Here is a 70,388-nt window from a genome sequence, read left to right as displayed (position 1 = left end):
GTCTCCTTGGGCAACCTGTTCTAGAGGGCCGTTCCCTTCTGATTTTCTGGAAATGTAGAGAGACATCAGAAGAAAAAAAGAGAAGGGAGGAGGTTCAGCAGTGCATGCAGGTGTTCTAAATCTCATGTCCGAATCTGCTATCAGACTGCGAAATGTTTAGCTTTGTGATATGATGTGATAAGATGTGATATGATATGATATGCCTATCATTTCCCAAGGCAAAATAGAGGGGAAAGTGTTTTCCTGTCTTAATGAGGCATCACGATGCTCCCTGTGAAGGGCAAGTATAGTGAAAACGGGGAACTGGAGTAAGGTCTGCAGCAGACTACAGCAAAACGGTGTGACTGTTGTGATGTCCCTGCAGAGAAAGAAGACGTGTTTACAAACAAGGACAAGGTACAAAAGGAGGTGAAGGCTGCACTGACTCAAAATGCCACGCTGAGCTGCGAGGTGGCCCAGGAGAAGACGGAGGTGAAGTGGTACAAGGAGGGGAAACTGATCACCTCGAGCAAGAAGTTCAAGGTGGAGTCAGAGGGCAAACAGCGTCGGCTGGTGGTGAGCCAGGTGGAGAAGAAAGATGCAGGGGAGTACAGCTGCGAGGCTGCTGGCCAGAAACTCACCTTCAAGATTCATGTCACAGGTGATAGAAATTGTTTTGACTGTATTGAACCCCCCAACAAAGAAGGAGGGGAAAGTTAAGTGGTTTGACACATTCAACCCCAGCATTCAGTGATGTAGACGGTGCTTAAATTCTGTTTAATTCGTGTGCTTTTCTGTTTGCCTTCTGAAGCTATGAACACTTAGGACTTGGGTAGCCTCAGCTTAAGACAGGCTGGAAATAATTTGAGAATTTCCCTGGGGATCTCAAGTAGATGCAATGATAGCAAAATGAGAAGTCAATAATTACAGGGGAAATTAAAGGTTATTAAAGATATCTTCAGGGCACAAGCACACCCCTGCAAATGCTTCTTCCTAAATAGTCTCAGAGACAGCATTTGGTCACAATGCTAGAAGGCGGCATTGGTGGTTTCTATTAAATTAAAGAAACCTGCAACTAAAAAGGTTTTCCCATATTGTCTTTTGTTTTCTTCTCTATAGCAGGTACAAAATAAATGCTTAAAAATAGAAAGCCTTCAAGCTGGTGCTTTTCTTTCCAGAAATGGAGGAAGACAGGCGTTCTATTTATTAGGAGAGTCTGATAAGAAAGTGTAAAAAGGCTTTTTACCAGTGTCTATAGCAACATAACAAGGGGCAATGGTTTCAAAAGTGAAGAGGGTAGACTCAGTTTGAACATGAGAAAAGTTCTTTATGATGAGGGTGGTGATACACTGGAACAGATTGTCCAGTGCAGGTTGTGGGTGACTCATCATTGTAGTGTCCAAGGCCAGGCTGGATGGGGACCCTGGGCAGCCTCATTTAGTGAATGATGTCCCTGACCACGGCAAGAGGTTGGACTGGATGATCTTTAAAGCTTCCTTCTATACCCAAACCATTCTATGATTCCATTGGGGTAACCATTTTATTACTGCAGCAAACAGCATGGGCTGGTGGTGAGCCAGGTGGAGAAGAAAGATGCAGGGGAGTACAGCTGCGAGGCTGCTGGCCAGAAACTCACCTTCAAGATTCATGTCACAGGTAAGACAGGTGTTGTATGAAATACAGCAGAGAACAGTAAAGTAAAATCTAGTTTCTATTATGCAGTGCAGTAGTCTGTGCTGAGGTTTTTTCCCTAGACTTGATTGCCTGGGTTTGTAGAAAGTATTTGGTTTCAGTATGACACAAAGACCTGTTTCAGTCTGTCTTTAGAACAATAATTAGTAATATATGTACAGTGGAAGCAATATTTAAGATATTATTCAAATCTCTCCTGTGCCTGAGATCCCAAACTGTAATTCTTGTTCACCTAAACATTTGACTAAGATAAGTATGTGCAGTGAGGCTGGAGTGCGTGTTGTACGTGCAGCCTTTCATGGCAGGAGAAGCAGGAACTTCTCCTAGTAGTACACTGCCTTTTTACTATGCCTTTATGTTGGAGGCTGCATCTGGATAGGTGAGTCTGCTACTCACAGTAAGAGACCTGGTAGAGCTGACTATTGCCAGAGCTCAAAGTAAGATAGATATCTGCAAATCACACACAAAGAACAAAGGACTGCATTGGTGAGCGTATTTCCTTTGTGCCTTTGACAGTCACAGTTGTGGCAATGGTAGAGGCCATGAGGAGTCTGTTCAGGAAGCCAGGAGTACTGTTCTGGGTCATGAAAAGGCAGCCAGTGGTTTGACTATCACACGTTTATGTGTTTTGGTATTTCACAGTGGGTCTTAAGTAAAAGAAACTCAGGTTTTGGTTGCCTGCAGGACAGATGTTCTTTTAGGTTAAATATGTTTGCATAGTGACTTGCAACCATGGGACTGGTGTTCAAGGACCCTCTTGGTTCCTTCAGTTCCTAGGTTCTTTCTTGCCTAGATTTGACAATTTGTTTCAACAGAAGAGCTGATATTCTCTAGTGAAGGCTATTAGTTTGGGCACAAGTGGTAACCTAAACCTGTTCCAATTTGTACATACAAACCAGCAAGATGGTTTCATTTCAGTCCCTCAGTCAATACTTTTTCTTTTCTTCCCTCAGAGCCAAAACCTGTGTTTATAAACCAGGAGAAGGTGCAGAAAGAGGTGAGTGATTTTGTTCATCTTCGCACGCCTAATCACCTGATCTGTTTCAGTGACCAGTAGCTGAAAGCAGGCATGGGACGTTCTAAAGAGCAGAGAAAGAGATAGGGAGGAAGGTGATTAAGACAATCCCCTCTGCTGCTGTGTGTCCCAGAACTGCCCAGTTCTGTGGCAAAGCGTTGTACAAGATGAGGAGGCCAAGAGAACGATGTAGAATGAATAGAAAGTATGCCTTAGTTAGGCCATGCTCAGCATATTAATACATCTTATCTCTTCCTAAAGCATTTGGTAGGATGTGTTCAGAGCCTCAGCTCTTCCTGGCTCTGCTAAGACATTGGAAGGTAGTCTTTCAGCCTCTTTAAGGCACTGTTCTTACATTGCAGAAATATGATAATATAATTCCATGCTGATAATATCTCCAGATTTCTGTCTTTTGGGTTTCTTTCAGCCTGCCCTGATCCCTGAGTCTGTCTGTTCATGGGGTTTTTTATTTGGTTTTGTAGAACATGTTTCTTAGCTTCTGCATTCTCATAGTTCCTTTCTTTTTTCTGCGTCTTTAGAAATCGCAGTAAAGTTCACTAAGAAGCTCGAAGCTGTTAATGCTGAGATTGGAGGCACAGTCACTTTAACCTGTTAAGTGAGCCATGCCAAAGGGAAGGTGGTGTGGAGCAAGAATGCAGTTGAGGGGGGTTGGACTCGATCTCTAGATGTCCCTTCCAACCCCTACAATTCTGTGATTCTGTGAGATCAAACCAAGCAAAGGTTTCCAGGTTGATGAGGAAGGGGTCAGAAGAACCCTGACAATAACAGGGATCCGGGCTGAGGATGAGGGAGAGTACTTGTGTGAGTCCAGAGATGACAAGAGCAGCATTACCATCACCCCCAAAGGTATGTCTCTGGAAATGAAGGCTGACAGTGTGGAAGGATCCTTGGCTTCCCTCATCAGCCATTACAACACTGCAAAGCTGAGTTCATTTGTGTGTTTATGCTGTTCTTTGTGTTAACAACCAAGTACAAAACCCGTCTTTCTCTCTAAATAACTGTGGAACAACTGCTTCTGAAGAGCACAGCTGTTAAGTGGGCAAATCAGCCTTCAAGGCTGGAATTAAGCATCCCAAATGTAAGATGGGATTTATTTTACCCCTTCTTTGCCTCTTTTCTTCTTGCATCTTTGTAGATGCAAGGAGGATCTCCTCTACACGCAGGAGATGTGAGTGTGAGTTATGGTGATCACTTCCTGCGAGTCATAAAATCTGATGCTTCCAATGAAATCATTGACTCTGTTGGCTCTTTGAAGGTGCTCATATATAATATGATAGCTGGCTTTGAGTATATAAAAGGCTCTTAGAAAGTGGAAGCAAACAATCTGTTCTCTGTGCAGAAATAAGGGACTTCAATTGCAATGACAGAGATGCAAGTTCTACAACAGAAAAGCTTTTTAATGGTTGGATGACTGGATATGTCATTTGGAGGGGCTTTGAAGCCTTCACTGTGGGATTCAGAAAAGGTTAGTGAAATATCTGGGGCACAAAGAGCTGAGCATGTCCTGGAGCAATGGAGAAGGGCTGGATGATTTTTGCGGGTATTTTCAGCCATAGAATTTTGTGTTCTGGTGGTGTCAGTACATTCTTCTGTACAACATGGACGGGTTGGTTTGTTGCATTGGTTCAGACTTTTGTACTAGGAGCTCAGCAGTGGTTAAAGCTCACACTTGTGCAAAGTAAACAAGCTCCTGCAATTCGTCTCTACTCTGTTTTAGCTGTGGATTAGCTTGACAGTTCCCTTCCATAAGCTTTATGGTTCCCTTCTGTAAGTCTACTTACATAGAGTGAGTTGCTTAACTTTAAGTCTTGCTCCAGGACTTTAAGCATATTATTAGCAAAAAATATCACAAATAATTTCACCAACAATTCTCCCCACCTATATGTAGCTTTCTTTTTTTTCACTGGAAGGTTTTACACTGGCAGATAGGGTGGGCATGTAGAAACAACCCCATTAATTCTGACGAAGCTCTGATTTCTCTGACTGGCCTTTGTTTTGTGATTCTGCATGCATGCCCTGTAGCTAAAGCCTGGATGTCTTCCCCAACACCTTCAGTCTCCCATCCTTACTTAAGTTACTCCATTGTAAATCTCTCTGCTAGTCCAAGAGAGTTTTTATTTTACCCCTTCTGTGAGGCAGCAGCTGGATGGGAAGGATGAGATGAGGACTAGGTTGTTTGGGTGGCCTTTTTTTTTTTTTTGCCTAAGAGCCAACTGGGAATCAAAGATACCAAAAATTGAAGACAAACTGTGTCATACCGAGCAGGGTTTGTCAAATCACTGGCATGCACTGTTAGGACAACTTCATCATCAACATATTCTGGGCTGACAGTTGTCACAAAATTCTGCTTCTGTGTCCCAGAATGTGCACTTATCACTTCTATTGGCAGTTGCTCATCTTTTCTCCAAACTGAATGGTTGTAGGAAATAAAACAGACAAGCAAACAAACCAAACAACCCGCAGATATTAACTTGCAGCTGATTGTCAGTGCAGATCGTTGGGCCATGTGCATCACTTCACATACTTCTGCGGCCAACAGACATTGGAAAATACAAAGACCTTCAGAGACTACTTGAATTTCTAGATGCACTGAATTACCCTCTAGAGTGTATTTCTGAATATATATAGAACCACGGGTGACTATGATCCTGATTTATATCTAGGTTCAGGCTTACTGTTTCAGTTAGGTTAGATGAATAATAGTTCCAGAGAAGATAGGGAAATACAGCACTTCATTGATACCACATGTCGGAAGAATGCAGCTCAGTGCTGGGCAGTTTGCTGCTTCATTCCCTCTTACAAGTTGGACCCAAGGCTGGAAAAGACCACTGAGATAGCTGAGCCCAACCCAGCCCACCCTCACTGGACTTACTAACCACGTCCCCAGTGCCACATACCCGTGGCTCTTGAGCACCTCCAGTGACTGCGGTATATCAGCGTGGTTGCTTCAGCTGTGTGAGTTTTCACCACTGGATGTTGTTCTAGTGAGGCAAAAAACCCAAACTGATGGAAAAGTGTCTATACAGGAAGCAACTGGCTGTCCTGATGGCTGCCAACAGTTTTGCACAAGGTGTGTCATGCAAGCTTGCATGAGTCTGGTTTAAAAACTTGCTGTTCTGATGGAAGGAGAGGATGTTGGTGCAGGATAACTGCGGGATTTGTGCTCTCCCGACATCCAGTTGCAATCACAGCTTATTGTTGCTATAGAAAACAGCTTCTCTGTAGACAAACTGAGTTAGTACCATTAAGTGGCTGAATCCCTAAGTGATCCAAGGTGAAGCATGATCCAAACTGGAATTTAGCTAATTGTAGTAGGGAATCCAAGCCTTAATGAGCTGAGTTATTTAAAGTATGAGTCTTCCATCTAAAACAGCATTGAACTGTTACCCTGGTTGATGATAGAAGTGAGAGTTGAACAGCAGAAGTCTGAAGTTATGCTCCATATTTCTCATCACTCAAGAGAATATTTGAATATGTGAATTCCTTTGGCTATGTTAGAGCTCATAATGAGGTAAGCTGATGTTCTTTAAATGCTCGGAGTCTAGCAATGTGGGGAAGTGGACTGCTATTTGCTGTTGAGCTTTAGGCTAAGAAGCCTGATTTTAGAGGACAGTGGACTTCCCCTTTCCCTTCCCCTCTCCTCCCCTTCTCCCTGGACTGATCCCGCATGGTTTGTGAATGATTTCAGAGCAAGGTAAATGAGGAATAGCCATGTGAAAACCTGTTGTTTTACTGCACTGTAAAAGACACTTAGTCAAAAGACAAGTGTGTGTTCCAAGCTTGAGATTGCAGGAGATCCTAGAAACAACCCAGCTGCTCAAACCTGTAGTCTGGCTGAATCTTTTATTGTCAGTTTTGGTCAGGAGGAGATGCTTGAGTAAGACAAATATAAGGTCATGAGTAACTTGGTCCTTCTTGTGATATACTTCTAGGCTTTCATCAGGGAAAAGCTTAATTAGTCCAAATAATTATAGCAGAAACATCACACCAAGAACATGTGAGTGATATTTCAAATTTCTTGACGTGACGGTAAATTTTACCCCATTCTGCCATTCCCCAAATGTTTGTTTCCTTATGACAAGAAGAACTTTGCAAAAGTAATTTCTTTTCAGTCTTGTGTGCAACACAAAAAGGGGTAAAATCTAGGAGGCCACCTGAAATGTTTTTTCCATCTGGAAGAATCCATTTAAGAGCACCCATGGACCTGGTTATGAACAAGTTTTCTTCTTTGCAAAGGCTGTTGCTTAATTAGCAGATACTGTACCTGGGAGAGGAAGAGGGAAGTAACTTGTTTTGGAAGTCCTGATGCTATTCAAGCATTCAAGGCTGGGCTGGATGGGGCTTTGTGCAATCTGGTGTAGAGGGAAGCATCCCTGCCTACAGCAGGGGGGGGTTGGATCTGGATGATCTCAAAGGTCCCTTCCAACCTACACCTTTCTCTGATTCCTTTGATGATTCTATTTCTCAGCTGCTGGTGTGAGATCTCCAACCTGTCCCCATTGTCTTTCAGTGTGGCAGATGAAGCTGGTGAAAGGTCTGCAGCCCCTGGAATTCCCTGAGAAGGGAACTGTCACCTTTTCGGTGGAGGTGTCCCATGAGGATGTGGAAGGGACTTGGCAGAAGGACGGCGTGCGGCTGAAGCCTGCACCAAATATCACGATGGGTGTCCAGGGGAAGAAACATTCCTTGACACTTTCTTCTGTGACCCTTGAAGATGCAGGACTCATTTCCTTTAAAGCAGAAGGCATTAATTCATTGGGGAGGCTCACTGTGACTGGTATTGGTTGGTGCAAGGTGTCATTATCTGCTCCTGTCCCAGATTACTTGAACAGCAGAACCAGCTTTCCTTCCAGCTGCAAAGAATGTTATGCACTGGGCCATTGCCACCAGAATATCCCTCCAATATGAAGAGGATTGTTGTAACATGATTGTCCCTAGCACAAGTAATGATAATGGGCTCAAAACTGCAGGTTTTATTGTTGTTAATTTCAAGCTCTAATAAGCATGGAGAGTAGGCACTGCCTTTCATTATTCTTTATGCCAGATGCTCCTAGAGACCTCATTCCCAACTAAATACACATCCTTCTTTCTACTTCTCAGAATTGCCTTTGTAAATCAGCAAACCATTGGCAGACATTAGCATCACTCAGAAGGACAAGGTCACATTTGAGTGTGAGCTGTCCAGGCCCAAGGTGGACATCAAGTGGTTCAAGGCATGGCATGTAATGGAATTTTCCTTTCTGACTTCTCTGGAAATGAATGAGAGCCTTTAATTTCACTTCCAAGGGATGCGAGTCTGAGCTTTTGCCTGATAGCTTTTGCACTGCTCTCTTTTCTCTATGGTCTTTTACTTGCCCAGATCAGCACTCTTTGTTATTATGTCCTGAGTTCATTTATCAAGTTTAAATTGAAGTTTGTTTTGGGTTTCTTGTGAACTCCTGAGGTCTTGCTGTACAAAATATTGTTGGTTGGAGTAGAGTCTTGAGCTTCAACTCTAACACAGAAATTGTCAGCCAGGATTTTGTAGCCTTGTTGTGAACTGGGTTTTAGGGTGAAATCTCAGTTTTCTTTGCACCTGACAGTGTGAGAATTTGCTCTGGCACTTTGTGTACCTCCCTGGTGCTCAGTTGTTCCTTCCCTTACTTGGGGATAACGTCATTTATTCAAGATGATGTCCAAACGAGTTTGTTAACAGTCCTCCACAGTGCTTTAAGCTGTCATAGGTCAGCCAGAATTTCTGAATTTTCTATAGCCATTCCTACATGTTGAAAACACTTCACTGTGCTTAAGCTTCAGCATATGTGCCAGTAAGCACAGTTCCATTAATTCTAGGGGAGTGGGTGAATTAAGCATAGATCTGAAGGCTGCCTTTGCTCAGTGCAGAGATGGAAGGACTCATGGAGATCTGACTTGATATTTTCCCTTCTAGGATAGGAAAGAGCTCCATCAAAGTAAAAAAAGGGGGCATTACTTCCCAGGGAAATAAGAGAAGTCTCATTATTCACAGGCGGTGAACTTTCATTTTCTCTCTCAGTCTGCAACCAGGTTGGGTTGCTGTTTCAGTACTGGCTGTTTAATGCAGGAACTCTGCTCCTGAGGTTAATCCAAGTTGTATCCGAGCCCTTCAGAATGAAAGGGAAATAGCAGTACAGAAATATGGTCTGATTCTGACATAAATAAGTGCAGACCTGGAGATTTAAAATGGATTGTGTGATGTTCAAGGGATTTTGAAGCAAAGACGTCCCCTGGGTAAGATTTGTGGCTGACATTCCTCATACATAGTGGGCACACAAGCTAAGGAGAGACTAGTGATGAGCATGCAGAGAAGCCAATGGTTCAGACAGGTTTGTTGTTTGGAAAATAAAGATGAGGTGATTGGTGGTAACCAATATGGCTTCATCGAGGTCAAGCCATGCCTGACAAACTTGGTGGCCTTTCATGATGGAGTAACAGCATCAGTGGATAATGGGAGAGCAACTGACATCATCTACTTGGACTTGTGCAGAGCATTTGATCCCGTCCTGCATGACATCCTGGTCACCAAAGTGGAGAAAAATGGTTTTGATGGATGGACCAGTTGCAGGATAGGGAACTGTCTGGATGGTCACACTCAGAGAGCAGCAGTCAATAGCTCAGTGTCCAGGTGGAGGGTGGTGTTGGGACCAGTGTTATTTAACATTTTTGTAGGCAACATGGAGAGTGGAATCAAATGCAGCCTCAGCAAGTTTGCAGATGACACCAAGCTGAGCGGTGCTGTTGATGTGCTAGAGGGAAGGGATGCTACCCAGAGGGAACTGGACAGGCTGGAGAGGTGGGCCCTTGGCAGCCTCATGAACTTGAGTGTGGCCAAGTACAAGGCCCTGCACCTGGGTCAGGGCAATCCCAAGCACAGGCACAGGCTTAGAGGAGAATGATTTGAGAGAAGCCTTGACCCTGTTAAGAAGAGTTGGTGTGGAGGGAGGTGTCCCTGCCTACAGCAGGGGCATTGGAACTAAATGACCTTAAAGATTCATTCCATCCTATTGTTTTTCTAACCTTAATTTTGCTTGAAAGGTTTTAGAATAAATGAGATTCTGGTTTCCGTGAAAAGTGTTTGCAGGGAGCTCCATTGTAGCTAGTAAGTCTATCTTTAAGTTCAAAGGCAATAATGCATTTACCGTGTTGAAGAGAGAAATGAATCAGGAATGGATGATGGTTTAGAATAAAACATAATCCTACTTATTTTCCAAGCAAATATGTGTAAGGAAAAGATGCTGCACTCAGTTCTGGAAATACCCTGACAAATATATCTCTAGTGTTTCACAGCTGGAGATATCAAGATTGTTAAACCACTGGAAGATGTGGAAGTGAATGAATATGGGAGTGCATCTTTTGTCTGTGAGATTTCACACGATGAGGTTCAGAGCCAGTGGTACAAAGATGACGACAAGCTGAAGGCTGATGACAACATCAGAATGCGGCAAGATGGTAGGGTGTAAGAGGGAGATCTTTCTCCTGAGTGGGTTGTGGGTTGGAGATCAAGCAGAAAGGACATCTGAAATGAAGCGAAGAGGGTTCAGAAGGGAGTTCCCCTTTTGTTTTGGGACTGAGGTTATGGTGGAACAAGTGACATGGTGGGAAGCTTAGTGTGGGAAGTGTGATGCTATCCCACCATCCCACACTGCCAGGAGCAGGTAGGAAATGAGTGCAGTTATTTCCAAAGTGGGGGTGACCAGGGCAGTCAGTTCACCTCTCCAAAGAGGTTTTGTCTGACAGTGAGTGTGATCCTTCTGTCTCAGGTACTTTAATGGTGACGGTGGCCGCATTCGGTCAGTCCTTGTAGAAGCCATGTTTAGATTCCACTTTGGTGGGGATGTGGATGTGGGGGAATGGGTGGTTTCATTGACATGAGAGAACAGGCAGTGATGCTGTGAAACCAGATGGGTGATGCTCAGCCTGGCCATGTGCCTCAGAACTCTTTGCTCAAGGAAGCCAAGTATAGTTGTGGGTTTGCTCTCAAGAGCACAGTTTGGTAGGGATGAGTTGGAGGTTGGACTAGATGACCTTAGTGGTCTTTTCCAGCCTTAGTGACTCTGTGGTTCTCTGCTTCAGTAAAGACCTACTTGCTGACTTACACACGTGTCCAAGTCAATGATGCAGCAGAAATCGAATTTGTAGCATAAAGGGCAGAATCTCGTGCCCATCTTACAGTTAAAGGTAACTATGCTTCTGATGATGATTTCGCTTAAATTATGTTATAAACCAGCTAACATCCTTTGCTTTAATGTCAAGGAAGTTAAACACCACCAGGACCTTTGACAAAAATAAAAACTCCTACCTACCTACCTTTGTGCCCACAAAATCTCCAGCTTGTCTTTTGGGATTTACTTTTGCTAAGTAAAACAGATTATTTTCTTAGGAGGTTGATTTTCTACCTTTAGTCTTCAGATTTGTGTTTGAATGTTGAGGGATAAAAAACATAGCTTGACTTTTTCTTCATTTTCTCTGTCTGTTTCAGAAGAGCACAGGTTTTGGGTTTTTTTTAATATATACAATGTTAGGGTATATATATGATGTTAAGTGTGATAAAGAAAATGGAGACATTTGAGTTAGCACACTACTCAAGAGTTCAGTCCCCAGCTTTGCCACTGTTAGAATGGTAAGGGCAAGAACATCCTGGAAAAGGAATTTCTCCTAAGTTGAGTCATTACATTTGAGCTACAGAGACCTTTACTAGGAGAAAACTTGTTGTTCAGAGCTAAGTTGCTGTATTTAACCAAAGTATTTATCAGTGTTCGTGTTTCATTGAACCTCTTTTCCATTTTGTAATGCGAGGAGTTTGATATTGGGATGGGAAGGTCATGGTTTGATTTGGATGTTGAACTGGGAATCAGAAGATCTGGGCTCTCTTCAGGTTGTCAGTCTTATTGTCTGACTTCTTAACAACATTCCTTTCTTTCTATTATTTTTTAATGATTTTTTAAGGCATTTTGAGGTGATAGGTGTAGTGTTCATGTGCAGTAATGCTGACGTGAGTAAGTAGGGTGATAATGTAAGAGTTTTTTACATTCTTTCTAAATATCTGCTTTCTCTTGTTCCATCCTTCTTAAAGAGCAATCCATTAATCTAGTAAAGGAGCTGTGTGATGAGGATGTGACTGAGCCTGAAGAAGCCAAATTTGAATGCGAGATATCCATTCCTTCTGTGAAACCTCCCAAGTGGTTTCTGCGTGGGGAAGTCTAACAGGCTGGCAGAAACTTGATTATGCAGCAAGAAGGACAGCCCTCCCGCCCACGTGACCGCTACTATCCAATCACCGTCTCCGCCACCCCCGCCCCTCGTGGTGCTGTGCTGTCCTGTGGTGCATTGTGCGGTGTCGGTAAGATGGCGGCCGTGAGTCTGAGGCTCGGAGACCTGGTGTGGTGAGTTCAGTGCGCTGCGCTGCGGGCGGAGTGCGGTCCAATCCCATCCGATGGAGTAGAAGGACGCTAAAGCCAAACATGGGGCAAAGCAATGGCAATGGCACCTGCAGCACGGACACCCCGCAGCTCTGCCCGGCCCCGCACCTTCATAGATGATCCCGCATCCTCCCCGCTGGGTGGGCGGGGAGGAACGAAAAGGGACGGGATGGGGATGGGATGGATGGGGTGGGATGGGGATGGGATGGGATGGGATAGAGATGGGATGGGGATGGGATGGGGTGGGATGGGATGGGATGGGGAACGGGAGGGAATGGAAAGGAACGTAAGGGCTGTGCCAGCAATGCCGCCGCCAGAGGCCGCCCAGGCCCCGACCACCGGGGTACCACGAAGCCACGGCGGCTGCTGGGGCCGCTCCCTGCACAGCGGCTTTGCCCCCAGCTCCTGAATCCCCCGTCGTTGTGTTCCCCCATGAGCCCCTGCCCTGAGTGCTGTGCTTCAGCCTCAGTTATTGAGCCCACTGTTACTGCCTTCTCAAAGGGTTGCCCAAGGAATCAGAACAGCAGAGCTCCCATTGGGCCCAAGGCAGAGTTTTGCTGAGGGTGAAGGAAGGAGGAAGTTTCAGCCCTGGATGGACGCCGTTCTGTGCCCACAGAGGAGCTTTGTGCCCTCGATGCTGAAGCAGCACCCAGAGCTGGCGGCGGGTGCAGGACCTGAACTCAGAGCCACAAGGAAATCAGAACAGGATGCAGTCAGTGCTGATTGTCACTGCTTTGACTCGGCTTTAAGACTGTGCAGAGTCTCAGAAATACCCACAGAGTAACAATAAAAAGGAGCAGGGCTGGAAAGGAACAGGGCTGGTTTTAATTGTTGTTGTTTTAAACTGTCCAATCAGGCGATGGTGTTAAGCCGTCATGTCGGACAGGTCCAGAAGGAGCTCATCCACATCCTCAACGTCACATCAGTTTCTCCTTCCAGTTCTTCTGTGAGCTCCATCAGAAGCTCCTCAAGGTTGTTGTCTTCAGTGATGGCTGCTTCCCCCGCCCCTGTGCAGCTCAGCTGCTAATTTTCTGCCCCTTGTGAGGAACATGATGTAGTGTTGGATTCCTCTGGCTGTGCCATGGGGTCTGCATGGCTTCCTGGGAGCAGCTCCAGACTTGTGGGAAGGAAAAGAACAATCTACGTGACATTTCTGAGATGTGCTTTCAGCTCTGAGGTCTGTAGTTGACCCTCCCGCCCCTCACACCCACATAGGGATGGTGATTCGATTAACCTGCGGCTGCCTTTGGAGTTAAGGAAACCAGCAGGTGCCTTTTTCATCTGTTCAAGTAGAGCAGTTTGAGTCTGGCAATCAGGGGCTGGGCTTTGTAGCAGAAACACATTGCCACCCTCAATGCTTTGTCTGTAAACATGTCAAGAAATCTTCCTCTGCAAAATCCTGCTTGCTGGCTGAGGTACTTTTCCCCATGAACTCAGCAGAGGTTTTGACAAAGCAGTTTCAATGATCTCAGATGACCTCTTCCTTTGTTGCATTATGCCATGACACATCTCAAACACCCCATTTTCCCCCAGTGTGAAAGAACTTCTGTCTGATGGGAAAAGGGCATTAAGGAAGAACAAGTTGTGGTCATCACCTGCTTGGAAGCTTTATGACTTCGGTGCTGAGCACGGTGTATTCGGGCGGGACTGAAGCAAGAGTCTCCTAGGAAGAAACAAGACAGAGTATGAAGCACAGGTCAGAGTTTCCACAAGTACCTTGTGAGACATCTGCTGCCTTCAAGGGAAACAGAAGAGCTGTAGAACACTTGGAATTTCTTCCTTTTCTTCAAGGGCAATGTAAACCTTTCATATCCACTACTGCTTTTTCCACTGCTCTTACCATTGGTAGTTTTTTAGCTGGGGGCTCATCCGCATCCTCAGCAGCAGATGGATGAATTTCTGCTGCTTTTCGTTTCTGTCTCCGCGTTGGGGGGAAGGTGTTTTTCCAATCAATGGGCCTCACAGAGACCCTGCGCCCACCTAAAGTAAAAGGAAGAGAGAGCTGGTACTGTCTTGCTGCGCCTCAAGAGAGATCAAGTTCTCTTATCAGTCCCACCACCCTTCCACAAAGTTAAATACATTTGGCCAGTGGAATTGCAATGCCCTGTCCGGGATTCTCAGCCATGTTTTGCACACGGTCATCTCTGTGTACCAACAACGCGTACAAAGGAACAAAGAAACCCAATAGCTGCACTCAGTAATAATCCAGGGCAAGGAAAAGTCTGACAGAGAGCAATGCAAAATGACAGCACTGCTTTTCTGAGGCACCGTAACGAGTTCCTCGTGCTCACCTTTAACTCTTTTCTTGCAGGGCGATTCCCCCGCTTTTCCCTTCTCCTCCTCCGACCGTTTGCGTTTAAGTCCAGCCGGGCCATGGGAGGAAACTGGGATGTCAACTGCAAAGAGTCCCGGGAAAGAACAGTCAGATCTCAGTAGAAAAACAGAGCATCAAACCCAGGAGCCTGTTGAGTATCTGTACCTCTCTCTGGTGCCTTGTCAACCTCTGTCTGGTTCCCCAGACTTGCTGCAAGGCCGCTCTTTGGAGGAAGGCCACTGGTGTCAACTTCTGGCAGAAAAGAAACAAGGAATGATTGATGAGCGTCTCTTTGGGGGCAGGTTTGAGCACAGTCAACCACAAGCTTCACATTTTCAAGCACTGTTTGTTACATTTGCCTTCCGCTGCCCAAATGCTGTGCAGTCAGCACAGACCTGCAGTGCATCTTCCTCACTCCAGAAAAAGCCCAGCGCTGCTCTGACAGCCAAAGCACAGACGGATATTTCACTATCACGACTCTCCCCTGCCACCCCAATGAATGGTGACATGCATCCCGCACCCGCTCAGAACTGACATTCAGAATTGAGCCTTTAATGCTTCACGCCATCGGACACTCACTGTGGCTCAGCAGTGCAGTTGGTCTGTTCCCACCGCGTTCCTTCAGGTGACGAAAGGCGCAGTGTGGTTTCTGGCAGCCTCCGGGCTGGTTCTCCCAGAAGCAGGGAATCAAACTGCGCTGCTTCTGCAGAGAGAAGGAAAGAAAGGGCCATGGAAACGGGCACATCAGGTCTGCAGGGAGATGCCGCGCTCCAACAGCCATCAGAAACCATTGTGTGGAGCCTTAGCTCTGTACCCTCATTTCCTGCCCCTCCTTTCACTACTCCAAGCAGCCAGAATGAACTGCTCTGGAGAAATCCAGGATGGAGAAGGCCCGATAGGGCACAACCGAGCCCTGCTGGCAGGAGGGCAGTGCCACTCTCTCCTACCACCCAGCTCCAGCAGCTTTAGGAGGCTGAGCAATGCGAGCTTTTTGCATCTGGGGAGAAAATGCTTTTGGCTCCTAATGCAAACATCTCCCGCTGTGATATACCTAAGGCACTGAATTCTCTGCCTTCTTTACCTCCTCCCAGTCCCCTCTAGAAACAGAAACCAGTAAGATTTTCACAGCAAACATATCCAGCCTGCAGAAGTGCATTCAGCCCAACCACAGCCATGAAAAGTGGTGTTGTAGACTAAGCTGGAAAGCACATCTTTAGGCAAACACTCACATCAATCCTCATGTGACGGAACTTGCAGTTACTCCTCGAGCAGCCGCCCTCCATCCACAGTCTGCAGACTCGTTCGCTCCCCAGAGCCGCTTCACAGTGGCGGAAGGGGCAGCTGTCTCCCTGCAAGCACAAGGAAACCACAGGAAAATAAGAGCACAGCCTGAAACATGTCCATGCCATTAGCCCAGGCTGTTAGCAGCGCTATGAGGGTAACATCACCAGCAGGTCTCCCCTGCTCCACCACTTTCTCTTCAACATGAGGAAATGGAAGAAAACCCAGGCAGAAGAAAGTCAACCGTACCTTAGTGCAGGTGGAGTAGAAGTAGAAGTAGCAGTCGCCTCTTTGCTGAGACATGGTGAAATTCTTAGAGCCCGTCTGGGTTATCTCCAGAGGAATTCCCTGCTCTTGCAAAGAGACGGTTGTGCTCGAACTGCTTGGATCCCCAAAGAGTCCTCTCGGACCGGAACCCTACAGGAAGTGCCTACAAGGGAAGAATCATGAGGAATAAGCATTTTCCCAGCTTTCTTTTGATGCAGTTTGGGCTCTCGAGGAGGGCAATGCCTTGGAAGCAGCTGATTGCAAGAACTGTGCCAGCTCTGGAACCAATGTGTGTCTAAGTGCCATGACTTCCCCAGCAAGTGCTGTTCTCCATCCCACCAGCAGTTATATACCTTGCAGCATACATTTTGTGTTCCTGCCATGAGAAGGACTCCATCATCTACCCTTGCTGCAGCTGCAGTGGATGCAGCGCTACCACTCACACGTTTGAGAAACCTCCAGTTCTGGCTTACCCGGGCACAGCTGCAGTTCTCCTCCCTTCCAGCTAACACACCAGTGCAATGGCTGGGCAACACTGTCAGTGAGAGCAGGTAGCACCAGCAGCCACCACCACCGTCACTGCCAGCCGGGACAAGGGCTGACACAGCGTGTCCACACTCTGCGCAGCACTCACGGCTCTGGCACTCACTGGTGGCAGCCGTGGCCCCAGGCAGCGCTTGTGAGCTCACTGTGCTTGTGATGTCACTGCACAGCCCACGGCCCAGCTCAGCACCTGGATCTCACCAGGACTTCAGGGGGTTCTGTTAAAAATGTGCTGGATCCGGGGGTCAATAAAGCACAAGTTGCACTCCATGAAGTCTGTGCTCTCCTTCCCTTCTAATGTCTAAAACAAAGGCTGGGGACCAGCAGCAGTTCTGCAGGGCTGTAGCAGCGATGCTCAGTCACGGCTTGAAGCAGAGATTGAGCACCTGGTGGGATGGCAGGGCCAACCCAGGGCAGCTCAGGCACATGCAAACCCCTCCCAGACATCACTGAAAGGTTGGCAGTGCAGGTGAGGGTGTCTGACTGGAGATCACTGCCTGCCTGAGCCCTTCCAATGGTCAGCAGTTTTTTCCTTCCTTTCTGTGCCCCACAGCTGCTGCACTCGGGCTTATCCTCACCTGCTGCAGCCCAGGACTTTGATACCCCATTATCACTGCTGTGCTTTCCATTGCACTGCAGCATCACACAGGGCAGTAATGGCAGTTCATCATCCTCACCAAAACGTGTGACAGAATCTCACAAGGAATCAATTTCCCCTGCAAACAGCCACTCGGAAGGGCCTCCATTGAGCTGGGAGCTCCTCCCCAGCCCAGCTGTTCTGCTCAGACTCCTTCCAGCAGCCGCCCAGCACCAAACCCAGCTCACCTTATTGGCCTGGTCAGTCCGGGCTGTGCCCAGCTCACACACACGCCGCAGCGGTGCCTGCAGTGGGCTCCCAAAGGATGATCTCCAACAAGGAATGCTCACAGCTCAGTGTCTGTGTGCAGTACGCTCACCAGAGCACCAGCTCTGCTCGACAGCTGGGGGCCAAACCCTCCCAACCCAGCAATGACTGTGACCTCACACAGACCCACATCACTGCTGCTCTTTCATCATAAACACAGGCAGCCAGCACCTCCTAGATCCAATTGTAAGAGACCAACACAAGGGTCACCCAGTGGGGTTATCTGAAGTAAAGTAACAGAGAACTGAGGTGACTCTTGTCACAACACTGGGAATGGGGACCAAACCTTCAGGCCAGGTTTCTTGCAGTTAAGATTCCTCAGAGGGAGGTTTGCAGTCCCAGAGAAGCCCATGAGCTCCTCTGCACGATGCTCGGAGCAGAGCTGCCTCGTGATTCATCAGTGCTCCATTCCATAACTAAGTACATCTCAGATGAAATAATAATATTTCATGGTCACTTCTTCCTTTCTGTGAGACAAGCCTTAAATGTGTCTTTTTAAAGTCGTCGTGCACCGAATCTACAGCATGCTAGCAATATAGGTATAATGACATCACATAGAATGGAGTGTTTGCAGGGCTTAAGGCCGTGAATCACGGGTGAGATGTGATATTCCCACTGCAATGATGCTTTTAGGGCAGGTTTAAGTGCCTTCCGCTTTGTGTAACGTGGAGTCTGTAGGATGACAATAATGATTGTGGAATCACACTCATCTTTGAGCTCTAACTCACATCCACGTCAGGAGCCTTCCCAAAGATCAGGCCCTGGTTTGCCTGCCCTGCTGGGCCCAGCTCAGTGCAGGACAGGAGATGGATTTCTGCTGTCCCTGTGCTCAGACTCCAAAGCCCAAGATAAGCTGCAGCTGAGATCTCACAGAGCACTCTGAGGTTTCTCTGCAGCTGTTTTCTGCTGCTGTTACACAGCACGGAATAGCTGGGATCCCCCAGGCACTGCCCTCGCACCAATAACTCCATTGTGCTCAGGATGTGCCAATGTGCTGAAGTCAAACTGTGCCATGTGGGTTTCACACAGATCGAACGCAGGCTGCAGATCTGCTGGCAGCCCTCAGGAGCTCCCCTGCCCTAATCCCACTCTTGCACTCCTTCCCTTCGTGCTCTTGTGGCCTTTAATAACACCGTGACACCTGACAGCCTCCTCCTGTCTGTAAGCTGTCATTTTATGCAGCCGTTTCTCTTCCGTTTACCCCCCAAACTGAAGATGTTTCCCTGCAGTGAATAAGCGATGAGGTTCTTTTCACCTCTCCTTGGACAACTTCCTTTATTGTTTTTTCGGAGCATTAGGGACTCTGAGACCCTGGAGTGTGTCCAGAGAGGAGCAATGGAGCTGAGAAGGGCCTGGAGCTCAGTGGGGTCCTATGGGGGTGACCAAGGGGACGGCAGGCAGCCAGTTTTCCCTGTTTTTCTCTCTGGATCCATCCCCGCCTCAATGGGGCCATCAAACCCTTTTGCTGCAGAACCCGCAGGCACTTCACCTTGAAGGATCATTACCTACATTGAAACTACTGTTACATGCAGGCGCACAGGAGTGCCCTGGTTTTCACAGGCTCTGGGCAGGGACGTTCAGGTCTGGAGGCGTTTGGGGCATCACTAATTGAGCTGCAAAATGAGCTTATAGCTCCTGACTCCTCCCATCCAGAAATATCGCTCCTATATCGGCCCGCGCTGCCGGAGCTCACGGGACTCGGCTCCCCGCCGCCGGGATTGGGTGGTGCGTGCAGGGCTGGGGGTCGGGCTGTATTGTGCTGTTGTGTTGTGTTGTTGTGTTGTGTTATGTTGTGTGTTCCCGGTGTTCCCCTGCCGCTCTCCAGCTCGGCTCGTTCCGGCCCCGCATCGTTCTGTGACTCCCCCCCCCCCCGCCCCTTGGCGGCTCCATACATGCACACGGCGGCAGCGCGGCCCGCACGGCGCACACGGGGATGCCGCAGCTCCGCCCCACCCCACCCGGCTGCAGCTCCGTCCGCTCAGCGCCGCGTCTCGGTGTCGGGGCGGCGCCGCGCGGCTCATTGGGTCCCGTTGGCGGGCAGAGCGCGGTGGGTCTCGGCAGCGGCGGATTGGAACGGAGCGGATCGGAACAGAACGGAGCGGATCGACGCGGGGCGCAGCGCATCGCTGTGGGGCTGGCACGATGCTGGAGATCCAGCTGGATGATGGCGGCGTGGGGGGGTACCCGGGCAACGACTATTGCTCGGGGTCGGTGATGTCGGAGCGGGTGTCAGGCCTGGCCAACAGCATCTACCGCGAGTTCGAGCGGCTCATCCACTGCTACAACGAGGAGGTGGTGAAGGAGCTGATGCCGCTGGTGGTGATGGTGCTGGAGAACCTGGACTCGGTGCTGACCGATAACCAGGAGCACGAGGTGGAGCTGGAGCTGCTGCAGGAGGACAATGAGCAGCTGCTCACACAGTACGAGTGGGAGAAGGTGCTGCGCAAACAGGCCGAGGAGGTGAGTGAGAGCGGCCCAGCGCCAACGGGGCCCGGCATCCATCTTGTGCGCGGCGCCAAAGGCCGGGGATGTGATGCAATGTGATGCGATGATATGATGCGATGCGATGTGATGATGTGATACGATGTGATGTGATGTGCTGCGGCGGTACCCGCATCGCAGGCCGCGCTCCCGGCCCCGCTCCATCTGCTCCGCACAGCCCGTGCGGAGGGGAAGGGGAATGGCTGGGAATGGCTGGGAATAGCTGGGAATGGCTGGGAATGGCTGGGAATAGCTGGGAATGGCTCCGCGTTGCTGCGCTGCCCCGAGCTCGAACACCGGCTGCACGGGGATGACTGGAGGATTCCTGCCGGTTTCGGGTTTAAACGCGGCCCTCAGATGGTTGATGTCTTCCCTGTACTTCCCCTGCCCTGGAGATGGTTCCCTGTCTGATCTCAGCGGCCTTTCCCCGGGTGCTGCGGGTCCCGGATCCCCGGGGCTGCGGCAGGTGCTGGGAGCGGGCGGCATCGGGGCACAGCGCCTCATGCGGGGACAAAGGAGCCGAGCTGAGCGCGCTGCTCCGCACTGAGCGCTCGAGTCCGCCGACACCACCGGCATCTTTCTGGCCATAGGCGCGGCCGGGCGGCTCCGGCCTCCAGCAGGGCCGGTCTGCGACGTGCCGGACACATTGGTACCGCTAGAAGTGTAATGCTGTCGTGTCATCAGCATGTCTTTGCAAAGCTGCTGGGAAAGGAATGTATGCGTCTGTATTGGCTGTGTTTTAACACTGGGAGAGTAGAGGGTTTTTTCCGTCCCAGGAGTCTTGCTCAGAGTCGGGTTTTGATTTGCTTAGATGTGGTAAATGAAATCCCTTCATGACTCCAGAGTAAAGCGCCGTGCAGTATTTCAATGGAGGTGCTCTGGGTGCTGGATGGTGAGGACGTGAGCCCAGGACATTTATCGCCCTGTACTAATGCTGGTCAATTTGGGTTGTAGCCTTAAGTTTTAAGTATGTGTTAATAAAACTTACAGCTGATCTTTTCAAATTCATATGAAGGCAGGGAGGGATTGAAAAGCAATTCCAAGTGTGGGACTTCATTCCACAAGCCGGTATTTTGTAGCTTCTGAGAATTAAATACTTGGAAATGTGCTGCTGCTGGGGAGGAGTGGGGCTCGGGGCGTGGGGTGGAACAGCCCCATGGATGGATCCTGCATCTTTGGACTCGTATCTTTCTGCTCTCAGTTTACCAGGTACAGGGGGTGCTGCTTCCTGCTGTGCCTGCTCCTGGAAGCAGATGTGGTGACAACATTTACGTCCTGCAGGGACGCTCAGACCCACAGCATGGTGCTGTTGGCAGATGTAAAAGCACTCTGTCATCCTCAGGTGCATCTGAGCTGAATGGGCAAAAAAGTATCTGCATAGGGCCTTGTTAGCAGAAAGGAATAGATAATGTGCTTCTATGAGAACAAATGGGTTTTGCCCCCTGTGTAGCCTCTGCTATCAGCTCACGTGTGTGAGATACAGCTGTCATTCCCTTTGTGTGTGACCAAAGCACACCATTACCTGCAGCAGTTTCCTGTGTGCCTCTTCCTGTGCAGTGGATTACGTGTTATGGAAGTGAAAATCTCTTATGCTACAGAGAATTCTGCTGTTCATCAGCTCATTGTAAGCAGAGAAATGCACCCCCCACCAGAGCACGCCTTGTACTTCTGTAGCAGGGGAAGCCCATCTCCGTCCCTGAGCAGCACTCGGCGCTGTGTGCTTTGCCTGTCCTGGGTCTGCAGCTTCCAGCCCCACCTTCAGTGGGGGTTCCACCTCCAGGAGCGATGTTCAATCCCTTGCTGTTGAGTTCTTTGCGTGTATCAATGATCATTTCAACAGCTGCAGCAATGCTGGGGAGCTGGGAGTCGGTGATCACAAAGTAATTTGTTCCTGTATTGCAATATCATGTCATGGGCGTCTGATTACATCGTTAGTTTATTGATGTTAAGTGAACTGAAACCAGCAGTGGATGTTATTCTCTGGCATAAAAGTTGTGTCGTATCCTCCTGTTCCCGCTACTGCAGAACCACCAGATCTTGTTTTACATAAGCGTGCACCCAGCCATGTCCTGCTCCATTGGGGCAGCTTGCACAGCCTTCATTTCCCTTCCTCTGAAGCAGAGGTTTCTGTCTCCATGTTCTGCCACTCATTTCCCCAGGATGGTTGCATTCAGTATCTTTCAAAATACTCTCAGCCAAAAGCGAAGCTTTTCTGGACACTTTGACTGCAGAGTGACTCAATATTTTCCACTTGCTCTAAAATAGGGCAGCAGAAGCACCCGGACAAGAGCACTGAAGTCAGAAGTCCCTTGAAATGAAGCAGTGCAGTCAGTCTGTGATTGCAGGGCTCAGAATGTCACATTTCTTTTCCTTGACCTCCAAAACACTGAAGCTGTGGAACAGCGTCAGCTTTTCAGTATTGCCGTGTTCTTCCACCTGCTTTGCATTGTGTGAGCGCAGGGTAATGGCTGCACCTCTCCTAGAGCCCATTTAGGGGCTGACTGCTGCTGGCAAGGGTCTCTTTCTGGAGATCCCCCCTTGGTGCAGCTTTCCCATGTGAATCCGAGATCTTCTGCTCCAGGTGAGCGATCTTCTTCCCTTCCTTTATAGCACCTCTGTTGTGCCGCTCCTGTCATTGCACAGAGCTGGGGCTGCCCTGTCCCAGTGCAGAGTACAGCACTTCCCTTGTTAATCCTCATGTGGAGCCTAATGCACATCCCACTAACTCGTCAAGCTCTCACTGCAAGGCCTCCCTACACTCCAGGGAGCCAGCAGCTCCCACTATTTAGTGACATCTGCAGCTTATGCATAGGACCTTGCATAGGAATTTTCTTCCTGCTCTGTAGCGGGTGTTAGGATGGCACCCACTTGTAGGAGCACAGAACTGGGAGGGACCTGCTGACTCAGCAGCCCATTCCTCAGCACTGCAGGCAGTTGCATTACAGAAGCTGCTTCATAAATGTATCAGGCTTTGTCTTAAAGCCATTACTTAAACCTCTTGCGTCTGCTCTTCTAAAAGTGACCTCCTCCTGAATTCCACTTTCTTTTTTTTTTTTAACTTGCAGCCTGTTTTTACTGGTTTGTTCTTGTGCCAGCATTGACTTTTACTCCAAGTAACTTCTGCCTCCATGAGATATCTGTGCCTTTGAAGTATTAATAGAAACCAGTCCTGCCTTTGGTCTCCATTGTGTTGGTGGCACGAGCCGAGCTCTGCTCGCTGCCTGCTGGAGGAGGGTCAGGTTGGAGTACCCCATGGAGGGATCTGTGTGCAGCTGGTTTGGGTGACACTTGGCTGTGCCTGGTTTGATCCCTGGGCGTGTGGGGCTGCAATAGCAGGTGGCTTTCCTGGAAGGCTTCAGCATGAATTGGAGTGTTGCACTGTTCAAAATGACAATGGTAGGATTTATCTGGTGTGATCACCCTGCGTGTTCACCTGTGTGACATCCTGTTGGCTGGAGATGGCAGCACGTCTGTCTGTCTCCTCACACTGTGTTGCAGCTGACCTGGGGCTCATCTTTGCTTTGTGCTCAGCTCCCTTCTCTCAAGTCTTCTCATTGCAGTCACGATGTTTGCATGCCCTTGCCCAGTCCCAGCTCCTCTCTGACCATCAGCATCGCTTCGTTCCTCCTGTGTGATGTTTTGATTCTCTTCATGAGTGGCATCTCCCAGTCCGGTCTCATCTGCTGCACTCGAGTAGCACCTCCTGCCCTGTCAGCCCCACTTACCACAAGGCTGCCTTGAAGAGCTCTGTTAGCTGCCCGTGCTCCCTTTGTGCTCCTCTACAGTGATCCATGGTGTGCGGGGGCAGAGCTGTGTCAGGGCTGAGAAGAGCCCATCTGCCTGCCCTGGCTCTGCCATAGCACCAGGCCTGCTTCATGGAGAGCATTTAAAGTGCAGAGCATCTCATTCTTCAAAAAAAGGCTCAGATCCCTTGGAATAGGAATCCAGGAGATGCTTTTATTGATATATGCCAAAATAACAGCATTTGATTTCACAGAAGCATTTGAAGACCAATCTACAACTATAAAGTAGCTAACACATAAAAGATGTGCTTGTGAATCCTTGAAATTAGCAAGAGAAGCAAAAGCCCTTAAGGGCTGCAGTTGTCAAGGGGATGTTATTTCACTGAGGCTGTGTGCTCCTGTGCAGGTGGAGGTGTTCCTTCAGAGGAGTGTTTCTCTTTGGGGAGGATAGCAAAGATTTGAGCGTGGGGTGTAGCTCAAAGCATCTGCCCACCAGGCAGTACTGCGTCCTGCCACCAGTGGGTTCTGCCCTATTTCTTTGTCTTGGCCTCCTAAGACAGAATACTGTCAACGTAACTTCCCGAATTGCCAGTTAATTACTGCCCCAAATTGTGAGTTGGAGGCTGCACAGCCTGCATTGGCTCCCTGGCTGACAGCCTTCCTGCAGGTGGGGAGTGGAATGCGGTGTGAGTCCTTCCTGCCCTGCAGACAGCCCCCTCCTCACAGGCACCTGTGCGTCCAGCTGTGCATCCAGCTGTGCGTCCAGCTGTGCATCCAGCTGTGCGTCTAGCTGTGCATCCAGCTGTGCATCCTCCCTGTTCTCCCGGGCAGTGCATCCCAGCGCTGCTCTCTGCCCAGCCGCAGGGTAAGGTGACGACTGAGCTGCTGCTGTTCCCGTCAGCATGTAATACGTGCTGCCAGCCAGCCCAGATTAAGACCTTATAATAAGATTTCTGCATATATGCACACCTAGCTCACTCTGCCTGATTTATTGTTAATATGATATGATGGTTTCTGACCGCATGCTACTATTTTTAGTCATTTTCTTCCTCTGAAAGCCAGTAATGCAGGAAGCTCAGCCATCTCCAGTGTACCGCTGCTTTGCAGAGGAATACTCGTTCTTTCACTTAAGATGATTTTGTGCTCGTTGTTTTCCATTTAACGATGAGCGTGTGAACCATGGTGCTGGTTGTAACCTTATCCTGAGATGTTAGAGACCAGCGATCCTGCTTGAAATCCAGGGAGAGGCTCCAGCAAGACTAATTTGTATGTGTACAGCAGCATCATGTTCCATCATTACTAACTGTTTAAAATATATCTGGCTCCTATAACTGCTGGAAAATTATCCTTTGAAAGCAAGTATGAAGGGATTGGAAAAAATAGTAATGCTGTGCTCGGCTTTGCTCTCCCAGGACAAGTGGGAGTGGGCTCTTTGTTCTTCCAGTTCACCCATTGATTTCATTGTAGTGGGGTAGAAAAGAAAGGAAGATTTTCCCTTCAACATCATTTGAATTACCTGTTCCTGAGGCCTCACTTCTTGAGCCTGTCCAGGCTCCATGGCATCCCTTCCTTCTGTTCTGGTGCAGTTTGTAAACATATGTGTGGAAAATAGATAGCTGTGTGTTACTGTCAGTTAACATCTGCAATGTTGAAGTCACCCATAAGGACCAGGGCAGCTGGGTTTCAGGTCTCTCTCAGTTCCTTAGAGAACAGTGCCTCCATGTCCCCATGCTTGCTGGGTGGCCACTCCCACGGCACCCACTTTATTTGCTTGTCTTGACTTTCTGATGCAGGGGGAGACACTGGCTGGGAGATTCTGATGGAGGAACAGCCAAGAAGCGTTTTGGAGCCAGACAGAGTGAGGAGCCGTTGGGTCCCTGTGCCCAGAGCTGGTGTTCGATCTCCGTAGGAGATGGAGCAGGATATTGCTGCAGTGCACTCACCTGAGATGCTCTTCTTCCCTGAGAACACTTAGAGTGGCATTAATTTTTAATGCTGCTGTCTCTGTTTCTTCTCCACGTGGTCGGCTCATTGCTAGTTTGCAGTTTGTTTGAGTACTTTGAGGCTGCAAGACAGACAGGACTAAGAAGAGCCTTAGTGTGGAATGTTTAATCTTCCAATCGGTTTCACTAAACTAAACCAAAGCAACGGTAGCAAATCCAGGAATCCTATTAAAGTTGACCTACATAGTGGGAATAAAATTGGTCTCCTGCTTTCTTTTGCTTCCTGTTTTACTGTTGAGAGTTCTGTGAATGTTTTCCTTAGAGTCAGTTAAAGTTTATTGCTACTCCAAGCACAATTCCTGCCTGGCTGGGTGGCACACGCCTGGGTGGGGAGCTGGGAAGAGATGGGCACCTTGTGCCAGGAGAGCTGCACAAGAGTGAAAGCCAAGCAAGTGAGAACGGAGAGGGATTTAGTGCTGGGCTGTAATTGGAAGTTTGTCAACAGAGCATTAGCATGGAGTGCTTCCAGCAAACCCTGAGAGGGGGCAGAGGGAAATACTGCTTTTCTTAGCATAGCTTCAACCAGTCCAAACCAAGTGAAATGGCTTCTTTAGGCCTGTTGCTCAGTGTGGCTGTCTTGGTTAGAACTTTTTCTTTTTTACTGATGCCCAGAGAAGACTGGCCGGGATTTTCTTGCTGTGAGGTCTCATCACTCACTGCTTCCATTCTGCACCAATTGAGGCATAACTCAACTTACAGAACTGAAAAAGTAAGACTCAAGTTTTTCTTAGCAGCTCTGGAGCTGAATGTGCCATCCTTATAGAATCACCTGTCAAAGTTGCTCTGGTTTTTACCATGTAACTCTCTACCCCTTCTCTGATGTGTGCCTGAAAAAACCTCTGGTCTGAGATCTGGGAAGTGGATTGCAAAGGAGACTGTGAGGTGTGACGGTTGTGGGTTGGTTTTCCACAAGGCTTTTATGTTTCCTGCAAAATTTAGATGCAACATCATTAATAGTGGGAACTTTCTGATGTCTGAAGGAGATTTCTGACGTAGGCACTTCTAAATGCGTGACCGTAGACACAGAATTTGGCTTTTCTGACATAAAACTAACAGGAATCCAAATTCAGCCTAGCATGATAAAGGTGTTGTTGAAGATGATGGAACCGTGTTGGTTTACATAACTTGCATTGGCCAGCAGATTATATCTTAATGATACACAAAGTACATCTTTTACTTTATTTTAGAAGATAAGTATTTCTAGCTTGAGTAAATGCTGTTTTAACTTAAAGCACATAGAAATTCTTATCTCTTGCTTTTTTTGTGTGTGTACATATATATATGTATATATACGCACACATAGTATAGGAGGAGAGAAGAGGAAAAGTCAAATACGTTTAGGTCTGTTCCTCATCCTTGCTTCCTTCTCTGGTTTTTCCCTGTACAGAAGTTCATAGAGTTTGAAGATGCACTGGAACAGCAGAAGAAAGAGCTACAAATCCAAGTGGAACACCTTGAATTTCAGACTCGACAGTTGGAGCTGAAGACCAAAAACTATGCAGATCAGAGTAAGCAAAGTTGTGCACCAGATACGATTATGTAGTTTGCTTTCCATGAGCATATACTTGCAGATATTCTTCATGTGCTGTTTTTTCTTGTTTGTTTTAATGTAGTTTGTGGAAAGCCTGAAATCTGTGGCTGTCCCTTTCTTTGGTATAAAAATCAGAGCAATCTACAGGGTGCGACATATCCACACTAGTGTAGTGCAGGTTTCATTGCTTCTCTTGCATGGAGCATGTCTAGATCTGTATGTTAGCTGATGGGTGGAATCTTTTCTTGGCAGTTTCACGGCTGGAGGAGCGTGAATCAGAAATGAAGAAAGAGTATAATGCTTTACATCAGCGTCACACAGAGGTAAGCTGTTGCCTGATTCCTTCCAAATAAACAAACTCTTAGCTTACCCATAAAACCACATCAGAGAATTGGGTTTTTCATCCTGACAGTGACTAGAGCTTCAGAAACTTGAGAGCATCAACATTATCTGAAGGGAGGGTGCAAGGAGGATGAAGCCATGCTCTTTTCAGTGGTGCCCAGTGCCAGAACAAGAATCAGAGGGTGCAAACCGGAACACGGGAGGTTCTGTCTGAACATCAGATAGCACTTTTTAAAAGAAATTTTAAGTAATTGGAAGTAAATGCTGGAAAACAATATTCAAAAAACAGAAATAACAGAATATCTCAAGTTGGAAGGGACCCATAATGATCATGGAGTCCAATGGAGTCTTTTGTTTTATTCTGTTTGCCTCACGTATTTTTTCCTCTTCTCAGATGATCCAGACCTATGTGGAACACATCGAACGATCCAAGATGCAGCAGGTTGTGGGAAATAATCAAACTGAGGGCAGTGTACCTGGGAGAAGGTAGGGCCATAACCTCTCCATATAATGTTTGCCATCCAGGAACTTATCAAATGAGTGCATATTTGCAAGAGAAAGAAACCAAAGGATCTTTCCCTGTGGGCATGGATTGTACCTGAAGCTTTTTGTAATGGGTTGAGGGTGAGTTGTGGATAAGTTCTCTAAGGTTTGACAGAGAGGAGTTTTTTGTGTTCTGTTACAAAGCTTAGACTTCATTGTGCTGCTGCAGATGGACGTCTTCTGGAAAGCAACGTTTGTGTTCTCAGGTATCATGTATAAGACTGATCCATAAAATGGATGGGGATGGAAGAGAGTGTTCATTTGTGTGTGTCTGTGTGCATGTGTGATAGCCAGCGAAACTGGAGTAGTTAAACGCATTAGCCTTTATGTAACTTCTTCCCCAGTTTCTTAAGGGAAGATTTATCTGAGTCAGTCACTCAATAGATCTACTTATGCCCATGAAAGTGCTTTGTTTTTTTCCCCTCTGTTTTCATAGCACCAAAGTGATCAGAGCCAGCCTCTGTTTAAAGGAATGGCAGTAGCAGGAAATGAAGTGCAGTATATAAAACCACTCTATTAAAACCACATATAAAAAGATAATTTCAAATGAAGAAAAGAAGAAATATTCTTCCTATTTTATAAAAATAAGGTTATTTTAGTACCTTCTGTTTAGATCCGTAACATTTAAATACTAGTGTGTCCATTAGGTTTGGGATAAAGAAAGTGGAAGGAAGTGTCAGGTCTTGAAATAAACAATATAAGCTCTCTGGAAGCTGTGGCTTCCTTTTGCTGGGTTGGAGTGCCTGGGAAGGAATTCAGATCATCAAGGTTTTGGTTGTGTATTGTAAAACAGCAGAGGAGAGAGCAAGAGAGACACAAACTGCTCCCCGATTCCTTGCAGACGTGATGTTCCTTCCCCAGCCAGTGCTTGGCCTCCTGCCCGAGCATCGTGCTGTGAGGGGAAGGTTTGGGGGTCAGCCTCTGGTTCTGTGCTGGTGCCTTACTGGTGTGAACACAGGGCTGCTGGGGGGAACGGGAGTTTTGTTCACAGCTGTTGGTAACGTAACATTGTGTTAGAAGGAAGGGAGGATGCTGAAGGAAAATGGGCTCTGTAACTGCAGAACATCCATGTTTGAGACTTCTGCTGGGCTGTGTGCCTCTGCTGTCAGATGTCTCTGTACAAGCTCTTAGGCACACCCATGGTGAAGGAGAAACAGGGTGGATTAGGTCTTTGTTCAGTCCAACTCACCTCTCCCACCTACCTGAAAGGTATGAATGTTTGTAGGAAGAACAGCTGTGCTGATGTGTGCGTTTCTGTCTTGTTGCCATCTCCATGTCTCAGCTGGGAACAGGGGGAGCTGGGAATTGCTGAGCTGGCAGGGTGCAGCATTGCAGGAAGCCAAGTGTCAGTGTGTGGTCCTGTTTCTTTTGTTCTGCAGAGAGCAGCTCAGCTCTCCTGCCATGGAGAATATCCAGCAGTGTTTCAGGGGCAGCAATATAGCAGTTTGAAGCAGTTATACCCTAAACTCCAGAGGCAGAGAGACTTATCTAGGCTTTCTCCTGCACAAACTCTGAAGGACAGCACAAATCTGTAGCGGATCTAAAAGGAACTGGAATAGGAACATTCTGATCTGGCTGAGTTCTTTCCATATAGTAAGTTCTCAGTGCTGTGTTTTCTGCAGAGCAGTAAATTGGTGTCATGTCAGAGAGTGGCTTAGAAAAATAAAACTGATTACAGAATACAGTGTAACCCTTTCCCATCTGAAGGTAATGCTTTTCTAGCAGACCAGTGGAAAAATATAGAAATCTATACAAGGAAAGAAGAGCAGAAGCTGGATGGTGGCCTCTGTAGGTGAATGGAGGCAGGCATGATGGGTATGGAAAGAGAAGATATGGGGTGAAAAGAACCAGTAGGTTGTTAGGATTGTGAGAGTGTGTGTTCCTGACAGCTCCCTCAATAGGTTGTTTCTGTTTTCCTCTGCCCCAAACCAATCCTGATCACAGCTGTAATGGTTGGAGTGTGTTAGGCTGGTTGCCCCCCCACACCCCGTTCTCTGGTATGAAGGACAAACCTTGCACTGAGGATTGTCTCTATGTTGGAGGGATGCTATTCCATGTAACGTGTTGCTAGTTCCTGGAAGAATGGGAAGAAAGAGCAGCTCGCTGTGTCTGTCACAGCCCTTGCCAGGCCTCCATCTGAATCTGTAGGAACAGCAGCTGGGAAGTGGGTCGTTTTCCTTCATTTCAAGCTTTGGGCTGTTCATGTGTGCTGTATTTGTGTATGTTTGTGCCTTTGAGGGTTGTGTGGTCCTGTGTCTGCACAGCTGCGTGTGGGTGAACACCAGCACTTGTGAGTTGGTACACTGATGTGTTTTGGGGGGGATATGGGTGTAATCTCTCAATGTCTTCCTACATGTTTGTGAGTGCATTTGGTTACCTTCACCTGTGGATGTGCTTGGGTGTGTTTTATATGGTAGACTGTGTAAATACATATTTGCATAAGGCTGTAAATGCACCAAGGGTGCTTCCTTGTCACTTGAGAGAAGATGGTGCAAGAACTGCTGGGGGGTGTGTGTGTCTGCTGCCATCTGAGGAGGGGAATGGGTACAGTGCACACCTCCAAGTAGTATGAATAAAAGTGCATGCATTCGCTGTCTCTGATAGGGCTGCATGTTTGCATGACCTTCATTCCCTAATAGTTGTTGTTGTGTTTTTTTGTTGTTTTTTTTTTGTCTTGCTTTTTGTGCAATTGCTGCTCTGTTTTGGCTGTTACGTTTGTCGCTGCAGTCATCGCCAGTCATGGAGGAAAAGGTAAATCCTACTGCTATTTGTTAATCATAGTTCTGGAGGTTGCTGTTGGGTGGTCGTGGTGTGATGCTGAAAGGTTCTGTGCTGGCCTATTTGCCCTCTTTGTGTACTGACATCTGCATTAGATTCACTCACATGGCACACTTCCCTTGGCTGGTGCAGAGGGAGCCAGCAAGCTGCTACATCAGGAAGGAGCTCATGCACCCAAAGCAGAAGGGGCAGAGGCTGGATTCCAAACTGGGATCATCCCTGTGTGATTGGACATTTGCACTTCACCTTCCAGATTACTTTAAAAAGTTGTCTTTTCTCCTTTAAATTAGAATCATCAAATCACCAAGGTTGGAAAAGATCCCCAATGATCCAAGTGTCCACCTACCACCAATATTTCCCTTCTAAACCATGCCCTGCCTACCGCATCTACACGTTTCTTGAGCACTTCCTATATGAGCACAAAATACACCTCTTTTCTAAGCAGGGCAGGAAATGCGTGTCACCAGTAACTGTCAGAATGCACATCTGACTTTGGCTGAGGCAGTGAGTTCTGCACCCTCAGCCTACAAAGAGGGCTGTTGCCACCTTGCAATGATGGCAAACCTAGTAGTTCTGTTACATTTTCTAAGCTTTAAGGTCTTACAGGAGGAGCATTCTGATCCAGGTTTTGGCTACTGCAAGCCCTTATAGAGGCTTTTGCTGTTTTCCTCACAACATGAGGTGGAACTAACCAAGTGCTCAGAGTCCCCCTGGACCAGAAGGACGTGGGTGTATGAAAGTCACTCCAAAGGGCTGTAGTCAGCACTGAAAATTTATAGCAACCCTGAGGATATTCTGAACTACTCTGGGGACTGGTAACACCAACGTCAGGACTGTGAAACTGAAGTTATCTTTCCTGCAGTTTTTCCTTGATGGGGCACAGAAAGCAGCCATTCCAAGCAGGAGCCATGCTGGCACAGCGGTGCAGTGCGCCGTGTCAGCTGGACAGTGCTCAGAATGGAAAGGCTGAGCATTGGTCTCTTCCGTTAGACATTTTGCTTTCACTTTGTAAATGAACTCTTTTCTGCCCCTGCCATGTCAGTGTGTTTGAGTCAGTCCTGGGGCAGCCTCAGATGCAGCTGCAGTTGTTTTTCACCCGTGGTCACAGATCACAGGATCACAGAACAGGTTGGGTTGAAGGGACTGCTGGAGGCTGCCGGTCCCACTGTGTGATGGTGGTAGCTGAGCTGAGTCTTGGTGAAATGATTGCTGTGTCCAGGAGCAGTGCTGTACTGGGCTGGCATGGAGCCTGATGGAGCAGGGAAGCAGATCGGTGTCTTGCAAGGAGGTGTTGACTGCTGCCCTGTTTCTGGAGTGTTCATGCTGACAAGCTACTTTCTTTTTTGAGTTTCCACCTCCACTGCTTGCTCTACATTTTCTCCCACTGGAACTTGGTCCCCAAATCTGTGCCAGCTTCCATATTGAGAATCAAATCCACAGCTTGCTGGTCACCTGCACTTGCCAGAAAGGAGAGTGATAAAGAAAAAGTAATACAGACATCTGGCTTTATGAGTGATGCATTTATTTATAAGTTTGTATAAATTCTGAATTTTGAGAAGACTGTAGTTGGATATGGAGGAGGAATCACAGAATGCAAGTATTACTTCTCTTGCTTAGTATTAGAAGTGATCCAAAACCCACTGATTTCTGCTGTTGGTGCAAACCAGGTTTGGGGTGGAATGTGCAGAAGTGGCGTGTAGGTGACTCACTTCAGCCTCTTTCTTCGTTCAATGATGCCCATTTTGTTGTGGGATTGTCTGCTGTGGCGTTTTCCCACGGTGCACCCATTTCTCAAAGGACACATTGGTTTGAATTTGCTCGGTTTCTTTGCACTTTTGCTTTTCCTTCAAACACTGCATGGGGGTGCTGATGTCAGTTGTGCCTGTCCTGGTCACTTGACCCCCTTTGACTTTCTAGGCAGATGGTTGGCTCTACCTGTAGACACTCTGGGTCTGAACAAACAGCACCATGGAGCTGTGGGTTTGGGAATCCACACAACTGCTAAGCTGGGGCAAGGAGTGCTGTTCAGTTTCTAATGACTAACATTTTGCATGAGCTAGTGTGCTGTTTCTTTTGTGTATGAAGCTCATAAACAGCTAACAGATTGGCTTTCCCTCTCTCTCTGTTTCTCTGTTTAGCAGGAAGGAGCGTCCTAACTCTCTGAATGACGATTATGATTTTCAGCATTATTCAGTCCCGCCTTTAGGTTTTCATTGTCTTGAAGCAGTGCTTTGATGTGCTGACTTTTTTGTGAGGAAACATCAACAATACTTCTGCATACTTCCCAAATCCTTTCAAGACTATAGTTAAAGGAGAGGTCCTGCACAAGATCTGAGATGGAAGAAGTCTGTGACTGAATGCATCCAGAACTAATTTGAGATGTCCCTGGCTCATCTTTTTCACAGTCTGAGGAATCCTTTACACTGACAAAGTCAGTACCGATGGCGTGAAACTCTAAGTGACATTTGTATAATTCATCTAATTTGGTCCGCATTTCTTTTACTTGTGACACTTTATCAATTATATATTCTTTGGCAACTTCTATGTTGTTAGTTAGTTGGGCATTTTTGTTTTCAAGTGTCATATTTATAGATTTCTGTTCATCCAGTTCAGAAGCAATTTCCCGATAGTCAGCTTGACCCTGCAGAATTTGTTCACGGAGGGCATCAGCTGTTTCTTCAGAAAAAGAAAGCTGAATACGCAGGCTTGTTACCTGCTTACTGAAATCTTCTTTTTTATTTTTTTCTCTTCTGCATTGTTCTTCAAGCACAGCTAAATGATGTTCCAAGATTTCAGTTCTTTCCCTCAGTGCTAGTACTTCCTTTCGGTACGTGGAGCACTTTTGTTTCATGTGTTCAATTTTCTTTTGCTCTACAGTGTCCTTTTTCTTTCTCTCATTTACAACTACTGTAAAACAAACAAACAAACAAACAAAAAAAAGGGAAAAGGAATGTAGCTCAGATTGATTAAAATCATTATTACATAGCAGTTCACAACACCAAGTAGCAACTTCTAAGTGAAAAACTGTCATAATATGCAAGCCATGCCCTCACATCACATAGTATTTGATACTAGTGAAGGAATTAAAGTTCTCTGAACACGTAATCAGGTGCCTCAGACTTCTATACAGAATTAACAGCAAAAGGTTTTCAGTCTGGAAGAACACTTTTACCATGGCACTACTCAAACCTTCCACTCCACACCAGTAGAAAATCTAATTAGATTTAAGAAACATGGGAACGAGATAGATAATTCACAGCTATATTCTTTCTATCTTCCGTGCTTCAGCAATCCCTATAAGGCAGCCAGGAATCACTCCATCTACATCTAAATGGTAGATAAACAGTTCTCTAAGAAATTTCATTCCAACTCACAGTCCTCTTACTTTCAAAAGAAAGATAAAACCCTGGACAAGTTGATCACTTAAGTGTTGATATCTGTCTCTCTTATTCAGTTGATCTCTAAACAAAATATGAGGATTCCTACTTCTGTCCACACTTACTCTTTTGCATATAAAGTTCATTCATAAAGTTGTACAAATTTGCAGATTCAAGTTTCCATAAATATTCCATTAGCTTGGGGCTGTTTTTTTCTTTAACTGGTGAGCAATTAGCTAAAATCACATGCATTTTCTTTCTATCAAAAGCGACTTCTGCTGTAGCGCCCACGTGCAGCCTGCATTACATACAGATTCACATGTACTGCATGGAAACAGCTTCTTAACTCATCTAAGGAGTTTTATATACAGCCCTCAACTGATTTAAAAGTCATACTGAAGAAACAGCAGTGGCATATTCCACCCTAAACCAGGTTTGGGTTTTGATTGCTGCTCCCAGCATCACTAGTGAGGGGAATATGATTTATAAGTAATCTAAACACTTTATGCTGAAAACAACAAGCAAGCACTAAAGCAAGATAAATAAGACTAGGGAGAAGATGTGTAATGTTCAGTCTAGAAGCTCCTTACACAGGAAGTAGGGAAAAAGCATTATTACAGAGCATAGGAAACAAGACCTAAAAGCTCAGAGAATGGTGTAAATACCCTGAACTTGAAGCTGAGATAACCTAGCATCTCCTAAAACACTTTTGCTCGTGCTACTTATATAACTAATTCTACAAAAGAACCAGCACAACATACCTGTGCTCATTGTTCTACTGTGTATATTTAACATAGCTAAAGAATATATATTAAGCAGTTTTTGAAATTGGATGCTATTAATACTCACAAATAGAAGAAAATTTTAACATGATTGAATACTCAGTACTTCTTAACAGAAAACTTCATGCTGACATTGTGACTATCAGCTACCCATTTTAATTCCTATGTGGAGCATTGCTGGCATTAATTGTTAAATGAGAGCTTTGGTCATATGATTAGAACAAACCCACTACTATTTGGAGTATGGAGGAGTCCACATCCCTCCCTCAGTCTCTGGTAAGATGCTTATATGTGATGCCATTCAGTGGTCACATTAGGATTCAATATTTATGCCAAATAAAGGCAGCAGGGACAAATCATCCAAGAACAGCATCTCATCCAAAGAAGGCCTTGACTTTCTCCCTTGCACATATTTTGCAAGAGGAATACAAGAAAGGAAGGGACTACAGCTAAGTTTTAGATTTTCCCTTCTACATTGTATATGCCTTCCGTAATTCTAGGAACACTGATGCTCAGCTGTGCCCAGAAGTGAAGTTAAATGCATCAGAGCTTATCCAAACCATTTTGCTCAAATATTGCCCATGAGCGAGCAATTAGCAGGTCATCAACAATTTTGATAGTTGCTTCAGGAAAAACAAAACAAACAAACAAAAAAAAGCACTTGAACAGCTGATGCTACTCAGAAGATCAGCAACAGCAGTTGAAACAATCCTAAAGAAACTGCTTTAAAACTATTACCAAATCTGCAAGTGCATCAACAGATGAGGAAAAAGCAGCAAAAAGGAAAAAAATAGTGCAAAAAACTTTTATTCTTAAGCATTCAAAAATGAACAGCATAGGACCTTCTGAAAAAGGGATATTTACATAACAGTTACTTCTATTTACAGTTTAACACAGTGGCTTTTCTCCTTATACCATAAGGTACGCGCTTCACAGCCTTTTGCTTCCGATTCGGAATAGGAAGCAATTTATTGTTTTGGAAGACACCCTGTTCAACGATGGAAGAAACTGTACCTTTCTTTGGAGGTGGCTCTTCCACAGTAGGCTTATCCTCATCAGTACTGCGCTTTCTTCCCACTTCCAACTCAGTTTTCTCTTGTTTCAGTGCTTTAACTGAAAGCACTGAAAATTGGCTGCTTTCAGTTCCTTTATTAGTGTTCTCTTCTGCCGGTTCTGCTTTAATGGTAGTTAAATGGTAGGTAGTCTTTTCCTGTATTGATATAAGATCAGTTACATTGAAGCTTAACAAAAGGAGCACTTAAGTCTCAGTAATCTTCTGTAGGCAAATATTTACACAAAACCATACAGCTAAAATATTTACCCGGTGACTCTATAGACATCAGTTACAAATCTCAATAGAAGACAGAACAAGTACACCTTCAGATAATGACAAGTGCAATACTCGGTAGAGTATACAAGGGAAAGCAAGAGCCTAGCAGGTTACAAAGTAAAAGACTTGCACACAATCAAGAGTTTAGCAGTTTATCAAAGAATTTCCTGTTTCCAAGAAGTCAACAAAATTACAAACATGGTCAAAGAGCAAATGGTCAGCTCTCATACAAGTTCATCACATCACACTTCTGCTAAGCTGCTAAAATCACTTTCATCGTGACAGATATAATCCAACCTTAAAGCTTAGTCAGCTCTGTCACGCATATTTTAGATTGTGTCCTTGACCACAAGTGAAGCTTCCTTACTTACAAGATGACGATTGTTAAGCCATGCTGGCACTGCCAAGGACTGATTATTCATCTTTAGTAACTTATGAAAAGAAAAGCCTCAGAAGTGTTCAGGCCACACAATCTCACAGATAGAGTTGGAGCCTTGTTCTTGGAAGAAGTAATAGGTGAGGACATGACTACTCATCACAGTCAGCTTTAATACCATGGAAATACTAAGTTGCAGTGATGCAGACAGTCAAAGACTAAGAAGGGTCAAGTTGCTAAGCTTACAAGGTTAGAGATCTGAGTGACAGAATTAACTATAAATGTTTTCAGAGCTACTTCAGGCTACCAAACATCAAAAAATGAACAAAAACCACCAGAAGTGGTATGCACACATACTTAATCAAGCTAGTCTTCACATATTCAGTAGCTGGCAGTACATTAGTCAGGATAAAGTTTTATGGACTGCATAGAACGTGGAGATATCCTGACCATTCCTACTTGTACTTCCAACTCTACTCAACATACTTTTACTGTTGCTCTTCCTCTGATGTAGGAGTGTGAGGCAGGAGTTAGTGGAACACACTGATATTTTTGTTGTTTGTGTTAACAACAACTACCTTCAGATAAATTTGAATTGTTTACAATTTCAAGCGAGTACCAGCTACATACAGAAAATCACTTTTCCAAAAATGTGTTGATTACAAGCATAGAATTAGTGTTTTTCTTTTTTTGTATAAGGATACGGAGATGTGTAAAACTCACATAATCTTTTACTTTTTCTTCTAAATGAGATTTTAAGTCTTGTAGCTCTGTAATAATGTCATCTTTCTGCACCACGATGTCCATTAGCTCTCGAATCCTTTCATTTTGTGTATTCATTTTCTTGGAAATAAAAAATAAAAAAAAATCAGTCATCAGTTTCTAATGTAGTGTTAAGTAGCTGAATTACACAATGCATTAAAGGCAAATTCAGTTAATCTAAGCTCGGTAAGAAATCTATTAATGGAGCCTACTGGAATAGCATTTTAAGCTACCACAAGTTGGTATTAAAACAATTTTACACAACATCTTCTTGATAAAGTTACCTCAGTTGCTTCTTTAAGTTGCTCAACAGACTCATCCAATTTAATCACCTGCATTTCAAAGTCTGTAACACACAGAAAAGGTTGTATTACATAAGTAGCCAATAGATAGTTTATTAAGTAATCATTTTTTCCAGATATTCTAACGTTTAGGTAGCTTTTGAACAGATTAATTAATTTGCATGTGGTCTTCACTTATTGGGAGTGATTCAAAAGTTTTCTATATTTCTTGGAACGAAAACATTGCATCAACAAGACATAAAGAAGAGTAGAGATTACAATATAAAAGTAAAAATCAAGATATAGACATTTAACCCCATACTTACGAAAGCGTAAAGCTGCTCGTTGCAGTTTAAAGGAGAGGGGGAAAAAAGAAAAGAAATAACCAAAAACCGTGGAATTGCTGAACCTGAATATACACAAGGAACAAACTATCACTTATCTACAGGCTATGGTTCCAAAGGTAGAACATCTCCTCTAACTCCTACTCAAACTGGTTATTTCTATTTTAGATTAATGAACTATTTCTGTCTTCTACCTTTCACATCGCATAACTCACCTTTGTTCTTCTGCATCAGCTCTTCTTCAGTTTTAAGTAGTTTGGTGTTTCTCTCTGTTAGCTCTTCTTTGGTCTCCATCAGTTCAAAGTTAGTTTTCTCCAGCTGCTTTTCAAACCAGCCAGTATCTTCCTTCGGGTCCCCCAGGGATACAATGGAACTATGTGCTGCCTCAGCTTGCTCTTTAATTTCCATGACATCATAATGCACAGAATCAAGAATGCCCTCAGGATCAACACAGGTGTCAGGCACTATGCTATGTTCTCCACCCTGAAACGTAATTTATAATCAGTTAAAACTGGTGAATAGCTGACTACATAATAGCTGTTATTTCTACAGATAGTCTGGATAGCCACTATGAAGACAGCCATACAAGAAGTTTTTAATTTCAGCTTCAAAACCCACCTCACAAATTTACATACAACATGACAGTGATTCGTATGGGGGGAAGATAAGTGGCATTCTAGTAACAGCTAATATATTTTATAGTATTTGATGACCACACTCCCCCTTTTTTTTTTTTTTTTTTTTTTTTAAATATTACCCCAGATTGATCTCCTTCAAATTTAACGTACAAGTTTGGACTCCCCTTTTCTTTGTATACAGCGTAAATTTTCATTTTGTGTTGCAGAAACAAGGAAAACGCCCAAATTCCCAAAGCTTTCTGAAACTGTTCTTAAGGCTCAGCAACTATTCTAGCTAGATGAAGAATAGATGTATCTTGCTCATCATACAGCAACACAGCATGCACTTCTTTGTAAACAGCCTTGTGTTTCTACAAGATGTGCCCATAACATTTAAATAGTAAAAAGGAAAATATTTAAGAAAAAAAAAAGAAAAATACCAGGGTGTCATGGTTTAATAATTTCGTAATTTTGCTATCAGTATTCCACATCATAACGTCATATAAAGCATGAATACTTTTACTGCTCCTGAACACTTGCAGTATATTGTTGATATTGTCGTGTGGGGCCATACAGCAGCAGAGATTTTCAAGAAAAGAAAACAGATAATCCAAATTCTTTTGCAAGCTGGTTTTGCCATTAAGCGCAGCAAGGTGAAGGGGTCTGCACAGGAAATCCAGTTCTTAGGTGTAAAATGGCAAGATGGGCATCGACACATCCCAGCAGATGTGACTGACAAAATCACTGCTATGTCTCCTCCCACCAACAAGACAGAGACCCAATCTTTTCTGGAAGTAGTGGGCTTTTGGAGAATGCATGTCCCAAACTACAGCCACATAGTGAGCCCCCTCTATCAGGTAACACGGAAGAAGAATAATTTCTCATGGGGTCCTGAGCAGCAGCAGGCTTTTGAGCAGAGAAAACAAGAGATAGCCCGTGCCGTGGCCTTGGGGCCAGTACGGACGGGACAGGATGTAAAGAACATCCTCTACACTGCTGCTGGAGAGAAAGGTCCCACTTGGAGTTTGTGGCAAAGAGCTTTAGGAGAAACCCAAGGCCAACCCCCGGGACTTTGGAGTTGAGCATATAAAGGGTCAGAGGAGTGCTACACTCCAACTGAGAAGGAGATCTTAGCCGTGTATGAGGGGGTTTGGGCTGCTTCTGAAGTAGTTGGGACAGAGGTTCAGCTCCTTCTAGCACCTCGCTTGCCTGCGGCCCCCCTGTCACGGACACAGGTAGATTTTTGTCTAAACCGTGACAACTACCCAGAATGCAGCATAAGGGAATTTTTGCCTAGAACTCTGGAGGACTATTTGTAACTCAGAAAGGTCAGAGATAGAAAGTTCACACTGATTTCTGGGTCACCAGCCTCACCGTACATCAGCATTTTTGGTTTTTAAATGATACATAAAGTTCTCAATAGCACTGCTCTAGTCGGTAGTTCTTTCCCTTTCTGTGCAGCTTGCTCTGTGCATGGCTTGTGAACTGCTATTCAGGCCAGACAGCTGCAGCCCCAAAGACCTGCCATAAATGTACAAATTCTACCAGGATAATGTCTTGATAATATGACGAAGGATGCGGCTTTCTCGCTCTGACATGTAAAAAGTGCACTTCCACTTTCTTCAATTTTCACATCTGAAAGTTCCTTGATAAAGTAATTAGGTTTTTCTGGAAGGAAAAAAAAAAGGATGAGGGTGTAGGACAAAGGGATTTGTTACCCCAACAAGTCCCAAGCATACAGAGGTGTCCTGAATCTCCTTTGCCCTCATTTCAGAATATCACATAGAGATGCAAAGAGTCTAAGAAGACCACAGAGTCCACCCATTTACATAGGTTTGATAATTCCAGTAGATATCTGGAAAGTTCAATACCATTATACATGCGCTGGTAGGATCTCATCTGATAAACTGCATATAGTTTGGATTACACATATTCAATATAGACTAATTCAGATTGCCATCTTTTCTTGGCTCACTAACACCCAAGATCATAGAATCATAGAATGATCACAGAATCATAGAGTGGCCTGAGTAGAAAAGGACCTCAAAGATCATCTAGTTTCAAACCCCCTCCAAGGGGTCACCAACCACCAGACCAGGCTGCCCAGATCCACATCACACTGGAGAATCATTCAGTTTCCAGATTATTTTAAGGAAAAGATTTTAATCCATCATATTTTCTGAAAACTAAGAATTGATCCTGCTCAAGGAAACAGAAGAGAAAAACATCACCCACAGGCTGCAGATATTTACCTCGACTTCTCTACATGCCATCCCCAGTGTGCTTTTCAACTCACCTTGCACAGTGACCCTGGCTTTTGTTATGGAGTCCTCTGTCTCACAGGGGTACTCCCCACTGTCCTTGGCAGTAGAGTCATGGATGATCAGAATGGCCACACTTCCCTCCTGCTGCAAGTCGTACTTCTGGCTTTTTCTGATTGCTTTGCCATCCTTGTACCACCTGATGTTCAAATCCGGTTTTGACAGCTCACAGCTCAGGCTGATGTCCTGCCCTGCTGCTGCTGTCTTATCCTCCAGCTGTTTTGAAACCTCAGTAGGTTTTCCTGGAAGAAAACATTGCTTTTTGAGTAACATACACTTAGGGTAGGATGCCTCTCTCAAAATACACGCATCTACATGCTGGAGATAAGTTAGAGAGGCACTTGCAACAGAGGCCATCCTACAGCCAGCAGTAATCTGCAAAGTACAGACAATAGAATTCCAGGCAGCATTTATTTTCTCTTAAATCTACCCAATTGAGGATGATGAACCATGTCTGAAAACTGCCTCTCTCTTCTCTCCACTCATCACACTGGGAGCCTCAGATGATGCTCTCAGATGCACATGTTCTAGATAGGAATTTGTTGTACAGCTAGATGATGTGAAGGCCATCCCTTCAGCTTATACTTAGAGGATTTTTGCTCCCTCAGTTCCCTCAACAGATCATTCCTGATTTACTGTTAATGGAACAAGCTGTAGTGAGATGACCATTGCCAACACTACCCCAGTGCTTTGGGTAGTTCTCACATTTGTGTAAAATGTTTCCTCCTTTTACTTATTTTTAAGAGAAATTCTCAGTGCTTCAAGGTTCAAGTAGAAGGTTGCTATTCACTTTAACCATATTATGAGTTAGCTCTCACGACAATCTTATCAGAAGACAGTTGAAGGAATCAGACCCCAGAATCTCTCCCATCTCATTACCTTTCACAGACAGAGAGGCTTTGGAGGTTAGACCACGGGCAGTAAAAACGACTTCCTCAGTGTCAGTAGGAGTCACACTTTTGATAATGAGAGTATATTTCCGACTCACGTTAGAAGCTTTAAATCGCCCACCACTTTCCACTCTGCTTCCAGTCAGTGTCCAGTTGAACTCATCAATGCTTTCATGGGAGAGAATGCATTCAAAAGTACAATCTTCTCCCTCCTGGATTTCAGTGTTTTTCAGCCGTTTGGTAATGCCAATATTCAGCTCTGGAAGATAAGAGATAGGTTAGTATGAGGTTTATATGGAGAAAAGGCATTTGTGACATATGTGAGTAGCAGTACTGGTGTTTTAACTCAGGATTTGCAGAACATGGCTGTGTTCCTTACTGATGTATTCTCTAAGACATTCTCCACTCAGAATTACCAGAAAGCTATAAAAAAAAGAGACGTGAATCTCTTGTCTTTGCTCTGGAAGAACTACAAGGCGAGCAGCTCAGTCCATGGAGCAGAATGAAGATTCAATGAGCTACAGAGGGAAAAACCTAACAGAGAGGACAACTCTAAGATGCTGCGTGAGAAAAAGGGTTTTGCCTATGACAAGAAATTAACTGTTTCTATTAGCTCATTTGTTACCATCCTACCCCTACTGGTGTTCAAACCATTTCTCCATTTTAGGGATGTTTAGAAAGGAAATATTTCCAGGACATTCTTGATGTGTTTGGTGATTTCCATGGCAAAATGAGATACATTTACATCAAAAGCAATGGGAATTTTCCAGACATCACTGCACTAAATTGCAGTAATACACTTCTATTGTAGAAACTATTAAGGCTCAAGGGGGAATAGGTGTAAGACATAGTGACCACACTGAATGTGCTTTCAGCACTCCTTTACTTTCCACAGTACTTACCCTGAATGCCGACCTTTGACTTGGCAACATCAGTGCCAATATCACAGGTATAGAAACCTGCATCTGACATCTCGAGGTCATGGATAAGGGGACATAGGGTCTTCCCAGACTGTACCAGTTCATACTTGTTGCCAGAAGGGAGCACAACACCGTCCTTTTTCCACACTGGTTTGACCTTCTCTTTATAGAGACTTCGCATTCCAATTTAATCACACCCCGCTCCTCACCAAAAACATCATCCAAGGACTTCATGAAGACAGCAGGGTTCTCTGCAATTAAACAGGCAAAACAGAACAACATGATACAGAAGATCAGACATTTCCAGTTGCTTTCAGATTTTTAAAGAGGGATAAATAAATCTTCACCACTACTGACGACACCAAGATAGAACCTAAAGCGGTTTCATGTCTGTTGACTGAATACGCTTTATGGAATTCTGAACTAATCAGTAAGAGAATACAGGGAACAGGAGGGACAGCCTGCATTGCTTTGGGTGGGACTGATATCATATGAAGTAATTGGGATGCAGCTCTTCTAAAGCTGGAGAGCTGGCATTGCCCTCACATGGAGCAGAGCTCATACAGCAGGCCACAGGATTAAGAGGAACACTTTTGATTTTCCTGTATTATTGACTACTCTTATCTGTCTTCTATTTCACACATCAGATTTTTATACTGGGGAAAAAACTTCCACCAAATGCAAAAGTAAGGAGAAAGAGGAAATCCTTCAAACTCTGAGCGCATAGAGTAAAAGAGCTTAATTGCAGGGGAGAGCAGATTAGAATCACAGTATCCTTAGAATTGGAAGAGACCCTTAAAGGCCATCTAGCCCAGCTCCCCTGCAATAAAAAGGGACATTCACAGCTAGATCAGGTTGCTCACAGCCTGGTCATTAGTCATCCCAGAGGCAAAACACACACTGAATGATCTCTCCCTGCAGTCATAAATCCTTAATTCCATAAATCACTGGAAGAAAGCCCATCATGACTTTGGTGGCTATCTGAGCCCCAGAGAGGTGAGCTTTAGAAGCAGGACTGCTGCACAATAGAATGAACTGGAGCTCCTTAGCATCTCTTACATCCAGGAGGGGTGTGATCAGACCCACCTATCACCTTCAGGTGCGCTTTCTGACACCCTGTCTGACTTCACTGTCACTGTGCCAGCATCCTCAGGCTTAACCTGCTTCATTGTCATTGTGCAGCAATTGCCAGTGTTCTTGATGTCATTGTAATTGTTGGTGTAAAGGAGGTTGCCATTCAGGAACCATTCCACGTCCTCGTCATCATAAGACAGCTCGCAGGAGAAGACAGCAGAGCTTTCTTCTTCAATTTCCACATCCTGCAGGTGCTTCGTTACTTCTACATTGCAGGCTGTGGGGAAACAAGGTGAACTGTTACCACTGTTACTATAAATCATACTGGGATGTGGTAGAATGGTTGGACTAGATGATCTTTGTGTAATCTTCTCAGTGAAGACTATACATTTATAAAGTTAGCAGGAGAGAACGGCAGAAATCAACCTCAAGACGAGAAGTCTGAGGTGAAATAGGACATGGAAGAGGCCACCCTCCCTGCTCATATCTTCAGCTGTCAGCGTGGCCTCAGTCTCTGCAATTCCTGCCTTGCACTTGTACACACCAGCATCATCGGGCTTCAGCTTCAGAATCTTGAGCTCTGCTGAATGCTTATTCCTCTTGATCTTGTACTTCTCAGAGGGCTTGATGAGTGTGTGGCCCTTGAACCATTTCACAACCTTTGGAGAAGGCCTGAAGTCACAGGACAGGATGACAGAATGACATTCCAAAGCTGTCTTGTCCTCCAACTTCCTGGTGATTTGTATATGGTAATCTGCAAAGCAGGGGTGGAAGAGAAGAAAGGATGAGGACAATTGGAAGAAGAGGAAAGTCTCTTGCGTGTATTCCATTCCTAATAATGTCAAGTTCACAATGGTTTTTTGAACCACTCCAAAGATAAAACAAACGATTGTCTATAGGGAATGCCATTGACTACATTTCTATAAAGTAATACTGTATATTATCTACCAAATGCAAGGTCCAGCTCTTGTTCTGTGCTTATTAAATTGCTCCCAGTTGAGGCTTTTATTCAAATAAGAGTGAGTTGAAAATATAACAAGTACTTTAGGGTGTGAATGGAGACTCTTACGCTGGGGACAACAGCAGATAAAAAACCTGGAAGTTTCTTTCAGGTGAAATCAATGACAAACTGCATCAAATTTAGGTGCTACCAAACTTAACCTTGTCTAGTTCAGAAATACAATTAATTTCACCTGATTTGACTTCTTTGGTATAGCCAAGGACAAAACCTCAGCTCTGCAGATCTGAATAGTAAGCACATCACAGCTATTCAAACAGATCTTTTACTGAGATGCAGCTGTCTCATTTAGTGTCCAACGACTTTGAACTGGAAATGGAGCAGACCCTCCAGACACACACACAATATTTCAAAGACCCCAGTGAAGGAAGGCTGTACGTTAATTAATTCTTCATCTTCATGATATAAACCAAGCCAGGATATGTTACCTCTGACAAGCAGATTGGCTGTGGATTTTGATTTGCCAATTGAGAACTGAATGGTGCTTGTCATATCAGTGGTGGTTTTCGGTATGGTCAGATGGTGCCTTCTTGCTGCATAATCAAGTTTCTGCCAGCCTGTAAGACTTCCCCACGTAGATACCACTTGGGAGGTTTCACAGAAGGAATGGATATCTCGCATTCAAACTTGGCTTTTTCAGGCTCAGTCACATCCTCATCACACAGCTCCTTTATTAGACTAATGGATTGCTCTTTAAGAAGGATGGAACAAGAGAAAGCAGAGATGTAGAAGGAATGTAAAAAACCCTTACATTATCACCCTACTTACTCACATCAGCATAACTGCACATGAACACTACACCTATCAGCTCAAAATGCCTTTAAAACATCATTAAAAAATAATATGAAGAAAGGAATGTTGTTAAGAAGTCACATGAACACTACACCTATCAGCTCAAAATGCCTTAAAACATCATTAAATAATATTCTAAAGAAAGGAATGTTGTTAAGAAGTCAGACAATAAGACTGACAACCTGAAGAGAGTCCAGATCTTCTGATTCCCAGTCCAACATCCAAATCAAACCATGACCTTCCCATCCCAATATCAAACTCCTCGCATTACGAAATGGAAAAGAGGTTCAATGAAACACAGACATTGATAATTACTTTGGTTAAATACAGCAACTTAGCTCTGAACAACAAGTTTTCACCTAGTAAAGGTCTCTGTAGCTCAAATGTAATGACTCTACTTAGGAGAAATTCATTTTCCAGGATGTTCTTGCCCTTATAATGGTAACAGTGGCAAAGCTGGGGACTGAACTCTTGAGTAGTGTGCTAACTCAAATGTCTCCCTTTTCTTTATCACACTTAACATCATATATATACCCTAATATTGCATATATTAAAAAAACAAAACAAAACCAAAACCCTGTGTTCTTTTCAAACAGACAGAGAAAATGAAGAAAAAGTCAAGCTATGTTTTTTATCCCTCAACGTTCAAACACAAATCTGAAGTTTAAAAGTAGAAAATCAAACTCGTAAGAAAATAATCTGTTCTACTTAGCAAAAGTAAAACCCAAAAGACTAGCTGGATATTTTGTGGGCAGAAAGGTAGGTAGGTAGGAGTTTTTATTTCTGTCAAAGGTCCTGGTGGCGTTCAACTTTTTTGACATTCTTGCAAATGATGTTAGCTGGTCCATGCCACTTGTTCCACCCTAACCTCAGTCCCAAAAAAAAAGGGGAACTCCCTTCTGAACCTTCTTCACTTCATTTCAGATGTCCTTTCTGCTTCATCTCCAACCCACCCCCCACTCAGGAGAAAGATCTCCCTCTTACACCCTACCATCTAGCCGCATTCTGAAGTTGTCATCAGCCTTCAGCTTGTTGTCATCTTTGTACCACTGGGTCTGAACCTCATCGTGTGAAATCTCACAGACAAAAGATGCACTCCCATATTCATTCACTTCCACATCTTCCAGTGGTTTAACAATCTTGATATCTCCAGCTGTGAAATACTAGAGATATATTTGTCAGGGTATTTCCAGAACTGAGTGCAGCATCTTTTCCTTACACATATTTGCTTGGAAAATAAGTAGGATTATGTTTTATTCTAAACCATCATCCATTCCTGAGTCATTTCTCTCTTCAACACAGTCAATGCATTATTGCCCTTGAACTTAAAGATAGACTTACTAGCTACAATGGAGCTCCCTGCAAACAGTTTTCATGGAAACCAGAATCTCATTTATTCTAAAACCTTTCAAGCAAAATTAATTATAGAAAAACAATAGAACTGACTGAATCTTTAAGGTCATTTTGTTCCAGTCCCCCTGCTATAGGCAGGGACACCTCCCTCCACACCAACTCTTCTCCTCAGGGTCAAGGCTTCTCTCAAATCATTCTCCTCTAAGCCTGTGCCTGTGCTTGGGATTGCCCTGACCCAGGTGCAGGGCCTTGTACTTGGCCACACTCAAGTTCATGAGGCTGCCAAGGGCCCACCTCTCCAGCCTGTCCAGGTCCCTCTGAGTAGCATCCCTTCCCTCTAGCACATCAACAGCACCGCTCAGCTTGGTGTCATCTGCAAACTTGCTGAGGCTGCATTTGATTCCACTCTCCATGTTGCCTACAAAAATATTAAATAACACTGGTCCCAACACCACCCTCCACCTGGACACTGAGCTATTGACTGCTGCTCTCTGAGTGTGACCATCCAGACAGTTCCCTATCCTGCAACTGGTCCATCCATCAAAACCATTTTTCTCCAGTTTGGTGACCAGGATGTCATGCAGGACGGGATCAAATGCTCTGCACAAGTCCAAGTAGATGATGTCAGTTGCTCTCCCATTATCCACTGATGCTGTTACTCCATCATGAAAGGCCACCAAGTTTGTCAGGCATGGCTTGACCTTGAGGAAGCCATATTGGTTACCACCAATCTCCTCATCTTTATTTTCCAAACTATGCCAAGGAGAACTAGACAGAACTCTACAATGTCGTGTCACTACAAACCTGTCTGAACCATTGGCTTCTCTGCATGCTCATCACTAGTCTCTCCTTAGCTTGTGTGCCCACAATGTATGGGGAATGTCAGCCACAAATCTTACCTAGGGGACATCTTTGCTTCAAAGTCCCTTGAACATCACACAATCCCTTTTAACTCTCTAGGTCTGCACTTATTTATGTCAGAATCAGACCATATTTCTGTGCTGCTATTTCCCTTTCCTTCTGAAGGGCCTGGATACAACTTGGATTAACCTCAGGAGCAGAGTTCCTGCATAAAACAGCCAGTACTGAAACAGCAACCCAGCCTGGTTGCAGACTGAGAGAGAAAATGAGAGTTCACCGCCTGTGAATAATGAGACTTCTCTTATTTCCCTGGGAAGTAATGCACACTTTTTTACTTTGACAGAGCTCCTTCCCATCCTAGAAGGGAAAATATCAAGTCAAATCTACATTAGTCCTTCCATCTCTGCACTGGGCAAAGGCAGCCTTCAGATCAATGCTTAATTCACCCAATTCCCTAGAATTAATGGAACTGTACTTACTGGAACATATGCTGAAGCTTAAGCACAGTGCAGTGTTTTCAACATGTAGGAATGGCTATAGAACACGCATATATTCTGGCTGACATATGAGAGCTTAATGCACTGCAGAGGACTGTTAACAAGCCCGTTTGGACATCACCTTGAATAAATGACGTTATCCCCAAGTAAGGGAAGGAACAACTGAGCACCAGGGAGGTACACAAAGGGCCAGAGCAAATTCTCACACTGTCAGGTGCAAAGAAAACTCAGATTTCACCCTAAAACCCAGTTCACAACAAGGCTACAAAATCCTGGCTGAGAATTTCTGAATGCTCACCAGTTGTTTCCAGCTCGAAGGTCATCTTCTGGCCAGCAGCATGGCAGATGTATTCTCCAGCATCTTTCTTCTCCAGCTGCTCCACAACCAGACGCCGTGTTTTGCCCACAGATTCCATTCTGAACTTTCTGGAGGAGGCAAGCAGTCTTCCATCCTTGAACCATTTTACTCCAGTTGGATCCTGTGCTACTTCACAGCTGAGGGAGGCACTTGCTGCCAGGGCAGCACTCACCTCTTTCTGCACCTGCTCCTGGTTTATAAACACAGGTTTTGGCTCTGAGGGAAGAAAAGAAAAACAGAAGGACTGAAATGAGACCATCTTGCAGGTTTGTATGTACAGGTTGGAACAGGTTTAGGTTACCACTTGTGCCCAAACTAATAGCCTTCATAGAGAATATCAGCTCTTCTGTTGAAACAAAGTGTCAAATCTAGGCAAGAAAGAACCTAGGAACTGAAGGAACCAAGAGGGTCCTTGAACACCAGTCCCATGGTTGCAAGTCACTATGCAAACATATTTAACCCAAAAGAACATCTGACCTGCAGGCAACCAAAACCTGAGTTCCTTTTGCTTAAGACCCACTGTGAAACATCAAAACACATAAACATGTGATAGTCAAACCACTGGCTGCCTTTTCATGACCCAGAACAGTACTCCTGGCTTCCTGAACAGACTCCTCATGGCCTCTACCATTGCCACAACTGTGACTGTCAAAGGCACAAAGGAAATATGCTCACCAACGCAGTCCTTTCTTCTTTGTGTGTGATTTGCAGATATCTATCTTACTTTGAGCTCTGGCAATAGTCAGCTCTACCAGGTCTCTTACTGTGAGTAGCAGACTCACCTATCCAGATGCAGCCTCCAATATAAAGGCATAGTAAAAAGTCAGTGTACTACTAGGAGAAGTTCCTGCTTCTCCTGCCACGAAAGGCTGCACGTAGAACATGCACTCCAGCCTCACTGCATATACTTATCTTAGTCAAATGTTTCGGTGAACAAGAATTACAGTTTGGGATCTCAGGCACTGGAGAGATTTGAATAATATCTTGAATATTGCTTCCACTGTACATATATCAGTAATTATTATTCTACAGACAGACTGAAACAGGTCTTTGTGCCATACTAAATCCAAATACTTGCTACAAACCCAGGCAATCAAGTATAGGGGAAAAACCTCAGCACAGACTACTGCAACTGGATCACTGTATAATAGAAACTAGATTTTACTTTACTGTTCTCTGCTGTATTTCATACAACACCTGTCTTACCTGTGACACGAATCTTGAAGGTGAGTTTCTGGCCAGCAGCCTCGCAGCTGTACTCCCCTGCATCTTTCTTCTCCACCTGGCTCACCACCAGCCGACGCTGTTTGCCCTCTGACTCCACCTTGAACTTCTTGCTCGAGGTGATCAGTTTCCCCTCCTTGTACCACTTCACCTCCATCTTCTCCTGGGCCACCTCGCAGCTCAGCGTGGCATTTTCTGTTGGTGCAGCCTTCACCTCCTTCTGCACCTTCTCCTTGTTGATAAAAGCATCTTCTGCTTCTGGAATTGAAGGCAAATGGGCACATTTAAGACATGAATCTTTTCTACACAGCCTTCCCCAAATGCCCAAATTAGCCTTTGGACTGTACCGTTGAGGACAGCTTTCCCACTCACATTTCCTGACAGTGCTATGAACTGAATGCCAACATCTGAACTATATCAATTGCCAGTGAAGAACTTCCTCCCTGCCAGACCAAAACAGCTTAGATAGCCCTAAACTTGTTTTCATTTCCACCAGTATCATGTTCCAAAATCTTCAAAAATTAAAAAACACCCCTTTCCCCACTGTCCAGCAGCACACCAGCATACGCAGTCATTGAAAAGTCTGTTTCATACAAGGGGACAGGCATTAAATTGTCCAAAAAAGCTGACAGTTGTAAGTTGCTTTGCCAGCAAAAGCCAGGTGAGGGGTCAAGGTTAAATTCTGTTTGTGATTAAGTCATAGTGAGGAAATGTATTTTTCTCACCTACTTATTTCTGAAAATAATTCTAATATCTCCTGAGTTTTCAGAGGCAGTAATAAAATGGTTTCCCCTATGGAATCATAGAACGGTTTGGGTATAGAAGGAAGCTTTAAAGATCATCCAGTCCAACCTCTTGCCGTGGTCAGGGACATCATTCACTAAATGAGGCTGCCCAGGGTCCCCATCCAGCCTGCCCTTGGACACTACAATGATGAGTCACCCACAACCTGCACTGGACAATCTGTTCCAGTGTATCACCACCCTCATCATAAAGAACTTTTCTCATGTCCAAACTGAGTCTACCCTCTTCACTTTTGAAACCATTGCCCCTTCTTATGTTGCTACAGACCCTGGTAAAAAGCCTTTTTCCACTTTCTTATCAGACTCTCTTCATAAATAGAACGCCTGTCTTCCTCCATTTTGGAATGAAAAGCACCAGCTTGAAGCCTTTCTATTTTTAAGCATTTCTTTTGTACCTGCTATAGAGAAGAAAACAAAAGACAATATGGGAAAACCTTTTTAGTTGCAGGTTTCTTTAATTTAATAGAAACCACCAATGCCGCCTTCTAGCACTGTGACCAAATGCTGTCTCTGAGACTATTTAGGAAGAAGCATTTGCAGGGGTGTGCTTGTGCCCTGAAGATATCTTTAATATTCTTTAATTTCCCCTGTAATTATTGACTTCTCATTTTGCTATCATTGCATCTACTTGAGATCCCCAGGGAAATTCCCAAATTATTTCCAGCCTGTCTTAAGCTGAGGCTACCCAAGTCCTCTGTGTTCATAGCTTCAGAAGGCAAACAGGAATGTACACAAATTAAACAGAATTTAAGCACCGTCTACATCACTGAATGCTGGGGTTAAATGTGTCAAACCACTTAACTTTCCCCTCCTTCTTTGTTGGGGGGTTCAATACAGTCGAAACAATTTCTCTCATCTGTGACATGAATCTTGAAGGTGAGTTTCTGGCCAGCAGCCTCGCAGCTGTACTCCCCTGCATCTTTCTTCTCCACCTGGCTCACCACCAGCCGACGCTGTTTGCCCTCTGACTCCACCTTGAACTTCTTGCTCGAGGTGATCAGTTTCCCCTCCTTGTACCACTTCACCTCCGTCTTCTCCTGGGCCACCTCGCAGCTCAGCGTGGCATTTTCTGTTGGTGCAGCCTTCACCTCCTTCTGCACCTTCTGCTTGTTGATAAAGGCATCCTCTGCTTCTGGAATTGAACTGGAAAACATTGGGTAAAATATACATTAGATATGAGCAACTTGTGACTAGAAGACATTAAAAGTTGCTTCTATGTTGTATTGGACCATTTCCTGGAGCAACTCTGCTTCACAGTGTTTATCACACATTATAATGCATCCTCAGCACAGTCCCTATGGTCATCCCATCCCTCTGGGTAGTCTTTACTATCAGCTTGGACTCCTAATTTTCAGATTTCTTCTAATGAAGACAATGACAGATCTTCATCTGTCTGTCTTTTTGATATTGCTCCACTCTGCACTGGATATCAGCCAAGTACAGCTCAATTATGAAGACCTCAAAATCAGGAAACCATAGAAATTTAAGAGCAGAAACCATCTTTTGACTCTACCCTTTGGTAATGATATAGCCCTTAATATGGTGAATATTTGGCCTACATTAGATTTTGTAGCTCAGTTTTATGCATAAAGCATGGTTTTGTACTCTCAGCAACCCCTGATTCTTCAGAGAACTGGCTGAGGTCATCTCCTCTTAATACCTAACACATATAGAAGAAAGTGTTTAAAGCCCACCTTACCCTTTGTGTCAACAAATGGAGTTAGCATCAGAGAGATAGCAAGTGTAATTAGTTAGGCATACACACTTCAGTTAAGGTGATTCAGTTAATCACTTTGCTAAGTGGGAACGATTGATACATTGAATCTTTTATTGATTACTTTAATGACTGTTTTATCTGGTTCTCCTTTTACCAACAACTGGTTGCTGAGAGCGTTCATGCTAGTTCCTATTTGAGGAGTGGGAGAACAGATAAACCCTAAATAAATGGGCTTCCATTTCTATTCCATGGTTTGCCCTACAAAAGGCTGTAGAAGTGCAGAATATTTCTGACGCACTTACATCATGGACTTCTCTAGTGCTAGCCAGCTTCTAATTACAGCTCAATTTTGAATAAGCTTCCTATGCTTGTTTGGGTCCCAGGAAAGATCCCACAGACCTGATGCTGATACCAAGACAGAGGCTCCAAGCATGAATGCAGGACTAGCAGGTGTGAGGGGGATTGACATTGCCTTTTATTTGCAGTGGAGACATGGAAGACCACTCATTCAGATCATTCATGCAAGCATATCCAGGCATACCCAGCTCAGGTGACCGGGAAGGCTCCTGCTCCCCAGCAGTCATGGCAAACCCTTCCATGACCTGTCCCCTATCTCCTTCCTCCCCGCTGTAACTCTGTGAAGCCTTCTGCTGCCATCCCTTTCCCTTCCTTCATGACTTTCTCCTCTGCATGCTGTCTGAATTCTGAGTGGCAGCAGCTGCCCAGGAGGGTAAGTTCAGCTCAAGTTCCTGTGCTGCTGACCGTTGCAGTACGTGCAATCCCAGGATTCACACCACAGCTCTACCACCAGCACTGCAGTCCACTGAAGGCGAGGGAGCAGGGCAGCAAGCCAATGCAAGAATGCAGTTGACACACTCTACATTTGATCTCCCTGCTTGTACTGACTGTAGAAGCATCATTCTCTCCGCCCATCTTCAACAGCCCCTGTTTTGACTGATGATTTTCAGAGAAGGTTCAAGTTGGATGTTAAGAAAAACTTCTTCTGAAGAGGAATGGTGATGTGGTGGCACAGCTTTGCAGGGAGGTGGTGGGGTCACCATCCCTGGAAGTGTTCAATAACCATGGAGATGTGGCACTGAGGGACGTGGGCAGTGTGCATGGTGGGATGGGTTGAGGCTGGATGTGGGGATCTTTGTGGTCTTTTCCAACCACAATGATTTGATGAAGATCAGAAGGGTTGCTTATTAGCAAGACAACAAACATGGCCTAGACCAACCAGGTGATGCAAAACTTCTCACAAATGCAATGGAGCTTTGGCCCACTTCAAATAAGGATTTCAGCATGAACCACAAATACTGAGATAATGAGATGGCAGAATCAGCCCTTTTTACTCTTGTTTTCTATAGGCTTCCAAGGTGTGCAGCACTTGTTTCTTTTAAGCAAGAAGGTCTAATCTGCGTCCCATAATGCTCAACACTGAGCACCTAACATTCAACATGTCCTTAAAATGGGATTGTTCTGTGCTACCAGTGGAACCCTGGGGTAGAGGAACCCTGAAAAGCTTTCTGAGTGCAATGGTAAGAGGAGAAATTAAGACTCAGAAAGCCATTGCACTTTGGGAGAAGCTAGTAAGATGAGGATTTCTGTAGTGAAAGAGCCAACCACTCCAAGAGTACTCATAATCCCTCCTGACTTTCACACCACATCATTTTGCAGTGAGGGCTGGACTTGCACGTCATGTTACGGTGGTACACATGAGAAACGGTAGCTAAGCAAGCACTCTCCACGTATGGCAGAGGAGGAGGTATTACATTACCCTGTGCAGCCATGAGCTCATCCGGTCTGAAAGAGAACAGAAAACCTTTGGTTTCTGAGGCAAACAGCTAATAATAGCCCTCAGCTAGCAAAATTCAAGTGTAAAAGCACTACATTTCTGGGTTTTCTCCCTACACCTCTGCAATAAGACGTGGGCTGGCTTTGGCTGCTGAGGATTAACTTGGTTGATTCCAGCTGTTGCCATAGTCTTTCTGTCAACGTTCATGTTTCATTTGCTCTGACAGATACCTCCCAAATCTACCCTTTCTGTAAACCACTATTTGCTGAAACTGCCAGTTTCCTGAGCCAAAAGCATGAGCGACACAACTCACGGAACAGATCCAAAGGCCCCAGAATCACATCCACGTGGTGTGGGAATAGTAAGAGCTGATGGTTTAGAGTCTACACCACAGGCAGCAGCAAAACTGTCTACTACAGGAGCAGAGATATATTGCACACCAGGGACTGAAGGAGCAGAATGCCCCAAGATGGAGAGAGCAAAGACTGTGACCTTTACAAGGGAACAGAACGCAAGCTATGCCCTGCAAGGACACCAGGTCTGTGTGAGCAGAAAGGCAGTAGACTCCCAGTACAGTTGCTCCTCCACATAGCTGATCAAATGCCAAACCTTGACCAGGATTAAGCTCCAATGTGTTCACTGCCATAAGAAAGAAGAGGAGAAAACAGATTCCCTGTCCTGATCAGCTCAGAATACAAGACAAGAACTGTAAAGTTAACAGAGAACAAGTTGACTTATGAGCAAAAACCAGTAGAGTGCAGCTACAAATAAAACAGAAGACAAACCCTCGTCATCAGCCAGCTCACTAATGGTCACTCCGAATGCAGCTGATGTGCCCATGGCTATCTGGAGTCTAAGTTAAAATTTACCGGATCTTGTGCAAAATATACTGACACCAGAGCAATCTCTACTGCAGCTGGAGTGAGAGATCTACCTCCGTGCTAAACTCTCAGACTAATGAGAAATGTACAATTAGAAAGGTATCAATGGATTCATGACTGGTCATTACATTTACAGAACATGGAACGAATGGTCGTCAACATGGGATTCAACAAACCAAAGGCAAGTGCAATGCCTCTGACTAAAAGTTCTTACTTTTACCAACAACCAAACCTTCTCAGTGCAGCCACAGTAGAGATCTGTAACTACTACTGTTGAAATATCAACTGGCAGAGCAGTGTTGCACATTGTACAAATCACAGTTGGACATCCATGGACAGCTGATGATAAAAGTAGTCCTAGGGGAAGAGCTGGATGAAACACTGTTAAAAACAAATAATCATTTTAGCTGCATGTTTGTAAGCATTTATTTTCATCCTCCCCAAAACAGTTTCATGTCAGAATAAAGAGGACACGTTCACACAGACGTTTCCACAGCCAGACTATGGAATAATCAAAGAATATCAACCAAAATGTGTTTCCTACCAGTTACATGAATCTTGAAGGTGAGTTTCTGGCCAGCAGCCTCGCAGCTGTACTCCCCTGCATCTTTCTTCTCCACCTGGCTCACCACCAGCCGACGCTGTTTGCCCTCTGACTCCACCTTGAACTTCTTGCTCGAGGTGATCAGTTTCCCCTCCTTGTACCACTTCACCTCCGTCTTCTCCTGGGCCACCTCGCAGCTCAGCGTGGCATTTTGAGTCAGTACAGCCTTCACCTCCTTTTGTACCTTGTCCTTGTTTGTAAACACGTCTTCTTTCTCTGCAGGGACATCACAACAGTCACACCATTTTGCTGTAGTCTGCTGCAGAGCTAAGTCCAGTTCCCCGTTTTCACTATACTTGCCCTTCACATTGAGCATTGTGATGCCTCATTAAGACAGGAAAATACTTTCCCCTCTATTTTGCCTTGGGAAATTATAGGCATATCAGTTCATATCATATCATATCATATCCTATCATATCACATCATATCATATCAGAAAGCTAAACATTTCGCACTCTGATAGCAGATTTGGACATGAGATTTAGAACACCTGCATGCACTGCTGAACCTCCTCCCTTCTCTTTTTTTCTTCTGATGTCTCTCTACATTTCCAGTAAATCGGAAGGGAACGGCCCTCTAGAACAGGTTGCCCAAGGAGACTGTGGATGCTCCATCCCTGCAGGCATTCAAGGCCAGGCTGGATGTGGTTCTGGGAGCCTGGGCTGCTGCTTGGCAACCCTGCACATAGGAAGAAGGGGGTTGGAACTGGATGAGCACCGTGGGGCTTTGCAACCCAGGCCATTTATGAGTCTGATTAGTGGCATTTTCCACCTAATTGTGTCATTCAAATTTTGTAACCAGATCTCTTCAAACACCTCCCCTTTTCTCACTCCTTGCATGCCTGGTGTGCTCTTGCACTGTAACCCTGCAGACACCAGCTGACTACAAGAGCTGCACAAGTTACCCTCCTTGCCTATGGTTTGTTGCAGTAATTCATTCCTGGATGGAAAAGCACATGTAGAAAAGTGTTGCTATGACACTAGATGACAAAGAAAGTCCTATAGCCAAAGTGTTTTGCACCAGAGAGGCTGTAAGTTGATCCTCCAAATGAAAAACACACAAAATGAAGCGTTCCTTTATCTCTGGGTTTCCAAGCATTTTCTCACCTCTGACTTTCACTTGGAATGTTGGTTTGTCATCTTTTGTTTCACAGCTGTAGCTCCCTTGGTCTTTCAGGGTCACATTTTTGACCATGAGCTTGCGGTGCGTCCCCTGGGAGATGATGGTTGTCCTCTGGTCCTGCTTCACCTCTGTTTGATCTTTTTTCCATACGACAGCTCCGCTTGCAGCTGACACCTCACACACCAGCTCCAGGTCTTCAGAAGGACTGACTGATATTTCTGGAGTCGTTTTGGGCTTGTTGACAAAATTAATGGCTTCATCTGAAGAAAAAAAGAGAAAGTGGTTTACATCCTGACTCAGGCTTATTCAGCACAGCATTAACATACAGTTAGAACAGATTGTAATGTCTCTGCTCATTACATCTGGGGGATCGAGTTTCACCTCTGGAGGTACTCACATACAAACGTGTGCTTGATTCTCCTGTGTAAGGAAAGAGTAAGTTCTATGCAGACAGTTCTTATTTCTTCTAATCAATTCTGTATTCTGCACATGTTCTTCTGAAGCTAAAATGAATGTAGCTAAGTAACGTGTTTTCAATACATGAACAAACCTATTCAACACCTTGTCTCTAAGCTACCAAGCAGCGTTTGATGAGCACATCAGTATTTCATGCCCTTCATTCCATCCACACAGAACCTGCCTGAGGAGCAAGCTGATGCCTGTCAGCTACAGGCAGACCTAGCTTAGTATTGCATTTCTTAGAGCAACAACTGTTGCTTTCAGTCACTGCATATACCAAGGCCAATTGCTATGCCAGGCACATTTATGGCATCAGTGAACAAATAATTCGTTAAAAATTGTAATAGACAGGAGCCATGTATTCTTTTAAAACTAGGTGACCAAAGAAGAACAGTCCCTCTAGAGTCAAGCTGTTAAGAACTAATAGCATCAATCAATATCACATAGATAGATTACAGCGAAAGGCTTTCAGTAGAGCTTCAGTTCATAAATGAAAACTGGGTTATGGAAAATAGGCTCAAGATAGAAACCAGAAAACAGATCTTAACACCAGGTTCTGTGAATGCAGTCAGCTGAATTTCACAGATCTTGAATTTCAATGACAATTTCTTGTGTTATTTTACCTTCCAGCTCCACCCTGAACAGGAACATGTCAGTGACAAGCATTACTCCTCCAGGCTTGACCTGACAGTGTTTTACTTGCACTATGAGCTAATGGCTGTGCTTACAGCACCTCAGGGAGACACCTCAGAGATCACAACGTCCTTCAGGTACAGCAGGAGACACTCAACTCTCCAAATGTGGAGTTTAATTTGTCAAAAGAGGAGACAGGATTCCCATGCTAAGAACTTAGGAACATTTCAGTCATAGGTTTAAAGATGATGTAAGTGCTGAGGCAATTCATGAACTAGAAGAATGAAGCCCAGATGTCAGGGCTCAAGTCGTGACTCCAGCCCGAGCTGGAGCTAAGGCTGTCCTGAATTCATCACAACACAGTTACATGATTTGCTTATACTGTGGATTTGCATAGGGACAACAGGAAGTTCAGAATTGCTTCAATAGAGATATGCAAACTTTGTCCTAAATACTGGAAACCCACAGGGTTGGACAAATCAAATGAATTAAGTCTGAAGTGCTTTACATGGATTGGGATCCCATGTTTGCCTCACAAACTTACCTGAGACTTTCCAATCAAAAATCAGAGTGTCATCTCCAATTGTGTAGATGTATGTTCCCTCGTCTACTTTCGTTACAACTGAAGCCACAAGCTTATGCAGTTTCCCTTTATCTTCCATTGTGAATTTCTTACTGGTCGTGATTTCTTTGCCATTTTTGTACCACTTCACCATGACATTGGCTTCAGAGGTCTCAGAAACAAATTCAGCTTGCTTTGCAGCAACGGCCCTGATTACTCCTCCAGTTGTCTCTTTGATTACGAAGTTTGCCACTGCTGAAACAAAATATGGACACACAAAATATGTATGATGGTAAAGAACTGCAGGGACATTGGTGACCATGAGGCATTCATTTATCATAAGATCAAACGTGCACGTTTAGTCCTAGTTCTAATTGCTGGATTCTAATTCAGATGCTGGCAAATTGGCAGCTTTTATAAACCACGTACCAGATTACCTTATCTCCACAAGTTGAAAGACATACACTGGACAGGGGACAGAGCCAAAGGAAGAAGCCCAAGGCTTCAAGAAAATGTCTAAAATAGGAAAACTGAGGAAAGAATTGGAACAAGCAAACTAGAAGGAAATCAATGGAGGGGGTATCTATTACTGCACTGTAACCCCCTGGCAAACAAATCGAGCCTAAAAGATGGAGATATCACTTAGGACTGAAAAGATAAACAGAATTCCTTTATGGAAATTAATTGGAGCGCAAAAGTTAGATGATAAAACTGGCCCCTATTAACACACAGTGGAATAATTGACTTAAAAGATTCATGTGCATACACTACTCTAGGGCTTTGTTGTTTCTCCATGGACCAACAAGGGTGACAAGCCAGCAGAATATGATGAAGAGCCTCATGCAAACTCAGTGTAAAAAAAAAAAAGGCAATTGTTGCTGGGAAGAAGGTGCATTTGCATTTGTGTCATCTGCAGAGGGTACTGCAGAAATGGAAAGTCTTCCACTGGAGCAAACAAAGGGCTCTCATTTATTGCAATCAAGGCCATGCGTGTGGATCTCAGAGATCAGACCTACACCCAGCAGCAAAACAGAGACCTGCGTGGGAAAGTTCAGTTTCTCTCTCCATCTGTGTCAGAAAAAGCCCACCATGGAATGACAGCTAAGTAAACATCCCTGTGACTCTTCACAGGTCTCTTCTACGTTTGGGATCACTGCTACAAAAAGAGCTGTTGACATCATCTCTCGTGGCCACCCTGAGAGAAGAGCAGGAAGGCTGGGATGCTCTTTTTCCTATCTTTCCCTTGACTGCCTCTATATCTTAGGGACGAATCACAGGACAGAACACAGAAATCAAATGGCTCTACAAAGCAGATTGGCCAGTTCAAGTCAAAACAGCCACTGAAAACACCCCAGATGCTGTCTGACAACAGCTGGACTGTTGGGGAGTCAGGTGAATGCAGTCTGCTGGCCCTGGGCAAAAGGAGGACAGCCCAGACTGTCACATACCTTTCACTGAAAGCTGATAGAGCATTTTATACCCCTCACAGATGCACTGACAACTTCCAGCATCATCCATTGAGACGCTGTGAATTTTCAGGGTGTGTTTCTTCCCCACAATGTGCAGTTCATATTTTTCACTGGCCTTGAGCTCCTTCTCATCCTTCATCCACTCCACAGTAGCACCTGTGTCTGAAAGCTCAGCCTGCAGTTTGGCTTCCTCACGCAGCCAAGCGCAGATCTTTTCTACATCTTTGCTCTTATTGGTAAATCTCACTGCAGCAACTGTCAGGAGCAAAGGCCTCGTTATTTCAATTGATATCAGGCTAACGTGGTCAATGTTTGCTGCAAGATCTCTGAAAAAGTATCACCTTCTGTTCCTGCACTCATCATTGTGTCAGTGCTGATCAATTCAAGATATTTCATTTGGTCTTCTTGCCGGATTTACTAAGTAAAAATCAACCAAACATCTCCTTCTACTGATTAATAATGCTCTAAACATGCTTCTGCAGAGGTTTCCACCCAATGACAAACAGCTCCTCCCATCATGAATGTTTATTTGTTCTATTTGGTCACGCAAATCTGATTGATAGAGATAATATTGGAATGATTGCTCCCCTACTTCTAAACTATTCCAGTGCAATCAGAAAGGCTGTCTGAACCTGGAGCTGAAAGTACTGCTCTATGGTGATGCAGTGGTAAACCTGGTGACTGAATGCACTGGCCAAGAGCTGTGAACTGCAGACATTCATCAGCTGGCATGAAGCAATCTGGTTCAGATACCAAGCAGCTGGGTAGATTGGCTTACCCTACACTCAGTGCTATCATGTTTAGGTCATTACCAGGACTCACGTCAGTCCATGTGATGCAATTTCAGGTATTTGGTACAGTCAGTGAATACCTACAGCCCCACTTCTAATCATCAGATCACAGCAACTATGCCTTGACTGTAAGAGGGAAGGAGAAGGATCAAAGCAAATACCTCTCACTCTCATCTTGCTGCTGACATCAACATTTTTGGCAACAAATTTCACTTCTGCTCCATCATCGTTCTTGGTGACGTTCTTTATCATTAGGCTGTGAGTAGTTTGGGTTCTCTTGATGATGCAGGTCTCGCTTTCCTGTAAGACTTTACCATTGAGGCATCAAGTGCCGCAACACGTTGTTGTAAGGTCAATAGTAAACATGGCATCCCCTCCAGGTACAGCTTCACCAGTTGTTAGGGGGGATTTCACAGCCAGGACTGGGTCTGAGGAAGAACAACGTTTGTCTTAATGCTCTTTAGATGCAAGTCTGGTATCTCATTTAGAGATGGAAGATTAAATCATAGGGACATTTCTACTTCTCCCTTTGCATGAGTGCTGGAAGAAGCACTTCTATGCTTAAGATCTGCTACAGAAAGTTCTGCCTCTTGCACATGTGACATATCAAAAGATAAGGATATTCATCTCTCTGTCACAGAAACATAACTCGTATCACTTTAGTGGTATCTGGAGGTTGATAGGAGATAGGAGAACTGGGAATAAAGGAAAGACTTTGGTGTGTTAATGCACTACTGTCCTTAAAGTCAAAGGAAACATCTTTAGGGAACCAACACAGCTGCTCAGCACACACTGACCCATTTCCATTGGGGTTTTTGTGCTTACCAAGGTGCACGCTCCCTGGGAATTCCAGAGACGGGCTCTGTCCATGCGCATTGACTGCAGACACTCGGAACTGATCATCAGCCTCTTCAGACAGATTGCTCACCGTGAACTCTGGGACAGGGACGTGAGACTCGTGGCACCTCACCCAGGTGAAGCCAGTTAGTTTATTGGGTTCCACAATGTAGCCATTGATTGGAATGGGGCGGTGCATCTTCAGAGGGGACCATGCCAGCGTCACTGAGGTTTCTGTTTTATTTTTCACCATGGGGTCAACTGGGGGCTGGGTGGGAGTTTTTCTGGGAGATGAACAGAAATAAATACAGAAATATTAGCATAAGGTCATTTAGGCTGGAAAAGACCTTCAAGATAAGCAGACTCAACTTGCAGCATGACCTACTGAGTCCCACCATTATCTACTGTGCTTCCTGAGGACATACATGACAAGCTTATCCCTGCAGGTATTTGCATAGTGAATATATTCACCCTCTGGTTGCTTTGGAACATTTTAGAGGTTAAAATCCCATCAGACTTTTTCACTGTGTGCAGCCACTGATACAGGCAGGAGGCTGGGAATTACCTGATGGGCTCTAGTTACAGACTACTGACACAGTAAAGGATTGATTTCATTTCATTTTGGCCATCAGAAAGTTTGGTGGCTGGTTTAAGTCACCCATCTAGACTCCAATTATAATCATATGGAGAACAGCACATTTAGAAGAACTCATCTCATCTTAATAAACCTGAATGAAATCACAGAATCATAGGATCACGGGAGGGCTTGGGTTGGAATAAATCTTCAAGATCATTAAGTGCTAGATGCCAAAGGTCCCACTAACATAGCATGAAGCCGAAAGCTAGACGCTGGAATCAGATCTCCTGACCTTATCATCAGAAACTGAGATGTCATATTTTGCTCAGAGGTGCCTGCTTGTAGGAGGGACAGCTTCCGAGCTTTTTCTGCTCCAGGAACCAGCTCCAGCTTCAGAATTTAAACAGCAGTCAGAAATTAAACTGAGCTTTGTCACCTCCATCAAATAGAAGGAGTGGTAGGGCGGTACAGCTTTCCAAATAACTTAGAAACTGTCACAACAATCAGATGCCTACCTTTTCTTTCTGAACTTGTTAATACATAGAGCTTAATAGCATCAGAATGCCCCAAGCACTTCAGACAACAGGACAGCTGTAAACCCTTCTTTAAGGATTCCTTTGTTTAACCACTGAGTAACTGTAATTCAGTGGTGCTGGTGGGAGAATGGAAGTCCTAATCTTCCCAGATGGTGAATAGAGTTGATGTTCACATGCAGACTGGTGCTGCAGCAGAGCCAGAAACCACTCATTTGGGACACAGAGCACCAAGAAAATAACAGGAATAGCTTCATAAAATCAGGCAGCTTCACCCAAATTTCATGTCAGGTCCATTATTCTTCCTATTTTCAGGAAGAAAGGTTTTCCCTTTTTCTTGTAGTTTTCGTTTCATGCAAGCAGCTTTGTAGCTTACAAATTGTTTTCTAATCACCTCCTGGTGTGGACAAATCACACAGGTTTGACTCCATGTTTTACATAGTTAGCATTTTATATTTGTTCCAGTATGGAACTGTACAGTCATAGAATGGCCTGGGTTGAAAAGGATCTCAAAGATCATCCAGTTCCAACCCCCTGCTATGTGCAGGGTCGCCAACCACCAGACCAGGCTGCCCAGAGCCACATCCAGCCTTTCCTCACAGGAGAGCTGCTCCAGCCCTCTGATCATCACAGTGGCCCTCCTCTGGACCCACCCCAACAGCTCCACATCCTTCCCCGGCCTGGACACAGTGCTGCAAATGGGGCCTCACAAGAGCTGAGCAGGAGGGGACAATCCCCCTCTGCCCCCCCACAGCCCCACACCCCCCTGTCCTCCCCGCACTCCCCATCAGCCCATCCCACCTCAGTGCTGCCTCTGTCTCTTCTCTCCTCTCCCCATCCCAGCGCCGGCCTCCCCCGGCCTCCCATTGGGCAGCGGCAGCTCCGCCGGCTCCGATTGGCTGAGCCGCAGTGCGCGGGAGTGGCCATTGTGGGGGGGGCAGAGGGGGATGTGGGGCTGCAATGTGTCAGCGTCAGGAGCACAGGTGAAGGCAGCTGAGCTGTGTGAGCAGTTGTGTTTGAGTCTGGCTGCAGCTCTCTTAGACCCCACTGAAGGGCTGAGTGCCACTGGCAAAGGATCTCAGTGTGGAGATTGCTTCTACTAGACGTAGTTCTGTAAGACTGTTCTATAGAGCTGTGGAGGGGCTGTAAAGGGAGTTGAGGGGGACTCTAGGGGGGATATGGGGCTGTGGTGGGCCATAGGAGGACTAGGGGCTCTAGGGGGCTCTGAGGGTGTGTAGGGGTTGTGGGGAGCTATTGGAGGATATGGGCAGGTCTGGGGCTTTAAGGGGTGGTGTATGGAGAGATAGATGGTTGTGGGGGCCTTAGGGTGATATGGGGCTACTGGGGGCTGTTGGGGGCAAATATGGGAAGGAATATGGAGGAGTACTGCTGCCCTGCAGCCAACAATAGCCTGAATGAGATCCTGGAGTCCCAGACGCTGGAGGATGAGCTGGGAAAGAGCAGAGGCTCCCCACAGAAGGGCAAATCACATCTGATAACGTGAGTGTGGAGCACAGCCAGCCCCTTCCTCACATGTGTGGGGCTTCCATGTTCCTCTGTGCCCATTGCAATGTGCCACCCCAATCCTGCTGCCCAGCCAGGAGTGGATGGGATGAGCAGGTTGGGATGCACAGAGCAGTGCTCAGACATTGCTGGGACATTTGTGCACTGCTGTTGAGCTTCCCTTTGTGCAGCAGGGGAGAGGATGGAGGTTTACAGGTGGATGGTTGTTCTTTCTATGGCATTGCACAGGTGGTAGAACCTTGTCCACTCCCAAACTTATTCCAGGGCATGCGGGAATTTGTGCAGTTGTAGTTCCTGAATTGTGCTATTTAAAACCCTCCTGTAAATGGGGATGTTTTGTAATGCCTGCTGGGGCTGCAGGCAGCATTGCCTTCCTCCTTAGGGGGCAGGTTTAATCACAAAGCTCCCTATTTCCTCTCACAAACGTCCTACAAACCATGTCTGGGCAGTGCTGTCTCGGCCTGGATCTCAGCTCCTGAGACTGTCAGATGTGAAGCAGCAGCAGCTGGGACAGGGCTGGCTCTGTGTGCCCTCTGTGGGTCTGTGGGCATAGAGTGGGGCAGAGGGATGACTGTGAGAGGGAGGAATTGCCCAGCCACTAGAAAGAGGAAATCAGCTGAAAAGGGGAGATTTGAGAAGCACTGAGGCTGTGGCTGCTTTGACAGTAAGAAGAAACCAAGCTGTCACTGTGCAGATGGGAACTCCAGTAGGAGAGCTGTGGTGGCTTTACAGATGGCAGACAGCAGCTGGAGTGTAGAGCCAAGGGTAGGGGGGGGATCTTCCTCTTAGCAATGCCATGCAAAGAATGATGCAGACTCCTGCAGGGTCGGCTTTGCTGTGTGACCCTGGGTGGAAGCAGCTGGAAGGTCTCAGCCCTCTGCGTTATCCCAGGAGCTGGGGCAGTGCTCGGTCTCATCCCACCTCTGCTAATAGCAAATGCAGAATCCCTTATCTGAGTGCCCTTTTCTCTCATGGAGAGTCACCGACCCTGGGAAGTTCAAGAAAAGTTTGGATGTTGTGTTGAGGGATATGATTTAACTGGGAAGTATTGGTGATGGTTGGACTGGATGATCTTATAGGTCTTTTCCAACCTTGATAATTCTATGGAGTTGTAGCAGATTGTGGGGGTGTAGGTGTGGTATATATATGTACATCTATGGGAATATACGTATGAAAAAGATAGATCCATGCACATAGCAGGGGGTTGGAACTGGATGATCTTTGAGATCCTTTTCAAACCAGGCCATTCTATGGCTGTACAGTTCCATACTGGAACAAATATAAAATGCTAACTATGTAAAACATGGAGTCAAACCTGTGTGATTTGTCCACACCAGGAGGTGATTAGAAAACAATTTGTAAGCTACAAAGCTGCTTGCATGAAACGAAAACTACAAGAAAAAGGGAAAACCTTTCTTCCTGAAAATAGGAAGAATAATGGACCTGACATGAAATTTGGGTGAAGCTGCCTGATTTTATGAAGCTATTCCTGTTATTTTCTTGGTGCTCTGTGTCCCAAATGAGTGGTTTCTGGCTCTGCTGCAGCACCAGTCTGCATGTGAACATCAACTCTATTCACCATCTGGGAAGATTAGGACTTCCATTCTCCCACCAGCACCACTGAATTACAGTTACTCAGTGGTTAAACAAAGGAATCCTTAAAGAAGGGTTTACAGCTGTCCTGTTGTCTGAAGTGCTTGGGGCATTCTGATGCTATTAAGCTCTATGTATTAACAAGTTCAGAAAGAAAAGGTAGGCATCTGATTGTTGTGACAGTTTCTAAGTTATTTGGAAAGCTGTACCGCCCTACCACTCCTTCTATTTGATGGAGGTGACAAAGCTCAGTTTAATTTCTGACTGCTGTTTAAATTCTGAAGCTGGAGCTGGTTCCTGGAGCAGAAAAAGCTCGGAAGCTGTCCCTCCTACAAGCAGGCACCTCTGAGCAAAATATGACATCACAGTTTCTGATGATAAGGTCAGGAGATCTGATTCCAGCGTCTAGCTTTCGGCTTCATGCTATGTTAGTGGGACCTTTGGCATCTAGCACTTAATGATCTTGAAGATTTATTCCAACCCAAGCCCTCCCGTGATCCTATGATTCTGTGATTTCATTCAGGTTTATTAAGATGAGATGAGTTCTTCTAAATGTGCTGTTCTCCATATGATTATAATTGGAGTCTAGATGGGTGACTTAAACCAGCCACCAAACTTTCTGATGGCCAAAATGAAATGAAATCAATCCTTTACTGTGTCAGTAGTCTGTAACTAGAGCCCATCAGGTAATTCCCAGCCTCCTGCCTGTATCAGTGGCTGCACACAGTGAAAAAGTCTGATGGGATTTTAACCTCTAAAATGTTCCAAAGCAACCAGAGGGTGAATATATTCACTATGCAAATACCTGCAGGGATAAGCTTGTCATGTATGTCCTCAGGAAGCACAGTAGATAATGGTGGGACTCAGTAGGTCATGCTGCAAGTTGAGTCTGCTTATCTTGAAGGTCTTTTCCAGCCTAAATGACCTTATGCTAATATTTCTGTATTTATTTCTGTTCATCTCCCAGAAAAACTCCCACCCAGCCCCCAGTTGACCCCGTGGTGAAAAATAAAACAGAAACCTCAGTGACGCTGGCATGGTCCCCTCTGAAGATGCACCGCCCCATTCCAATCAATGGCTACATTGTGGAACCCAATAAACTAACTGGCTTCACCTGGGTGAGGTGCCACGAGTCTCACGTCCCCGTCCCAGAGTTCACGGTGAGCAATCTGTCTGAAGAGGCTGATGATCAGTTCCGAGTGTCTGCAGTCAATGCGCATGGACAGAGCCCGTCTCTGGAATTCCCAGGGAGCGTGCACCTTGGTAAGCACAAAAACCCCAATGGAAATGGGTCAGTGTGAGCTGAGGAGCTGTGTTGGTTCCCTAAAGATGTTTCCTTTGACTTTAAGGATAGCAGTGCATTAACACACCAAAGGCTTTCCTTTATTCCTAATTCTCCTATCTCATATCAACCTCCAGCTACCACTAAAGTGATACGAGTTATGTTTCTGTGACAGAGACATGAATATCCTTATCTTTTGATATGTCACATGTGCAAGAGGCAGAACTTTCTGTAGCAGATCTTAAGCATAGAAGTGCTTCTTCCAGCACTCATGCAAAGGGAGAAGTAGAAATGTCCCTATGATTTAATCTTCCATCTCTAAATGAGATACCAGACTTGCATCTAAAGAGCATTAAGACATCCATGTTGTTCTTCCTCAGGACCAATCCCCCCTAACAACTGGTGAAGCTGTACCTGGAGTGGATGCCATGTTTACTATTGACCTTACAACAACGTGTTGCGGCACTTGATGCCTCAATGGTAAAGTCTTACAGGAAAGCGAGACCTGCATCATCAAGAGAACCCAAACTACTCACAGCCTAATGATAAAGAACGTCACCAAGAACGATGATGGAGCAGAAGTGAAATTTGTTGCCAAAAATGTTGATGTCAGCAGCAAGATGAGAGTGAGAGGTATTTGCTTTGATCCTTCTCCTTTCCTCTTACAGTCAAGGCAGAGTTGCTGTGATCTGATGATTAGAACTGGGGCTGCAGGCATTCGCTGACTGTACCAAATACCTGAAACTGCATCCCATGGACTGACGTGAGTCCTGGTAATGACCTAAACATGATAGCACTGAGTGTAGGGTAAGCCAGTCTACCCAGCTGCTTGGTATCTGAACCAGATTGCTTCATGCCAGCTGATGAATGTCTGCAGTTCACAGCTCTTGGCCAGTGCATTCAGTCACCAGGTTTACCACTGCATCACCATAGAGCAGTACTTTCAGCTCCAGGTTCAGACAGCCTTTCTGATTGCACTGGAATAGTTTAGAAGTAGGGGAGCAATCATTCCAATAATAACTCTTTCAATCAGATTTGCGTGACCAAATAGAACAAATAAACATTCATGATTGGAGGAGCTGTTTGTCATTGGGTGGAAACCTCTGCAGAAGCATGTTTAGAGCATTATTAATCGGTAGAAGGAGATGTTTGGTTGATTTTTACTTAGTAAATCCGGCAAGAAGACCAAATGAAATATCTTGAATTGCTCAGCACTGACACAATGATGAGTGCAGGAACAGAAGGTGATACTTTTTCAGAGATCTTGCAGCAAACATTGACCACGTTAGCCTGATATCAATTGAAATAACGAGGCCTTTGCTCCTGACAGTTGCTGCAGTGAGATTTACCAATAAGAGCAAAGATGTAGAAAAGATCTGCGCTTGGCTGCGTGAGGAAGCCAAACTGCAGGCTGAGCTTTCAGACACAGGTGCTACTGTGGAGTGGATGAAGGATGAGAAGGAGCTCAAGGCCAGTGAAAAATATGAACTGCACATTGTGGGGAAGAAACACACCCTGAAAATTCACAGCGTCTCAATGGATGATGCTGGAAGTTGTCAGTGCATCTGTGAGGGGGATAAAATGCTCTATCAGCTTTCAGTGAAAGGTATGTGACAGTCTGGGCTGTCCTCCTTTTGCCCAGGGCCAGCAGACTGCATTCACCTGACTCCCCAACAGTCCAGCTGTTGTCAGACAGCATCTGGGGTGTTTTCAGTGGCTGTTTTGACTTGAACTGGCCAATCTGCTTTGTAGAGCCATTTGATTTCTGTGTTCTGTCCTGTGATTCGTCCCTAAGATATAGAGGCAGTCAAGGGAAAGATAGGAAAAAGAGCATCCCAGCCTTCCTGCTCTTCTCTCAGGGTGGCCACGAGAGATGATGTCAACAGCTCTTTTTGTAGCAGTGATCCCAAACGTAGAAGAGACCTGTGAAGAGTCACAGGGATGTTTACTTAGCTGTCATTCCATGGTGGGCTTTTTCTGACACAGATGGAGAGAGAAACTGAACTTTCCCACACAGGTCTCTGTTTTGCTGCAGGGTGTAGGTCTGATCTCTGAGATCCACACGCATGGCCTTGATTGCAATAAATGAGAGCCCTTTGTTTGCTCCAGTGGAAGACTTTCCATTTCTGCAGTACCCTCTGCAGATGACACAAATGCAAATGCACCTTCTTCCCAGCAACAATTGCCTTTTTTTTTTTTACACTGAGTTTGCATGAGGCTCTTCATCATATTCTGCTGGCTTGTCACCCTTGTTGGTCCATGGAGAAACAACAAAGCCCTAGAGTAGTGTATGCACATGAATCTTTTAAGTCAATTATTCCACTGTGTGTTAATAGGGGCCAGTTTTATCATCTAACTTTTGCGCTCCAATTAATTTCCATAAAGGAATTCTGTTTATCTTTTCAGTCCTAAGTGATATCTCCATCTTTTAGGCTCGATTTGTTTGCCAGGGGGTTACAGTGCAGTAATAGATACCCCCTCCATTGATTTCCTTCTAGTTTGCTTGTTCCAATTCTTTCCTCAGTTTTCCTATTTTAGACATTTTCTTGAAGCCTTGGGCTTCTTCCTTTGGCTCTGTCCCCTGTCCAGTGTATGTCTTTCAACTTGTGGAGATAAGGTAATCTGGTACGTGGTTTATAAAAGCTGCCAATTTGCCAGCATCTGAATTAGAATCCAGCAATTAGAACTAGGACTAAACGTGCACGTTTGATCTTATGATAAATGAATGCCTCATGGTCACCAATGTCCCTGCAGTTCTTTACCATCATACATATTTTGTGTGTCCATATTTTGTTTCAGCAGTGGCAAACTTCGTAATCAAAGAGACAACTGGAGGAGTAATCAGGGCCGTTGCTGCAAAGCAAGCTGAATTTGTTTCTGAGACCTCTGAAGCCAATGTCATGGTGAAGTGGTACAAAAATGGCAAAGAAATCACGACCAGTAAGAAATTCACAATGGAAGATAAAGGGAAACTGCATAAGCTTGTGGCTTCAGTTGTAACGAAAGTAGACGAGGGAACATACATCTACACAATTGGAGATGACACTCTGATTTTTGATTGGAAAGTCTCAGGTAAGTTTGTGAGGCAAACATGGGATCCCAATCCATGTAAAGCACTTCAGACTTAATTCATTTGATTTGTCCAACCCTGTGGG

At 45.1% G+C, this 70,388-nt stretch overlaps 4 protein-coding genes across 4 annotated transcripts; all 4 read right to left on the bottom strand.

Moving 5' to 3' along the window:
- Window positions 1-13,167: 13,167 nt before the first annotated feature.
- On the bottom strand, window positions 13,168-16,083 carry LOC146755163 (uncharacterized). The gene is made up of 8 exons (XM_085526388.1): window positions 15,989-16,083; window positions 15,688-15,807; window positions 15,038-15,161; window positions 14,624-14,710; window positions 14,436-14,540; window positions 13,985-14,124; window positions 13,740-13,807; window positions 13,168-13,261 (listed from the first exon to the last, which is right to left on the bottom strand). The coding sequence occupies exons 1-8, from the start codon at window positions 16,040-16,042 to the stop codon at window positions 13,168-13,170; spliced, it is 792 nt and encodes a 263-aa protein (XP_085382514.1). The 5' UTR covers window positions 16,043-16,083.
- Window positions 16,084-35,561: 19,478 nt separating this feature from the next.
- LOC146755162 (uncharacterized) lies at window positions 35,562-40,396 on the bottom strand. Its single transcript, XM_085526453.1, has 4 exons — window positions 40,289-40,396; window positions 38,342-38,609; window positions 37,786-37,847; window positions 35,562-37,582 (listed from the first exon to the last, which is right to left on the bottom strand). Exons 2-4 carry the CDS (start codon window positions 38,532-38,534, stop codon window positions 37,376-37,378), a joined length of 462 nt encoding a protein of 153 aa, XP_085382579.1. The 5' UTR covers window positions 38,535-38,609; window positions 40,289-40,396; the 3' UTR covers window positions 35,562-37,375.
- A 1,547-nt stretch (window positions 40,397-41,943) lies between these two features.
- LOC146755161 (obscurin-like) lies at window positions 41,944-44,820 on the bottom strand. Its single transcript, XM_085526401.1, has 3 exons — window positions 43,961-44,820; window positions 42,857-43,125; window positions 41,944-42,213 (listed from the first exon to the last, which is right to left on the bottom strand). Exons 1-2 carry the CDS (start codon window positions 44,269-44,271, stop codon window positions 43,092-43,094), a joined length of 345 nt encoding a protein of 114 aa, XP_085382527.1. The 5' UTR covers window positions 44,272-44,820; the 3' UTR covers window positions 41,944-42,213; window positions 42,857-43,091.
- Window positions 44,821-45,395: 575 nt separating this feature from the next.
- LOC146755160 (obscurin-like protein 1) lies at window positions 45,396-49,086 on the bottom strand. The gene is made up of 2 exons (XM_085526387.1): window positions 48,768-49,086; window positions 45,396-45,657 (listed from the first exon to the last, which is right to left on the bottom strand). The coding sequence occupies exons 1-2, from the start codon at window positions 49,084-49,086 to the stop codon at window positions 45,482-45,484; spliced, it is 495 nt and encodes a 164-aa protein (XP_085382513.1). The 3' UTR covers window positions 45,396-45,481.
- Between the last annotated feature and the right edge of the window lie 21,302 nt (window positions 49,087-70,388).

Source organism: Coturnix japonica, chromosome 36 (assembly GCF_054131305.1).
Source record: "Coturnix japonica strain WE chromosome 36, WE-NBRP24, whole genome shotgun sequence".
Lineage (NCBI taxonomy): Eukaryota > Metazoa > Chordata > Aves > Galliformes > Phasianidae > Coturnix > Coturnix japonica.
Note: the sequence above shows the minus strand (reverse complement) of the source record. Positions and strands in the feature narration are given on the sequence as shown.

Coding starts and splice junctions, on each gene's coding strand:
- LOC146755161 (XM_085526401.1), bottom strand. CDS start 44,271: ATGATTTATAGTAACAGTGGTAACAGTTCACCTTGTTTCCCCACAGCC. Junction 43,126..43,960: donor AGCGCACCTGAAGGTGATAG/GTGGGTCTGATC, acceptor GTTTAATTGCAG/AGAACCCTGCTGTCTTCATG.
- LOC146755162 (XM_085526453.1), bottom strand. CDS start 38,534: ATGGAAATTAAAGAGCAAGCTGAGGCAGCACATAGTTCCATTGTATCC. Junction 37,848..38,341: donor GCTGATGCAGAAGAACAAAG/GTGAGTTATGCG, acceptor TGTGTGTTACAG/ACTTTGAAATGCAGGTGATT. Junction 37,583..37,785: donor AACTTAAAGAAGCAACTGAG/GTAACTTTATCA, acceptor TTTATTTCCAAG/AAAATGAATACACAAAATGA.
- LOC146755163 (XM_085526388.1), bottom strand. CDS start 16,042: ATGTCTCAGCAAAGAGGCGACTGCTACTTCTACTTCTACTCCACCTGC. Junction 14,125..14,435: donor CTGCAAGAAAAGAGTTAAAG/GTGAGCACGAGG, acceptor CTTTTACTTTAG/GTGGGCGCAGGGTCTCTGTG. Junction 13,262..13,739: donor GTCATAAAGCTTCCAAGCAG/GTGATGACCACA, acceptor CCTTCCCACAAG/TCTGGAGCTGCTCCCAGGAA.
- LOC146755160 (XM_085526387.1), bottom strand. CDS start 49,086: ATGGTCTCATTTCAGTCCTTCTGTTTTTCTTTTCTTCCCTCAGAGCCA. Junction 45,658..48,767: donor CTTCGAGCTGGAAACAACTG/GTGAGCATTCAG, acceptor TCCTTCTTAAAG/AGCAATCCATTAGTCTAATA.